Consider the following 72089-nt stretch of genomic DNA (forward strand, 5'->3'; position numbering starts at 1 on the left):
ATCTGTTAATCCAAAGATTGAGATCAGATTTCTTTTTATCCTAGGTACAAATAGAACATCTTTCAACTTTAGTGTAACTCTAGTCCTTAATTTAATAGAGTAAGTCCCAATGCCTCAAACTGGATGAGTGGAGTTGTCTCCAATAGTAACTCCTTCATATTTGTAATTTTCAAGTGTTTTAAATTTTTCTTTGAATCATGTTATATGTCAAGAAGCGCCACTATCTATTATCCACATACTTTCATTAGAGTTTATCTCACTTGAAAAAGCAGAGTAGGAAACTAGACTTTTATCTTTCTTACTTTCAGCTAATGATGGTAAGATTCTTTCCCTTTCAGGGCATTTGCTGAATACATGTCCAAATTTCTCACATTTAAAGCATTTAACTTAGAGTTATTAGTAGTGTTGACCTTATTATGCTTTTTCTTATAGTCATGTTTCTTTCCTTTAAATTTCCTTTTCTTTCCTTGCTGATTAGGAGCTGAGAAAAGAGCTTGATTTTCACCCTCTTGATTTGATACAATACCTCTAGAAATTAATCTAGACTCTTCTAATGTACAATCAATTTTTAGTTGATCAAATGAAGGGATTGAAGGCATACTAAAAGCTTGAATAAATGTTTCCCATGATAGTGGTAATCCTCTAAGTGCTAATATAGAGAGTTCTTGATCTTCTACTTTGTTTCCAATGGAATTTAAGTGATTCTTAATTTCAAAGATCCTTCCAAAATTGGATGAGATTGATTCTCCCTTATTCATTTTAGTATTCATTAATTGATTCTTCAGAGTGATCAATATGCTTGAGTTGTTTATTTCAAATGCATTTTTTATTGTAGTGAATACTTCAAAGGCTTTCTTCAGATTTGAAATGGGAGGAAGAATGTGATCCTTTACAGAGTCTATTATAATTTTCTTAGCTTTATTATTTCGCCATTTCGAAGTGATTTTTTCAATTTCATCTTCAATAATTGGATTATTAGATTCAATGAATGATTCTAGTTCTTCAAGAATTGTGGTAATCCAGATTTTCCATGAAAAGAAATTTACAGCACGTTCGAGTATGTCTTCTACTCTCACATTATTTGACATATTTGCAATACTTTGATAGTCTCTCTACCAAGTAGGCTCTAACACCATGTAAATTTTATTAGATTGTGTTTGGTGTAGACTTATCAAAGTATTTATTATGTATTCTAATATATTAAATATTTTGTATTCTGATATATATGTATGTATGTATGTATGTATGTATGTATGTATGTGTATGTGTATGTGTATGTGTATGTGTATGTGTATCTCTATCTATATATATATATATATATATATATATATATATATATATATATATATATATATATATATATATATATATATATATATATATATATATATATATATATATATATATATATATATATATATGTATATATATATATATATGTATATGTATATGTATATGTATATGTATATGTATATGTATATGTATATGTATGTATGTATATATGTATATACGTATGTATGTACATATGTATATACGTATATACATAGGTATATAAGTATATATATATATATATATATATATATATATATATATATATATATATATATATATATGTTGACCACTTTAATATACTTGTAACTGCAATAACCTTCTTCCAGATCAGTATGCACATTGTTATTGATATAATTTGAAGAATGGAAATAATACAAATATAAATATATTTTGAAACATCACGTAATAGAGTCATGACACTACACGTACATGTATCAACACATACGATCCATTAACACACACCAAATGGTGTGTTAAGATCACTCATTAATAAACATAGTGAATATCGAAGATCACATAGAGGTTGAAGTTACCCAATAACAATTGAGATGGTGCTTCAGAACAACTAGCGATAAACATAATCGGTAGAACAATAAACAAATTTAGTAATGCTACCACCCATCTGTTAAAGTTTAGGCATATAAACATAAATTAACTATTGTATTATTATTAGCATATATATTGAGACTATATATATATATATATATATATATATATATATATATATATATATATATATATATATATATATAGTCTCAATGCAAATGTTTCACTACTCAAATGGTAACTTTCTTAACAGTACCTCTCAACTTAAAGGAAAACTGTTAACCCCATGATAGTCTTTCCAAATTTTATTTGAGTTTGTTCTTTGTTTTAGGCATTCTGAGTTATTGTTTATCACTCTTTCTGAAGGACAAATATGTTAACTAATAGGCATGTAAGAGATGTGTAATGAATGTGTAAGAGCATTTAAGATTGACATTAATGCATGTAGGTGGGGTGTAAGATGTCTCATGGGATCTTTGACTTGGGTTGTGTTATGATTATTTTGATGTGGAGCCTAATCAGACTCAGAGGTTTATTCAGTGTGGTTTTTCCCTAGATTATTTATACGGGGGTTTGGGGGAAGCACCCCCAAGACAGTGCTCTCCCTATCATAGTATAGGGTGGGGTAGAAGGGCAACGCCCCCAAAGCCAAAAATGACCTTATATTGCAAAAGGTGTTGGCTACTATTTTTCTATTGGATGACTTATTCTAGCCCTAATTTTGTAAGCGACAAAAGCTTGTATAAAATGCCTTAGAGTTAGGAATTTCATAATGTATGGTGATATTGTAGCTTTTATGGTAGTATTGAGCTATAAGGAATTGAGGACTGTAATCACTAGATAGTAATAATATTGGACTTATTGTTGATGGATGTAGCCCAAGGATTGGGTGAACCAAGTTAAATCTTTGTGTCTGGTGCTCTCTTCTATGTGATTAATTTTTTGATATTAGTTATATTTGCATGTAATTGTTATTTCTATCCATGGTTAATCCTAACAAGTGGTGTCAGAGCCAGACTATCGTCATTTTTTTTAACCCAACCGCTATCATTTATTTTAGCGATCCTCTGAAGGAAGGTCCCACAATTGCGTGGGAGTCTCACGATTGAGTGGGATCGATGGTAGACGAGGGTAAGCTGAAGGTTGAGAGGTTTAATGGGCAAAACTTTTTGTTATGGAAGATGAAAATTAAGGACTATCTTTATTAGAAGGATTTATGGAAGCCATTGAAATGAAAAATAAAGAAATAAGGAACTATGACAGATGAGGACTAGGAGATTTTAGACAGAAGGGAACTTGGAAACATCTAATTATGCCTGGCACCATTGGTGATATTTAACATTACAAAATTGAAGATGATAGAAGAGTTGATGCAAACCCTACTAAAATTGTATGAAAATCCCTCTACTTCAAACAAGGTATTTCTCATGAAGTATTTTAATATGAAGATGGCAAAAGGTGGATCTGTTGCAAATCATTTAAATGAATTTATTACTATTACTAGTCAGTTATCTTCTGTTAATGTCAATTTTTATGAAGAAATTAGGGATCTCTTGATTTTATGTTCTTTGCCAAAAAGTTGGAGTGGTTGTGAGTAATTTTGTTTCTAGATCTAATACCCTAAATTTTGGTGATGTGATTGGTGTTATTCTGAGTGAGAAAATCATAGGAAAACCTCAAGTGGATCTACATCAAGAACCTCTTTGAATGCACAAAGTAGAGGCAGAACAACTCAGAGAAGAAATAATTCTTAAAATTGTGGGAAATCAAGAGGAAAGTCAAAAGGGAAGAGGTCTCAATCTAGAAGACCGAGAGATTGCTAGTATTGTGGGAAGCCAGGGCATAAGAAGAAAGATTGATACAGTCGAAAGAACAATGAAGGAGATAAACCACAAGGGAACAAGAAGGAAATATGGTAAGTAACAAATTTGAAGAGGATGCTTTGCTTCTTTCTTTAGAAAATGTTGATGATTCATGGGTTTTAGATTCTGGTGCTTCATTTCATGCTACACCCCATAGAGGTTATTTTATTGATTATGTCCAAGGAGATTTTGGGCTTGTTTATTTAGGGAATAATGAACCCTGTCATATTGTTGGAATGGGATAAGCTAAGATTAAATTGTAGAATAAGAATCATTGGCTACTACAGGTAAGACATGTTCCAAGGCTAAGTAGGAATTTAATTTAAGTAGGGAAACTCGATAATGAGGGTTGTGTAGTTACTTTTAATGATAAAAATTGGAAGGTTTCAAAAAGTTCCATGATATCTTTGTATAGATCATATTATTCCTTCTACTTTGATTGTTTCGGAGAAAAATGAATGTTCAAGAACAGTTGTTGCAATTGAGTAGGGAGAACAAACAAATATTGTAGATTCTGATACAGCACTATGGTACCATAGACTTGGGCACATGAATGATAAAGTTATGAAATTACTTCATTAAAAGAAATTTTTACCAAGTCTAAAATGTGTAAATATGGATTTCTGTGAAAGTTGTGTATGAAAAGAGAAAAAAAAAAAAAGAGTTTTGTGAAAAGTGGGAAGGAAAAGAAAATTGAGAAATTAGAGTTTGTATCTTCCCTTGGTGGCTCTCATTATTATGTTACATTTATTGATGATGCAACTAGAAAAGTATGGGTTTATTTCTTTAGACAGAAATATGATGTATTTCAAACTTTTAAGAAATGAAAATGCTTGGTTGAGAATGAGACAGGTAAAAAGCTAAAATATCTTAGATCTGATAATTGTGGTGATTATTATAGTCATGAACTTGAAGATTATTTCTCCACTAATAGTATTTGTAGATAGAAAATTGTTCCAAGGAATCCACAGGGAAATGGAGTGTTCAAAGCATGACAGGACAATAAATGGAGTGTGCAAGGAGCATGAGGTTGCATGTTGGGTTGCCCTTAAACATGTGGACAAAGGCTATCAATACTAATGTATATTTTATTAATAGAGATCCCTCTACTCCTTTTGGTTGTGGTATTCCAGAGGAAATGTAGATTAGTAAGAAGGTGAGTCATTATTTTCTCAAAACCTTTAGTTGTGAAGCATTTGCACATATAGATTCTGAAAATAGAACCAAGCTAGAAACTAAGTCAAAGAAATGTATATTTGTTGGATATGGCATTGATAAATTTGGTTATAGGCTTTGGGATTTTAGAAATTATAAAATTATAAGAAGCAGGGATGTCATATTCAATGAGAAAGAGTTACACAAAGATCTCTTGTAGCAGCATGAGAAGAAAGAAAATGATTGTGTAGTGTTGGATGATACTCTAAAATATGATGTTCCAGTAGTTGCTCATGATCTGCAATAACAAATACCACATGCCCCAATGAATGTTAGATGGTCAACAATGCTAAGTAGACCTCTAGGAAAGATTTTTACTTTCTTTATGTTCTATTTTACTTACTGATGTTGATGAACCTGAATGTTATGATGAAGTTGTAAGTGGATACAAAGATTCGGTGGGATTCTATAGTGAAAGAAGAAAGAAAATGATTGTGTAGTGTTGGATGATACTCTAAAAGATGATGTTCCAGTAGCTGCTCATGATCTGCAACAACTGCAATAACAAATACCACAAACCCCAATGAATGTTAAATGGTCAACAATGCTAAGTAGACCTCCAGGAAAGATTTTTACTTTCTTTGTGTTCTATTTTACTTACTGATGTTGATGAACCTGAATGTTATGATGAAGTTGTAAGTGGATACAAAGATTTAGTGGGAGTCTACAATGAAAGAAGAAATGGACTCTTTGTTGAAGAATAAGACATGGGATTTATACAAGTTGCCTACAGGTAAAAGGGTTTTGCAAAATAAATAGATGTAAAAATTGAAAGAAAGGGATGGAGGTAAGAAAATATTTAAAGCCAAGTTAGTTGTAAAAGGATTTTCACAAAAAAAGGGCATTGATTTTGATGGGATATTTTATCTTATTGTTAAAATGACTTATATTCCTATTGTTTTAAGTATTGTGGCTACTGAAGATTTGCATTTGGAGCAGCTTGATGTTAAAATAGCTTTTCTTTATGGTGATTTGGATGAAGAAATATATATAGCACAGCCACAAGGATTTGAGGTCCAAGTTAAGGAGAATGTAATGTGCAGATTGAAGAAAAGTTTATATAGCTTGAAGCAAGCACCTCAGAAATGGTATCTGAAATTTGAAATTGACGAAGGAGATGTATCCAAAGACATAAGAAGAGGAGGCTAATATTTCCAAGGTACCTTATGTTTCAATTGTAGGAAGATTGATGTATGGTATGGTATGTACTAGGACGGATATTACACATGCAGTGGGAGTTGCTAGCAAGTATATGAGTCACCCAGGGCTTGAGCATTGGAATGTAGTTAAATGGATTCTTAGTTATTTGAGAGGAACATCCAATAAGTGTTTACAATTTGGAGGCTCTACTACTAATTTACAGGGCTATGTTGACTCAAATTTGGCAAGGGATATTGATACCAGGTGGAGTACTATAGGTTATGTATTTACTATTGGTGGGGCAACAATGAGTTGGGTTCCTCGGTTGCAGAAGGTTGATATTTTATCCACTACAAAGGAAGAGTATGTTGTTGCTATAGAGGCACCCAAGGAGATGATATGGCTTCAGTTCTTCATGGAAGAATTGGGACACCCATAAAGGGATAATTATTTGTTTATAGATAGCCAGAGTGTCATTCATCTTGAAAAAAAATATGCTCTACATTCAAAGACAAAACACATACATTTGCAATACCATTTCATTTGGTCAGTTTTGGATGATGGACAATTAAATCTAGAGAATATACATACAAATAATAATCTAGTAGATATTTTTACCAAGGCAATAACAAGGGAGAAGCTAAAGAGGATTCAACTTCAGTTGGTCTTTTAGACTGAATAGAATAAAAGAATAGCAGAGTCCAAGGTGGTTTGATATTCTAGTGGGAGCTACAGTTTTAGCAGTGCTATAATCATTCTCCAAGTGGGACGTTATTGGTATGGAGTTTGATCAATCTCGAAGTGGCAGAGTGTTGTGATGTGGAGCCTAATCAAACTTGGAGGTTTATTTAGTGCAATTTCTCCTTAGATTATTTCTATGGGAGTTTGGGGCAATGCCCCATATGCGCTCCATGATGCAATACAAGGTGGGGTTGAGGGACAACGCTCTGAAGCCAAAAATGACCTTATATTGTAAAAGGCGTTAGCTACTAGATTTCTATTGGATGACTTATTCTAGCCCTAATTTTGTAATCGACAAAAGCTTTTATAAAATTGCTTAGGATTAGGGATTTCATAATGTATAGTGATATTGTAGATTCTTGCGACAATATTGAACTGTAAGGAATAGTTGATTAAAATCACTATATAGTAATAATATTGAACTTGTTGTTGGTGGATGTAGCAAAGGGATTGGGTGAACCATGTTAAATTTTTGTGTCTTGTGTTCTCTTTTGTCTGATTTATTTTTTCTGATATTGGCTATATTTGCATGTAAGTCTTATTTATGTCTGTGGTTAATCCTAAAAAGGATTTCCTAATCCTCATGTCTGAAGTTGTAAACATGATTAGGGGTTAAATGGGCTTAAATAAGTAGGTAGTTAGGAGGCAAGTGGGCTTGTTAGAGAAATGCAAGTGGATGGTTTGAGTAAGTAGATTTGATTTGGCTAATTAAGATGGGTTAGTATGTGTGAATGGGTTAAGGGTAAGGTTAAGGGTTAGGGTAAGGTTTGAGGATTTTAATTAATTAAAATATTTAATCAAAAGTGAGAAGTGGATTTAAATTAAATATGCTTATACAATTATTCAATTTAATAGAAGAATAGGGATTTAACTAGTAAATCAAACTATTTGTTGTTATTTGATTATTAATTAGACTATACTCAATTAATTAAATTAATTAGCTATGGGATGACATAAATTAATTAAATATTTAATATTTAATTTATAATGCCTTAGAAGATGACTAAATAGAATTAGTTAATTGTGTAATCACTTTTAGGTGTCCACATTTTTCCCCTCTTTGACATAGTGTTGGGACAACATTATTTTGAATAACTTTAAAGATAGATGACATTGAGAAGATTTTTAAAGCAACAAAGTTGGCCTAGTCTTGAGAAGAGAGACCAAATTGGGTGATGCCCCCTCAAGAAGTTGACAAGGAGAGAAAATGAGGCTCAAAAGTGTCTTGAAAAGTAAGAAAACTAGGGTGAGGAGGACACAAGGATGAAAAAAAGGTTAAAATTGTGATTAAGATGCAAAAATATTGGGGGGGGGTGGGGGGGTAGGGATGAAAGTACTTCACTCAGGGGGTAGAACAGAGAAAACGAGCTAAGAAGGGGTCCAATATAAGGGTTGGGAGGGCTATAAGGGACTTAACTACTTCCAAATTTATGTGGCATCTTATCATTTTGAGCATTGATTTGTGTTGCAAAGAGGGCAAAACGAGGATGACCAGAGCACCAATCGGACATGGTGAGGTATGTATGAGAATGTGGAGTGGTGGACCAAGTGGTAGGCCTCAAGCTTTTTCTTTTTATTTTATGGTTCTTCAATTATTTAATGTATTGATTGTTAAAAGTGTGTTCCAGTGGGCTTGAGTCTAGTGGGAACACCAACAATATGAATGGGAATGTTATCTCACAAAAAGGTTGAGGGGCATGGGTTTGAAGGGTAGATTCAAGGATGATTTGTAGGATCTTAAATCATCTTGGATCAATAAGAATATTCTGTCAGAGAGTATCCCATGATATGAGGTTGATAGCCCACTTAGCCATTTAGCAAGAATGCATTCTCGCAATGCAGGATTGCAAAATCATAGGGTCAAAGGGTTAAGGGGGGAATTCAATGTGAGAATGAGGGATTAGGGTTGACCAACAGATAAGGATGAGGAATTCATTCCTATGATGGAGGGAATAGGGTCTCGAGAGACTCATAGGATCACGGTCCTTTTCCAATGGGATCACAATCAGGGAAGAAAAACTAAAATATTAGTTTAGGGCAAGGGAATGAACTAGTTGGGATGGGTTAGGGATGGATTAAGCAAGGAAAACAAAGGGCTAAGGGTAGTTAGTAGGGATAACAAGCAACTAAATATAAGGCTAACACAAGTTAGTTTTCTAGATGCAATGCTTTGTAAATTGGCTATCATCACAAGATAGGCATGCTATAGTTTTGAGAGCATCTAACCAGTTTGGGGATGCAGATTGGGCAAGGATTGATGTCATCAAGTTGGGGTACCAAGCTAGGATGTCCCACAGGAGAACTTACATGGCTATAGTGACAACACTCTACAAGTGTTGGCACTCAAAGACAGCAACATTTTATCTCTCGATGGGGGAGATGATAGTCACACTAGCAGACGTCTACAAGATCTTCCAATTACCTATCTAAAAGACAGAGGTTATCGCTACAGCTAGCATGATAGATAGTAGGCAGTACAGATGTTAATGAGACATGGTGTTCCATTTAAGATTTGACAGGGATAGTTTGCTCTTGACCAATAATTAGATTCTACACCACATAGGCGCATCTATTTCTATGTTTGGAGGCTAGTACTGGGGTATATTGCCCCAAACACAGGAGGCCTCAATGTTACCTTGGCTTTGATTTTAACTATCATTCGGATCATAGATGTTAACATCCTAACAGCATGGGGCATACATATGTTAGTAGATTTGTACAAAGATTTGAACCAAATTGTGTACCATGGATAGGGTTCTCAAGGGAAGAGCATAGGATTTGCCTCTTAGTTGCAGGTTTGGGCTTGGGAGCACATTGTGGTGGTCAAATTGATTGGCCGACGAGACAAGTTCACGAAGGAGCCTATAGTCTATGACTGGGAAGATTTGTTGACATACCACCACACCAATAATATAAATTACTAGAGGGTTATGGTGGATGTGATTGGGGATGTGACCTAGTGTCCATACATGGGATTGGGCTCATGGGAAGAGGAGCAGCAACATCTTCCTCACACCATCACACTGGAGTGTTTCTTGATTGGTGGGAGCACATAGTTGATCAATACCACGTAGATTGCACTATGTAATAATTTGGCTGGCCTTGAGACATTCCTGTTGCAGAGGTTTAGTACAAATTGGTGACTTGAGAGTCTATTAGTGAGTTTGGTCTGAGACTGCACAAGACAAGGTTATTGGTAGGTTGGAGGCATTTACAGCCTACAAACTAGGATTAGAGAGGAGGGACTGCAGATGCAAGATATACTCAGGCATACAGAGATGGGTTCAAAATGCTCTGACCTGTGGGGAGATCATATGCACCTCAAGCAGCAGAGAGGATCATGGAGACACTGGTGGTAGCGAGACATAGTAGATATGTTGCCCGAGCATCAAGGCAGAGGGAGGTTCTAATCCAAGAGCCACCTAGATAGAGGGTGCAGTGAGTGACGAAGGATGCGGAGGAGAGAGGAGCTGAGTAGATGGATACTAACGAAGGCCAGAGAGGGCAGATTCTAATTAGCTACTATTTAAAATATCCTCAAACTATTTCAAACATTTTCCTTGCAGAATTTGTTTTCAAGTATAAAAAAGATGGAAGTAAGTTTGACTAGAAACCCAAACCAAAGGTAATTAATTTTATAAACTTTAATAAGCATTTTGACATAAAGAATATTGTAGAGAGAAATTACTATTGTACATGTCATTCATAATAAGTGAATATACCCTGAAAGAAAACTTTGACACCTACCAAAATGCCTACCTTTACAATGAAACAATTATCCACATCAATTGTGCAAATCTATACTTTAACACAAACTCTACATGTGGTGACATATTGATAAAGATATTGATGACATAAATGACAATGATGTGTACACTGACAAGACAAGGTTAATAGAAAAATAACAAAAGAAGAAGACAAACATGACATAGAACAAGGTATCCAAGCCACGTTTCACAAGATCATCAACTACATACCTCCAAAAGGATTTGAGATCGCACATCCACAAATAATGGACAACAACGAATACTATTGGTTGAGAGGATCGCTAAATAGGGAGCAACAAGCAATCATTGAAGATAATGTCATGAAAAAGTTAAAGGATCTTAATACTCCAATACATTTGTTCTTTATAGGAGGCATTGGAACTAGAAAGACATTTACTGCAACCAAAGAATGATCAGCAAAAGCAAGGAAGTGAGAAGATTTCTAAATAGAGAGTAACAAGCAATCATTAAAGATATTATCATGAAAAAGTTGTAGGATCTTAATACTCCAATACATTTTTTCTTCATAGGAGGGGTTGAAAGTGGAAAGACATTTATTGCAACCAAAGAATAATCAACCAGAGCAAGGAAGTAGCGGCAAGAGAAGAAAATGGAAGCTAGAGATAGGAAAGATGAATGAAATGGTTATCACTAAAGGTAACATAGCCAAGTTGAAACAATTCTATGATAATTATGATGCCAATCAAAAGAGGAACTTGGGTATACCTATCATTAAGTATATGATGAAATTCAAGAATCCACTAATCAATCTAAATAAAAGTCTGCGAAAAGAAATGTATGAGACGCTGAACAGATCAAGATTAAGGGAAGTGGAGGAAGAAAAGAAATTTAAGGATTTGATAAGAACAAATCTATACATCCCGTAGAACACCTGCATGCATAAACCTGTCACAAAGAAGAAAAAGACAAGAGAAGGCAAGGGTTTGGCTCTGAATTATGTCAAAATTTATTATCAGACAAAAAGAATGAGAGAAATATACAATGAATCAATCCTTAAAGAAAGAGATCGTAAGACCTAAAAGGGAAACCCTAAGAGGTAAATGATATAATAATTAAATTTTTAATTATTAAATAGAAATGCATGTGCATAAAGTGAATAAGCAAATATTACCTACAAGAAAACTTTGACACCTAGCGAAATGCCAACTTCCATAATGAGATAATTATCCACATCAAACATTCAAATTTATGCTATAACACAAACTCTACATGAGGTGACATTGATAAAGATATTGGTGAAATAAATGACAATGATGTGTGTACTAACTATTGGTGTAAATAAGTATTTATTTATTACACTTTACTTAAGTTTACTTAGATTAATGCATTATTTTATTATTTCTTACATGAGACACTTAGCAATTTGCGTACTCTTATGAGTTGTTATGTTGACAACACTGGAGTAAGCAACTCTAATTCAGCACATGGTGTCTACAACACTGGAGTTTGCATAATTAACTGAGTTGTCATGTAGACAACACAGTTATTTGCACTCCTAATTTAGTGCATGGTGTCTAAACATTATTTTGTATGCTACACCTTTGTAGTCTTATCCTCTCATCATCGAACTTACTTCTATGCTTAATGGAGGATAACTGATGGGGACACAACCCAAGCACAGAATGGACACAACAGGAAAGGAAAAAAATTATTAACTTTGCAAATAGCTAATACATTCAGTACAGACAAAATAGACTTCAAAACATGCCCTATGGGCTTACAATAGTATAAATCAGGAGATAATTTCTCCTTTCAGTACCTCCTCTCAAACTCCACTCCGAATTGCCTTTTACAATGCCAGAAATGTTCTTAAATAGACCCCGGAGGTTTAAGGATTACGAGTACATTCTAGAAAGTGCTAGTTGGCATCCACCGACCAAATAGAAGGCTCCAGAAGCTGCGTTAGAAGTTGACGCAAATCTAGAAGAATCCAAAAATGGTAACCGAACTTTCGGGAGGCATAACTTTTGAACCGTAGCTCCGATTGATGAACCGTTTACATTTTTGAAAAGCTCTCGAAGCGCTCTATAGCCCAAGGGACCAGCTTTGCTCGTCTCCCATTTTTCAGCCCTTTTTGAGGTCATTTAGTGCCCCTAACCTGACTTTGAAGCACTCTTAGGAGGTCTCCAAAAATCGAAAAACTGCAATAACCTTCAAACCGTGGGGCTTTTTGACCTAATTCTTTTCTAGAATGCTCTAAATTACAATTACATTCATCTGGCCAATTTACACCTTCTGGTTCACCAAAATGATGGCTCAATTACATACTCCTATTTTTCTGGCATTTACACGTATCCCAAGGTGTTCAAATACTCTATCCAAGAACGCTGATAGTGGAACTGTGAGAGTTGGAACCTTTATTTGATCCAAATGGGTATCCAGAAATGGAAACACGTGAAATATAAACTGAGTCTAAGTACTTTTTTTTTTGGTTGACACAGGATTGCCCTTATACCTCTGGATGCTCCTGCATCAATAACCCATATCTGGTGGACATGTGCCTGGTTCTATGACTTATTATGTTGTTGATTCCTATGCATTCTAGAAGCATTCTAGAGGCCTTTATATATAGGCACTCCTAGTGTACTTTCACATTAAATGAATATCATATCATCATTCTGATCATACTCTTTTTGGTCTACTATTGTGCTTGTGCTTGAGTTCCTTGGTCTTGGGTGAATTTTGCCCTAAGGCAAATTCTTACACTAACAAACAAGGTTAATAGAAAAATAGCAAAAGAAGAAGATGAATATGACATAAAATAAGATATCCAAGCCACGTTTCACAAGACTGTCAACAACATACCTCCAAAAGGATTTGAAAGCGCACATCCACAAATAATGGACAACAACGAATACTATAGATTGAGAAGATTGCTAAATAGAGAGCAACAAGCAACTATTAAAGATATTATCATGAAAAAGTTGAAAGAATTTAATACTCCAATACATTTGCTCTTAATAGGAAGGGCTGGAACTGGAAGAAATTTATTGCAACAACTATCTACCAAGATCTCATTCACTTATACAACAATATGATTCACAACGATCCTAATAAACCCAAAGGCCTAATAACTACATATGTAGGAAAAGTTGCATACAACAATGATGGATCATCATTACATTCAAGCTTCCACATAGCTTTCAACAAAATAGAGTTTGTGTAATAAACAGTTTTTCATATCAAAAACAAGACAGTTTAAATAAAGATTTTCCACCTTTCATTGATAGATAACTGATATTCCTATTCCTATGACATTAATTATTTTAACAATCAACTAAAATAATCATAATCATATCAATGTTCATTTGAAAATAACTTGTTTAACAACTAATTGAAGTTAACTATTTTTAGTGATTAGCTGAAAATAATTATATCAACTAAAATAACTAGATGAACGATCAACTAAAAATAATTGCATTTATGATCAACTGAAAATAACTAAATTAACGATCAACTGAAATAACTCGATGAATGATCAACTGAAATAACTCGATGAATGATCAACTGAAAATAACTGCATTTATGATCAATTGGAAATAACTAGATTAACAATCAACTGAAATAACTAGATGAACGATCAACTGAAAATAAATGCATTTAAGTAGGTAAATGCTTAACAAGAAAAGAAGAAAAGAAACATACAAAAATCATATGGAGGATCTTTAGCTAGTTGCGCAAGCCTCGGCTTTGGTGAGGGGAGAAGCATTGACATGGGCTTAACCTCCCAACTTCAGACCATACGTATCCCCACACAATATATTGAATTAGAAAGGCCCTCCCTACCTCAGGATTGGGCTTGGGATATTCTTAATTCAGCCACCTGACCACCCTGGTGTTTAGAATGTCTGCACAGTTATGAAATGGACATGCTTGCATAACTGGCACCACTGACATCAAGTGATCATTAGATGGCAAACATGTCTTTAAACTACTTTGGCCAAGAATTTTATTATTCATGTTTGATTTCTCTTCTGCTTTCTTGCAAATTCATACCACCTCTTCACCCTACTTGGCTATACAGCTGGTGAGTCCCAACAGTCTGAAATTTCCTGAGCAATATACTCTATGCATAAATTCCATAAGGTTTCTCTCCTTAGTATGCTTATCACAAACTGTGACCAAAAAGATTATGTTCTTGAGACTAATTGGAAATATTATTGGATAGTATATTTTATTCCAAATTTTATTGCATTTGGAAAAACACTTCCATAAGGGTTGTATCTAATTTATTATGAAAGTTTAAAGAAGAGGACTGATAACAAAGGACATGGAGTCTGGAGCAAAGCTCATATTGTAACTTGAAATAAATATGGGAAGAAAAAGAGTCTTGTGAGCCTAACTAGCTGTTATGGAAAGCAATAAAATGATATTGAAATAACATCACGTGACCTAATGTATATTCTTAATATGTATGAAGCCTTGCAATCGATTTGAAATCTGCCCTTCTTTAGATGTTGTAGATGTAACCAAAGTGTAGAATACTTTATTCCTCAAATGAGTTGAGCACATATGGCAGAGACTCTGCTTGAGAATGGAAGTATAGACTGGAATAAAAGAGGATTTTGGCACAAGAAAATGAAGTCGAGTGTTGAGGGTGGCAGAGAGAGTAAAGGAAAACGTAGTAGGGAAAGGTAGTCGGGTGTGCGAGATATATGAAGCCTAACTCTTCTCACGGCTTCCATTTTAAAGAACAAGTCGTAACTTCTTGGCTTCCACAAGTTAAAAGATTATTGTCACTTTACCATGCCAAGTGTTAATCAATTAAAAGCAAAGAATATTAAAATGGAAAAATGAAGTTAGAAGATTATAATTCAATTATTATTATAGTATATATTTACATACGTTCATGTAAATATATTGATGGGTTGACATCATTTTATTAAGTTATTATAATATAATGGTGTAATTTCATTTTTATATTTATATGTACGTATATACATATATGTTATAATAATATGATGAAAAATCCTTTGAGGTGTGTTCTATATTTTAATTAGATTACTTTATGTTTTCTTAAATTATTTATTTAATAGCTCATGTGAGTCCCACAAATGTATCCTGTGTTCAAGTCGTTAGGTCCTTACCAAAGAAGTTTAAAGTCATACCTATCAATCCTGGTGACTAAACTAAGCGAGCATTCCATTTTGATGATCTCATTTAGCAATGCTTCCCCACCTTTATCTTCTCCTATAATCACTCATGAAAACACTTCCACCATAATAAAAATTCTATAATCATTTTTCATATAAACATTTAATAATAATTTCAAAATTAAGCAACTACTAACATCATATAACATTTAATGGTTAATGACCATCTTCATTAACAGTTAATACATCAGATATAAATAACTACCTACTTCACATGATCATGAAAGATAAATCCGCTAAATCCGATGGTTGTGAGCAAATTTAAAATTAGGTCAAAATTTTGGAATGTTGTAGTTTGTCCCCCTCGACACAAAGACACTAGATGCAATGTCAAAGAACTATAATCAACTACACATGCTTCTCATAAATGAGATTTTAGTAGGATCCACATTTTTACAATTACATAAGATTATGCAATTGCCTACTACATACTTTGGCAATGTCGATACAATTTTATGTGGTGATCTATGCCAAGCTCTCCCAGTATTAGACTCTGACATCTTCAACAATAAATTGTCTCCAAAAAAATATATGCCTTACCATTTTTGGAGAGAATGTAAAGTGCTACTCAATAGCCACAACAATGTAGCAAAAGTGTAGCGAATTCATCACAAATCTCAATAGAATGCATATAAGATCACAAACAATTGAATATATATAGTATCCTCAATCATATTTTCTTACATCCAACAAACAATTGACCCAACATTTCAATACATCTTTTTCAAAAGAAAGGACGTTGATACACATAACAAGAATGTGTTCTCTATAGTTCCTAGGATAAGATAAATTTATTAATGTCCAACAAGAGACCACAAGGGTCTATAGGACTAAAACGCATACAAGATAAAAGATCGCCAGTTGCACGAGCACCATGGTGCCAAGGAAAGAAAGCAAATGGAAAAAAAAAGAAATACAAGAAGCAAGGAGCACAAGATTGAGGCCAAGACTAAGGGTCCTTCCTCGATAAAAAGAAGCCAAGCACCGAAGGGTACGGCCTAGGGCGAGCAGGTGCCCTAAACTGCCACAAAGAAATGTTGGTGTCGCTGATGAGGATAACAACTACAAGGTCTCATAGATCTAGAGTGGCTGGCGATGGTGGCACTAGATGGCCGCTTTGTCCCATGTGCAAGAGACGAGGGAGAGAAGAAAGCGATGATAAGTTGAACTAGGGTCACTCTAGGTGAATAAGAGTTGTAAGGTGTGGTCATGGAGCTGCATAGTCTCTCTAAGGCACATTGCAAGGCACCTCTCGTCCGTGAAGCTAAAGAAGGTTGCAAGGGAGCTAACTCCCAAATAAGCAATAGAATTTCTCACAAATCTCCAAATCTAGTCCTCTCTGTCTATGTAGTGATTTGTCTAAATCTGAGGCCGATGGGAGCCAACCTTGAAGGAGGCCAAAGAGATGCATAAGGCATGATACCAAGACCAAGACAAGTAGCTAGGGGGCATAATAATACTCTCTCATAACCAGAAAGTGCTCGGCATAAAAGGCTATCTTTAGAGATAACCCACCTGCAGGGTTACACCAAGTTGTGGTCATATACTATCTATAAATGTCAAGTCTAACATACTTGTTCAACTCTTTTTTGTGAGGGGAGGAGGTGGGCAAGAGCATTGAGTGAGAGTTGTTAGAGAGGGAGGTGGACAATATCAATTCCAATCGAGCTCACCAAAGACAAAGCCTGTGCGAACCAACAATGAGCCTGAGAGGTTAGATTAGAATTCGCCACAATGACAAAGGAGCAATAAGCCAAGTAAGAGTATCTATATCGATCACCCACAGAGTCAGCAAAACCACGAAGATGATAAACAAGCCAAATCAAGTCAAAAATGGCAACCAACCTCAAGAAAGGGGCCCCGAACATGGCCAAAACAATGATGTGGGGGGTGAGCTGATGACAACTAATAATACGCCAAAGAAATAGGATCTAGACACGCTTGATGGAAGCCCAATCAAAATCAAGGAGAGAGGACCCCCAAACCACCAAGCCATAATGAATCCTCAGTCTAACCAAAGAGTCCAAAAACGACAACTTGGACACAGTGTCCTGCAAGTGATGCTTGAAGCATCGTCTATCGAAAATGGCAAGGGAGCCCATACCCTTACTAACTCTAGGTTGGATGGTGTCGTCAAATGAAGTGAGGAGCCACATCATATTAGATGCAATTGACCATATAGATAATAATTAAATGCAACATGACTTTACAACCATGTAGTAACCCTACCAACTCAAATCATCCTAAAACCAAATATTCTTGTTGAGATCATTGGAGGAAACTATAACACAAAATATGGCCTTATGAACAGATCAAAAGGAATATTCAATACATACACAACATAAGAATATGTTGATATAATTTCGATTCAATTTTATGATCACAAACTTTGCCAACAAAGAAATAAATTACCTCAATACTATACGACACTAATTCAAAGAGATTAGGCTCCCCTACTTCAAATAAATATGCCCATTTCAAAAATACTCACTAGAGAAAAAAATATATAATAATTATCAATACAAATTGCATATGCTTGAACAATTCATCAATCTCAAGTACTAATATTGAAAAGCCTCGCATTTGACACAACTGGTATCACACAACATTGCTTAATATACACCACACTTTTACACACAATGATAATTGAATCGTATTATTATTTATATTAAAACCTTTGAAGCCAAAACTAGAATATCTACCATGAAACATGTCCCCTTCAGTCCAATGTGTAATGTAAACTTGAATACCCCCCGACTTGCTCAAGTCAAGCATCACGCATACTATTGTATACATTAAATACTTTAGCTTGAAAGCCCACATAGGTGATATTATGAATGACTGGGCATTATGGCCTCAAATATTCTAAGCCTCCAAGAGGTCCACTTACCTCCATCACGTACAAATGTCCTCGAAAAATACAACAGCCATACATTATTACATGTACTCAGACTATAAATTTTTACAGAAAACAATCTATTAGTTTAGATAGTGGCCATTATGACTGAAATCATTACTTTTCCACTCAAAAACATGTTTTTTTCGTTACGGGAGAGTTAAATTTTGACATGTCTAAAGAGAATACACCCCCATGTTTTGTTCCCTGTAATGTTTTCACAGTTTTAATATTATTACTTCTCCATATGCAAACTCAATATTATTTGCCTGTTGTGCACCCTGTGTTTAGTTCCCTTTTACTGTTTCCACAGTTTTAATACGGCTGCCTGTGAATTAATTGTGAAATTTAATGAGTTAATCTGGCTGCTCTATTGTTGACGCAGCACTAAAGATTACCAAAATGTTTATCGCATGGCATCAATGAGCGACTTGAAAAAACAAAAACTATGTCAAAAAAAACTTCAGAGAAGTACAAATCATATAGATAGCATTGTATTATACTAATTAATCCAAAATCAAATACGATTTGTACAGTGATTGTGCTGGAAGTGGAATCCCCTTCTAACGAGCAAAACCAAACACTTTATATAGGTTAAATATCAAAGTTCCTGACAGAATTCGCTAATTTGTATGCATAAACACACTAATTTAAAGTAAGGACAACTAATAAAATGACATGATGACTCGAGCATTTCATATCAGTCACCAACCAAATATTTTAATCAGTTCCAAGTTGATATTACAATTTTCTGGCAATTGATACAGATGTGTGTGTTCGACATGGATTTCTACACAACTGAGTAAAGCTTATGGGAGCTTTGCACATCTTTTGAAACATGGTTACATTCTTCTGACGTATCACTACCAGTTAGTATTGGCGTGTTTGTGCACAAATTCCTTGCGAAGGCTATTAACCTCTAAGATCTATTATGTACATCTGCAGCAGTAATGCTCTTTAGCTCTTAATCAGTTCCAAGTTGATATTACAAAATTCTGGCAATTGATACAGATGTGTGTGTTCGACGTGGGTTTCTACACAACTGACTAAAGCTTATGGAAGCTTTGCACATCTTTTGAAACATGGTTACATTCTTCTGACGTATCACTACCAGTTAGTATTGGAGTGTTTGTGCACAAGTTCCTTGCGAAGGCTATTAACCTCTTAAGAACTATTATGTACATCTGCAGCAGTAATACTCTTTAGCTCTTAATCAGTTCCAAGTTGATATTACAATTTTCTGGCAATTGATACAGGTGTGTGTTCAACATGGGTTTCTACATAACTGAGTAAAGCTTGTGGGAGCTTTGCACATCTTTTGAAACATGGTTACATTCTTCGAGTGTTTGTGCACAAGTTCCTCGCAAAGGCTATTAACCTCTAAGATCTATTATGTACATCTGCAGCAGCAATGCTCTTTAGCTCTCTGTGCTCTCTTCATTTCAAGAAAAAGTAAAACAATAACTAAGGTCTGACATAAGCAGGGTCACAAAATTGACTGTTCTCATCATCACATTATGGTGTACCTCAAGGCTCTTACCCACAACGAAATTGACTATTCTGATTGTCATCTCTGCCATGCTATCAAAGACTTAACCAAGAGACACAAAATAAAAATTCTGCTATTTGAACAGAGAATTTTGATTTTGCTGAAATCTTGGTTTGATATCAAGAACCGGTCACAACTTGCAAAACAAAAATTAGGCCAAAAAATTTGCTCTTTGAATATGAACTTTTCAATTTGGTTGCATCATGGATCATTTTATGCCGCCAATAGTTTCACAATTCTTATAACCAAAATTTCTGCTCAATAGAATTTTCATTAAACTATGTTTAACAGACACGTCAACATAGCTCACATACTTCAATAAGCTAATCGAAGACCAAAAATTCGTAACAAACAATATAAATGTCAGATATTTAATAACTATCTATTAAAATGAGATTTCAGGACAAATATTTATCTAAAGTCTGTACCAAGAAGATGGCCAATTCTGGAATAGTCTATTTAGCAGCGAACTGTTAATCACTACAATTATACATACAGTTAATCACTAGAGTCTACTACTACAATTGTACATAAAATTTGTAACCTGGAAGTGTAATAAATCTTGAGAAAGGTATTCGAGCAGCAGAAGAAATCAAGGCATCAGTGTCAAGTTAGACAGACTAACATAAGTACCATCAGTTAATTCGAATAAACCAACCGTTGGATTTTCTATTATGAGCATGAATTAAAAGTTAAATAACTACTCCTTTCTCAAATTGCAATAATATTCCAAGTATTACACCTAGATGGCTAGATGGAAAGGCATTACGTTGATCGCTAGATGCAAGAAAAAATGATATCTTCCAAATGCTATTGCTTAGAAAAATTTGGCAATAAAATCTCTTGATGTGCAAAATGCAACAATTTCCTCAGCGAAGTACAGAAAATGTTTGATTCTATAAATTCACAACAGCACCCAAATGATCCTAAATGGTCACCCCACGTATCAATGAAACCAACTTCTGGTCAATATTGAGTTGAACAACTACAAAACCCTGCAAAAGACATCCAAATACTTCAGCCCTACAGGTATTGAAGTGTTAGATGCATATGACAAACATTACATATGGCAATAAACTTGGGTGATCTCAAAACTCACAATGCAACTAACCAACTTATGTGCGAAGCACTATCCAATGCATAACCCACTTGTCCACTTTCTGTTCATGATACTCCCACAACATATTTTGCATGGGCCAAGTCAAATCCTAGCAACTTGCTCCTTTACTCAAAATCTTCCTTCATTCTAGGGGCCCCATGCCATCAGAACCTACAAACTCAGCAGTTACTGTTTTTGTTTGGGGTCAAAATGACCTACTGTATGCCAAATACTTCTGAATCAGTTTTTTTCATGGAAATTTAGACAATCTATGGGTTGTGCCGTCTACTGTATATGTCTCAACTTCTAAATGATAGACGTTCATCGCTTCAGAAAACTCTACATACAAAAGTAAATTATCAACAGAAATCTGAGAACATTCCACAACCCGTTTTTAAATATAAAAAACAGAATCTGTCATGAGTATGCAATTTCAAGTGGCAACAGAGACATGCCTTAGGACGTACAACATTTATACAAATGTTAATTTCATCATCTGGTAACAATCCGGCATCCTGATAACCTCGATGACCACTGTATTGAATCTCCATCCAGTGTATATAATAAAAGTAAATATCATTCTTGAGAATCCAAAAGATTAAGACATTCGCAATTTCTGAAGATAGGACTTGTACAAAATAAGGGAAAATATTGACACCTAAACAAAGGTAGGTAAAAAGTTTAAAAGGAGAAATAGCTGATGCCCTTTACATTTACAGCCATTGTAATATAAATGTCTTTAACAATATTAGTTAAGAACCCTGCAACTACAATAAATAAAAGCTACAGTAAATAAGGCTTTTTAAACATGAAATTCCCCTAAAGCTATAAAAGTTGAAAAGAATAAAATATATTAAAAAATGTGTTAGGCTTTAGCTGCTACATTTGACAATTTAAGTTCACCTAACATCTTCACACATCTCAAGTTTACTGCAGTAGCAACATTCATGCCAAGTATTTCAGAACAATATCTATCTAAACAAACATATTTTAAACTTTAGCCCATATAAATTGATCACAGAACTAAGGATGCCACTGGACACTATATCAATCAAGAATGTATAGGTCAAAATAGTTAGAAAATGCTACTGAGCAGTAATCATAAAAAGATTAACAAACACAAAAGAAATTGTATTACAGGTCAATAATGGTGAGAATTACAACATTATTAACAGTTGATTTACAATGAAAATTCCCAACAGCCTCGATCATATAGCGATTTTACAAATGAAAATGAAATAATGGCAACAATATCCATTGATAAGGAGAAATATTACCAACATTTGTGATGCAAAAATAATAAAAGTCAAAGGATGGTGTAATCATCCAACAGTTTTGTCTAGCAATGACAATGCTCATATATCATGAATAATAACAGCAGTGTTTGCTGCTACAAAAGGCAACAGATCTTATCATTAATCACATAGTGTGAGTCACTTTCCCTATTCCAAAGGACTTCAAACCCAATTATAGCAGGTGTCTTCACAATTGTAGATATCCAGGTTGAATTCTTAAATAATCATAGAATCAATAGCCGTTGTCCCGTGGCAACAGATCTAACTGCAATTCAATAGTGGCAACTCAAAAAATTAACAGGTACTTAACATCATTCAAGGGATATAACCTGTTCATAAAAGTTCTAGAGCAGAAATGCCTAATAATTGCAGGTCTGATGCTTGTTTATGTTTACAAACAAAACTAATTTACAGTGATTGCCAATAACATGTTTATATTTTTGGTCAAAAATATCTATATGTTGCACTATTTTCCACGAAGTGTTGGAAACCATGCCAAAAAAAGAACAATCTGAATATATCAAAATATTATAAATATATGTGCTCCTATGGTGGTCTATAGTAACCACCTAGAAGAATGTCACAAGAGCTCACTCTGTAAAAAATACATCATCTGTATTTTGTATATACATCATCTGTATTCGTAGTGTGCAAGTCCTTCACATCTCAGTATTCAATATACTGACTTTAAGCAAGAACCTACAATATAACTGTAAACTATGAGCCTCTTATCTATGAGGTCTTTGGTTCGAGTCTACTTGATCTTAAAAAATAATAATAATCAATAACAACAAATAATAATTAATCTTGGCTTGGGCCTATTACCCATCTAAAAAAAACTTATTCAAATTCTTTTAAAAGCTGACAGTAACTGCACTAAAAGGAGTAGAACTCAAATTTGTTTAAGTTACAATCTCGCTAGAAGTTATATGTGAATTAAATAAGGCTAATACAGCATTGACACTCAGTGATTGAAGGGAAAAACATATATCTGTCAGCAACCAGCAAAGCAAGGAAAACAACATAAATCTGTCAGCAACCAGCAAGGCAAAGCTTGAAAAGAAGAAAAAACCTAGACAGAAAATGAAGCTTAAACAATAATGCATAAAAATTAACACAGGCAACAGTTGCATGAATAGAGCATTGAAAAGCTTTTTCTGCATGAATGCAGTGTTAGATTACATTTAATACATATGTGCAAACCAACAATTACAATGCAAAAGCCCTCAACAGCATGGGAAGCTTATCAAGAGATGTGCCTACCTCTTGGCAAGATCATTGAAGCCAGATTTTCTCAACAAAATTTCTCAATTAGCTTCACTTCAAAATCACCCATCAGTAAATTAGAGTTTGAGAGAGACGTATCTTAACAACAGTGAAAAGCCCATATATTAATGCTGCCTATCTGGGTGCACATGAATAAAATGCAAGCACCATTGCAATAGCCATTCATCCTCAAGCCCTGTTGATATGTTCTCTTGTGCTACAACTCCATACCACTGAAAATATGTAGGATTCGGGAGTACTGTTTTCTCCACGACATATAATTTATTAAGGAATGAATAAGGTGTGACTTCAATTTTTGAATCAATTAAATAACTTCTTCAAAACCCCTACAAGTCAGAGATTGCCATAGCAGCACAACAAGCATTCTCCAGAAAACAACAGACCAAATTCATGGCAAATTCCATGACAGCCAACTTCAAAAAAGCCAGGCTCCACAGGGACATAGCTGTTGTATTTTTCTCCATATTCCCCATCAACATACAAAAGAAGTAGCACTGAGTTTTCTTCAAAAAAAATGTACCAAAGAGCACTTGCTCTATGGAATCCTGTTAGTCACCAATTTTCAACTTTTGGAATTTGGACCTTGAACCGGATAAACCAATTTATAATAACCAGCACAACAGATTGCACCATTTAAGCTTTTCAATGATTGCTATTCTCTAATGCTCCACTTGGGAGCAGTAATATCACCCTTCACATTTCAAATGGTCTACTGTAATAATTTTCTGAGCATGGCATGTGGTACATTGATTCACCATAAGTTGGAAAGGATTTATTCAATCCACTTTTAGGATCCCAAGCACCCATTCTTTCTTTGTTCCCCATCTCTAAAAAATTTCTCTCCCCAAGCCCAGATTCAATTGCAGAACTCATTCTGTTCCAACTATCCCCCCACCCATTTGCACCAACTGAAGAGCTTCTATAAGATAAATTCATTGGCTGTTGAAAAGATTGCTGAGAGAACACGGAATCAAGGCTCATTTGAGATTGTTCTCTCATCATTGATGGAATCATAGTGTCATTCTGACGGGACAAGTATGATGTGATGTCTCCAATTTGGTCCTGAAACGTAAACTGCTGCCTTGGAGAAGTCAAACTTGAATTTGAATAAAATGGCTTTTGCTTCAGCATCTGTAGCCTCGCATCATAATCCGTAGAACCGACCTGTTGTAGGAAAGGAGATCGAAGTCCAAGATAGGACTGACCAAAACTAGAATCAGACAAATCCTGCCTAGGACCACTAAAAACTGAGTCGGGACCTGCAGAACCACGCTGGATTTGTCCTATTGGAAATTTTCCTTTTCCAACAGCCATTATTGCAGGATCAATGAACTCCACATCATTAGAGCTATTGCCTCCAAGTGTTTGATTTGCTAAAGAATACAAACTAGGAAAAGCATTTTGCGACAATATCGGCTCATTCTGATCTTTAGTTCCATTTGAAAACACTGCAGCAACACAAGCATTGCATTCAAAATTAACTCCTCCGCAAAGTTTACATTCACAATTTCATCTTGCAAAAATAAATTATGAAAATTATGCAAAGTAACGACTTCAATTCCACCCAAAAACCTGTAGTAGGAGGTTCATATGTCCTTTCAACTCTCGGCTGAGGCAAAAATCCAGGAGGAGGAACTTGAGGGCCCCTGGTAGGAACAGAGAAGCCAGGTGGGGCAGAAAACTGAGACCTTGAAACAGAAGGCGGTGCAACTGCAAAAAGAAAAAGAATATGAAATGTTGAAAATGTTTCTTTATTAGCAAAACGAAAGTATCAGACTTAGCCACAAAAATGCAGTATTTTGTGTACAATTTATATTTCAACAACAAAGACAGCAGCCAAACAGGCTCAAAATAATTAATACAATGCTATGTTGCAAAAGGGAACATGGAAGAACAGTACTCGAAATTGTATGCAAAAAGAAATGTATAGGGAAGGAAAAACAATTGATTGAAAATTCACAAACTAAGGAGTTGCAATCATCACTTCATTAAATGAAAGAGTTTGATTATACAACAAAACTGACAATGCTGAACAAGAAATTAAAGCAATATTGGAGAGTTAAGTCTACTGAGACCTCTTATAACATATAATAAGATAAACTACCAAAAATCACGCAATTCTATTATGTAATAACATTCCTACTTTCTCAAAACAAGAAATGTTCTTCACTGGTCCTGTGCAATCATCCACACTATTGATCCCATATGATTAAAGAAACCTCATCATTAAACCTATCAAATGAATTGGCACCTTAAGAGTTGTATTTCTGCATCTTTTACATAGATTTATCTAAAATTGCTATTCTAGTTAATTATTTAATTGAAAATAAATAATTTGTTTATTTGTAATTAACAGAGGATGTTAAAAATTATGTTAACCAAGGTTTTTCTTGCAGAGTCACGACAACATATTCTTCTTTGCCCCTGTTATCAGTTAGGTGATTGAAGTTTTTAATACATTGAATTTTTAACCTGTTAAAACCTAAACAGACTTGATCATATAATCCTCAAAAATATTTTAATATTTCTACACCACACAAGAAACAGATAAAACTACAACATTATTATTTCAGCAATTGACACCATGAAAGAATTATGCAAGTAGCTTATTACATCTCATAATGATATTGATTATACAAACAAAAACCAACCTTCACATTATTTTTACAGAATTGAAATTACTATTCTTGAAACGTGTCTCTCAAGTAACTTCACATTTATGTCCCATCTTCATATTGCTACTATAATTGTAATTAGCTACACTATCATCAATGACCATAAATTTAGAGTGCCAAGCATTCAACGATGTAATTCTAATATCTATCCATAATTTGGTGCGCCATAACTACCAAACATATGTTGGTACACATATATTTGACAACAAAAAGTAACAAATCAATGAAATAAACATATTTTATTAGGAACTAGGCCTACCCCACAAGACCACTCCTATGTCCTTTTGTAAGTTACTCTCAACTGGTGACTTTCCTTGGTCTACTGAAAGATCACATTGAATCCAGTCCATCCTTTCTTAACTTAAATAAATATGTGATATGAATATCAGGATTTAACTCTGTGATTTTGAGTCAAACTCGATGACCCATGTTTCATGAGTAGTGATTCAACATGAATCCATCTCTCATGAGAATAAATGGAACACTCACCACTCATTGGATCTAGGTGATGCTCACAGCGGTGAAGCACCGGGACTTCCCGGGAGGTCACCCATCCCAGTACTACTCCAGCCTGAGCGTGCTTAACTACAGAGTTTCCTCCATAGTTAAACCCAAAGCTTATTCCACGTCTTCAAATATTCCCAAGCTTATTTCAACTATTCTCTTGGTCCACCCACATCAAACCAAAATTTTGGTGATTCGAGCAACTTAATTGCATATGACTGAATTTTGGCTGCAAACCCACTCTGAAAACACCTGCTATTCTATAACAATTTGAATAATACATGGATGTAGCTCTTCTACAATCATCATCTTTGACAATAAACTAATCAAAACTAGCATCTAATACTATAAAATTTGCAATTCAACACTGAAATTTGGCTTATCAAGAAATTTTAGTGTCCCTTAGCAGTTGTTCCATCCCATAAATTAAGTCACGAAGGTTATAGGGAAAAGAAATTATTGTTCTGATTGTTGTTAATCTGGCCTACTGACACCATATGTCAACCAAAGGAAAACCCTATCAGACAGGTCACAAAAGGCAGCTTTAGCTTATGAAGCAAAGCTATCATATCATTTAACTATCAGAATGGATAAGGGAGGGACAATTGAAACAAGATAAATATCAACTTATTTTAAACCCACACCTTCTTACAATTTATTTAGCAATGTATTAGTTTGTTTATGTGGTTTTACTCATTGTCTATTTTCAATGTTCTAAAAACAATGACCACTACTGTCATGCTGGTACTATTTTAAATGTTAGGTCATTTTCCATTTCTAATTTTGACTCCCCTTGTCTAAGATTTCTGTAGTCTCAACAGGATCCTGTTCTGTTGTGAAGGCCCCACTTCGATCTAGCAATATGCTCAAGGAAACAGGTGCTCATGACCTCCACTAATATAGCCAATGTAATACTTGTGACTTGTCCACTTACTTTTGAATCCTGGGAATCGATCCCTTACCACTACACCAAGCCTGCTGAACTTATTTTCTACATTACTTTATGTGAAACCTGTTGCCATAACATAAAAAAATACAACACCTTCAAATCTGAATATATAAAAGCACATGGTTTGAATAAATTAATGCATTAAGCACTAGAAAAATATTTAATCTAAAATTTGCATATCATAGTCCCTAAACCATTCAGTTGTACATGTTAAACAAACTAATTTCTTCATACTCATAAGAAGTTGTCTGGCAAAACTCTTAACTATTATAAACTATTTCTACCAACAATTTCCTCATCATTCAAATATTAAAACCCTAAGACAATAACCATGTAAGAATACTGAAAAATTAAAGGACAAAACTCATAAGAAAGCTTTTTAATCTCATATGATATATTGGATATATTTAAAACTAAAATCATCCAAACATTTTCAGAAAGGAAAGCACAACGTTTTACTGTAAGAGAGCATACAGCCAATATAATTTCCTTAAATCCCTCCACATATAAACACAAACAGAATCACAAAAACAGGAAAAATACAACCAAATAGATGAATCAACATCTAAATAATAATATCTGTGCTGGAGGACAAGACAGTTGCAGTATAATAAACCTACCATACCTCAGAATATTAACAGAACAAATAGCATGTTGAATACCAAAACAAAACAAAAAATGAAAAACAGGCATATGTAGGATAAGAAGTTAAAGAATATAATAAATCTGATATTATATAGCTCAAAAAACATTTTTATCACCATACCTGCAGAACCAGATAGAGGAGGAGGTGCACTCCTGTTCGGAAGTATCTGATATTCTTCATGATCAAAAGCAGCCCTATCATTCAATGGTCTGTTGACTTGTTCATAACCAGCTCTGTCATCCAAACTATCTTTTCCTTTTGACCATGTCTCTTGAAGCTGTCCACTAGAAATTGGGGACTTTGATGACGAATGACTTGATTCTACAGAAGACCCATCATGTCTTGCAAATGAGAACCTGGACTGCCCATTATTTTGCAATTTCCTTGAGCTCGATATATCCTTCGGGAAACCACTAACTTTATCTTTCTCCCCAAGCAATGCTTTTGTAACAACATCATGAGGACTAGTTATTGAATCATCTTCCCAAATGTCAATGTTCAAAGAAAGAATATTTGAGATAATCTTATCCTCCCCGCTGTCTGTACCACTGTGATGCCTAATGTGAGTTTTGTCACTGTCATGCCTTTCCAAGCGTTGTGATTTTTCTGAAATAGAACATCCTTCAGAAATTTGCTCACCAGCTGGCGCACTGACCTTAATTGTTTGATCTTCTGCAATGCTAGAATCTTGAAATGGAGTCAAAATAGAACCCTCAGATCTTACTCTAGAAAAATCAGATTTCCCATCAACCTTGTCAGTTTTGAAACAGTTCTTATTAAGAATGTCCAAATTTAAAGTCTGTAATGGCAAGACTGCACTTGGATCAGTTTTTGATATAGCTGTGTCTGCATATGCGTCAGATGTAGCAGTGGATTTCCATGAATGGAAAGACCTTCTATTAGCATCTAAAGGAAATCCATGTTTTAACTTTCCCGCAGTTTCTGAAAGCATCTTTGTAACTGATCCTGGACATTGTTCTTCAGCCTCAGTTGAAGTGCACTGATCCTCAATCTCTGAGACGCAAACTTCATTTATTGATTGAGCCATAGATTTTTCATCAGGTGTGTTACAATCACTCCGTAACAAATTTGCAGAGACTGTTAATGCATCTAGTGGAAGCTTTCTGACATTGAAACTACTGTGAAAAGCTCTAGAACTTTCATTTAATGCGGAGGTACTTAAATCATCAAAATTGTTATTAAAATTTACAGAAGCTTCCTGACAAAGGCTTCTGGTCATAAGATTAGACGATACAGATGCATATCCTGATTTCTCAGTGCTAACATTCTGTATATTCAAACTGGCTGTAGGAGCTGAGCTTTGTAATGAGATATCAGATGCCCTCTCAATAACTTCATGAAATCCACGATTTTGCTGCAAACGACTCTCCCTCGTCCTCCTTTCGGGGCTATCTTCCCTGATATATTTTTCTGTAGTTGGTGTACCAGCTGAAGAATCCGCAGCAACACCATTTGTCAAATTTGTCCTTGTTTGCTGGTTCTTTATATTCTGTTTAGATATCACAGAACATGGTGAAGTTTGAGTTGTTTGTGAGCCATTACCACTGACAACAACCAAAGATGGTTGGATATGATCAGAGTGCAACAAAGAAGTAGCTGCTGCTGCTACCACAGCAGCTGACGTCGGTGGATTTGAAGGTGGCGAGACTGATAATGTATGAGAGGAACTTGACTTGAGTTTTGTGGAAACAGGAATAATCGGTGCTTTTGTGGGTAATGTCTTCCCCTGTGTAACACGCAGGCCCCTGCAAACATTGTTTTATATTGACAACCAAGAATTTATTGATTGCACCACCTTATGTAGTTTAAACGCCTTCACATTAATCATTATTCATAACAATGACTACCATATTGACTGAACTACTTGCATTTGGTCTATATTGTAACACTAAATACCATACCAAGAAGCCGCAGCTGGTAGGGGAGTTGCTTTTCCAGTAGATCCATTAGCAACTGTAGTCTTGGCCTGACCACCTACATTCTAAATTAAGATAGCATAGAAATCATAAAAGCAATAAGATTTGAGTTATATATTACACCTTGTTATAAAAACTCCTGTCCTACTGGAAAGATCTTACAAGTTTCAAGCATAAAAACATAGAGGAAGGAATCCCACAAACTGCATTAAGACTGAAAACAATTCATATTGACACATAAAATAATGTTATGAAGTACTGGACATACAGATTCGTTAGCCAGCAAGGGTTACTTACAGAAACAGCTGCTTTAACCGAAGGTTTACTTGAGGAAGCCAAATTTGTGCTAGAGACCTCAAGTTCTGGTGGAGGTAGGCAACTACCTCCACGCCGCTGCAATGGATTTGTGGGACCATGGAACTGTGGAATTTTGCTGCTTGCGTAATGACATGTCAAAACAAAAACAAAACGGGTAACCTTACCATACTTTAGTGAGACTGATAATAACCACTCTAATTTAAAATATAGTTTTCATTAAACTATGCAAGTGACCCAAACTCCTGAGAGAATAAATTGCATCTCATAAACAATTAGCACTCAATCTTTTGGCACTTCTATGACATGGAAATGTGCTAATTAAGAGTGAATTGAATTTATATCCAACTGAACCAAAATGATTATATTTTCATTATTATACAAGCACTTTGGACAAACATTAGTAAGACACTATCAGCACTTAAAAGACTTCACTCTACAATGAGATAGAGAGAAACTAATCCCAGCAACATATGCATCATATATTTCTCCAACAAATATTAACTACCAGAATACAGGACCTTTAGAGATCCAAAACTACTCCAAAAATCAGGGCAACATCAAAAGCAAAAAAAAAAAGAACAATTAATTCATTAAAGATACCTTGCACATGTGGATACCATCTCCTCTTTTGTGAAACTATCTTCTTGAGTACCTATATCGTGCAGGTATAAGCAATCTGGATTGTTGCAAGGCTGAACATAGAAATTAAAACATGTCCACAAATGTCAAAAAGATTATGACAAGCTGACAATCATTTCTAAGGAAACAAGTTTATTAGAAAAATATGTTAAACATGTTAAATATCCTGTAATGACAAACTCAAAAAAGGATAACAAATCAAATACAGCAAGGGAAAATATATCCAAGAAACCAAAAAATGATTTACAGATGAAAAACAGATAGCCTTTCTTACCATATTTTTCAACCACGCATGGCAGTACTTTGTAGTACCAAAACAAGCTCTGCAAATTTAATATCCAAAGGAAAACAAAATCAGGCATCAAATATACTATAGATTTATATTAAAATATTTTTGAAGCCTCTGCAGAATTAAACTAAGATAAAGACTTACTTTAATGGTCTACCATCTAATACATATCCATTTACAACCTGAATACAACGTATAGCTTCTTCCTCTTTCGTATAGGTAATATATCTGAGACATAAACAAAAGATATGAAAACCCAGTCACATTAAACATAAGCCTACTCACGGTCAGAAATACTCAAAGCTTAGTTTCTAACTTCCTAGTTCATAACATTTGAAACATAAAACTCCTACTCATTGGTTGTATTCAAAACAACAAACTTTACAGTGGAATAAGACTTCTTTCAGTGTCATCTGAAAACAAGGCTCAAATTCCAAAAATGTTGCATCCACAAACAACTTCAAGCTCAAAGCAGCAATTGTACATAGTACTATCAAATAAAAGGAACACTTTTAACTTACACATTTGAAGTTGGATTACTGCTAGAATGTTGATTACTCGCACTAGGCTTTGAAATTGAAACTTTCAGAACCTTCCCATACTGCCCAAAGAACTCTCGACGTTCAAGAGTCTGCAAAGAATCAATGCCTTTAGTTGAGTTTTTTGGTCTCTGTGAGAGGTTTTTATCAAGTACTTGAATGATAGTAACTGCTTAAACATTACTATTAATTTTCAAATACAAAATGTGAAAATATTTTTTTAAATTAATAAATTTAGAAAATGCAAAATGCAAATAGTGCAAGAAGAAAACTATTATGACGAAAAACAGAAAACCAGAATGCACTAATTGCTTGGTCTAATTTTAAAAACAGTTTGTATGAGTCCCAACCTCACTGTAGCTATTCTGATTATATAATGCTTGAAGACAGAAGAGGATAACAAAGCATATACACTGCTCCTTAGTCAAAACCTATGCAAGTGCAACTCAATCTTCTAAAGATGGGCAAAAAATTATATACCTCTTCGTCGGCTAAATTTGATGGTATCCCAATGATGTAGACAAGGTTTCGCTGAATGACTCGAACATTGCTGAGATGTTTTCGCATTTCAGATGCCTTTGCCTTTGACTTTTGTGACTTCTGCCGTTTCTCAGAAGATGCATCCATAAGTCTGCTTCATCATAAAATTAAAAGCATTTAGAAAAATAACAAAATAACTGAATTCTAAAATCAGAATATAATTATGTAACAGCATTCTGGTTTTACGCTTTACACCAAAAATAGCTGTCCAATAAACACATTTGTTGCACCAAAATATATTAAAATGTGCGTATTTTATAAAGAAGATTACTCTATAACAGATGCTTTTCAACATTATAATGGCTCACCTTTCACAATTGAATGTCATTCCAACTATTTTTTCCTTGTCATACGGTGTTCGGCATGCAGGACAACGCCCTTCAGTGTTATCCTTCTCGGCCACTTCCATAACTTGATGCCAGCACCAAACACATATCTGGCCAGATAACATATAACTTAATTCAATGGTTAAATTGCATTAAATTACAAAAAAGGGCTACTAAAATAACTCAAAATTAAATTAGTAAGAAAGTGACAAAGATATGTTAGCAAAGTTTTTTACATAAAACTAAAACATGTAGATTAAAATGATTGTTACTATATCTAGAACAAGACAGCCTCATTCTGGCTATAAGATACATTGCAAGTTTTATTAGGCTACCTAGATAAAATCTGCAAACCATTTGATAACAAAGAACTTACTTTAAGCAGTTTATAAAAGAATATCAGTGCAATGTGCAGTATAATAAAAAAGGCTAACCTCATAGCCACATTTGCAAGGTTTCAGTTGACGATCAGTCAAGTCCATTTCCTCCATGCAGAGTGGACAGACATTTTCCCCATCATCATTCACAAAGTCCATGATTTTAAACAGAATCGTTTGATCCTTCGACTTACAACTTTTCTGCGAGTCAAACAGATAAAAGATAAGTTTCAAAACAAATTTTCATTCGCAAGGTCAAGGAATAATAAAATGATTTAAGCTCAGAAAAAAGCATGATCTCATTGGGAGGGAGATTATAAAGTCATTAAATGAGCATACAACTGTTTACAAATTAATGAAAATACAAGCAAAAGCATTCATCAGGAAACGTGGATTTATCAACAAAATCGGTATACAACCGTTCTATGACTACCACCTATAGGTTGACCCTGGAGCCAATTACAAGTCTCCTCACTCCAAGTAAATGACCCAAAACAAACTAAAAGGGGCACACATTCAAGACTGAGGCTGTGAGTTAGGAAAATCTTTCCAACTTTGTGCAAGAGACTCCACCTTCGAAAAAGAGACCTACTTGCATGTTCAAAAAAGTGTGTGCGTCCAACTTTTTTGCAAAAAAATCCCAGAGGTGTGGTGTATAACTGTCAGTAAAGTTTTGCTCCAGCAGACTACCAGGCAGCACAAACATCAGAGCTTCAAAGTTAAAGTGATAATATCCTAGAAATATCCATAAGTGTATAAATGTCACTAAAGTTTTGCTCCAGCAAACTACCATGCAGCACAAGTATCAGAGCTTCAAAGGTAAAGTGATAATATCCAAGAAACTCATAATCAAAATTACTGTGATAAACTATAAAAGCCAAAACATGAAAGCACCAACAGAAACAGTATAATTGTCTATGTTACCCAAAAAAGCAACAGAGAACCTCCATTTTACATATTGAGCAAGTGAAGATTAAGCCACTGTGAATAATCAAAAAACCATGCCTTTCATTTACTCTTTTCTCCCACTTCTAACAGTTAAAAGAAAATCTTGTTTATTTAAAAAATTCAATTTAGACTCAGAGTGCATGATTTTCAAGTGCCAAGAATTATTAAAAAAGCAATGTTGTCAAAAGTTACCATAAAAAAGGAATTTCTATTCCGCCCTAACACATGCAACTAGTCGATGGTTCCAGTCTCGTATAAGCACTTTTTACAAACATATATTGCCATGTAGAAATATAAATTATTCAGTTTGATGGCGGGACATTAAAACAGCTTCTATTATTGCAAATTTGGATAACATATGATTGTATCATCCGCACATTGCGCCAACTGAGAAACCCAATCACCAAAGCATAAGAAAACGTCCATGGAGATTTTAGCAATCACTAGTAGAATTTTATAAAATGCGCTTAACTGTGAAAACTTTTAACCAACCCCGGTCCATATATGTGTTTTCCTTAACAAACATAAGAAATGAAAAACCCCCGACGAAGAAAACATCAAAAGGTTTCAAGAGGCATGAACCGATAACTTGCAAAAAACTAACGCTGGAAAAAATTGTCCTGTATATTCAATCTCGGCCTTAACGAGCGAAACATACACAAGCTATAAAACATAAAACACAATTCATATCGTGAAACCTATAAAACCTAAATAACGCGCTGGGGAAATCAAAAATCTTTAATATGCTGATATCGCTTGCAAAGAGGGTAGTTACAATAGGCCGAATTGCGCTGCTTGAATGAGCCAAACGACATCGATGCTATTTAACGTCCAGATCAAATCTGCTCCTTAAAATCCTAAAAATATACTGCTATTTTTCCCTGGCAAAACACGAACTGCTAATCCCAATTTTGCCCTAATAAAGTTATCAATCGAAGTTGTGCACCACAGAGTTGAGAACGAGGGTTTCAACATTTTGACAACTGTAGAGAGAAAATATTATTCTACAAAAAACTGTCGAGCCATAACCTAAAAGAACAATGTTTCCCAACTTACCCTAAGGAAAAATAAAAAATCGCCCTCCGCATTCAATTGCGCTCTCACATGTGCAACATATCGAAGCTCCGGCAAGAAACAAAATCGCAGAGGACTAGGAAAGTGTTATAAAGCAGAAATTTTGTCTCTTGAGGTTCAAGAGCGGCGAGATTCGAACATACGGCCTGCGCCTTATTAAAGCTAAAGATCTTCAGCCGCCACAAATCGATTTCAGAAGATCCGTCGCAGAAAGATACAACTTCAAACTAAATCGAACGCAAAGTTGCAACAGTAATCACAGAAATTATAACTTTTATGAAGATTATTTGACATCCTCCAATTTAACCCTAGAAATGAAGTTGCGCAACGAAACATGCAACGATAAAATTTTACCTTGAAAGATCTGGAGGTCGCGAGATCGAATCCCTGGGGCGCCAAATCTGCTGAAATTGGTCGCTGATGATAAGCGAAGAAATAAAATGAATGACGGAAAATAATGCGGTGTTGTGTAAAGGGTATTGTTTGTTTGGTTCTTCCCTCTGTTGTTTTCAGTCCCTAAAATTAAATATAGTATCAAAATTACATTAACGCAACGCCGTTTAGTTTCACGCACACCTTCGCCATAAAGCGGAATTTAACGGCGATTGAAAACGGGGCATGAAAAAAAGACTCGACGCCGCCAAATTTGGCGGATATATCGTGCCAGTTAAAAGTGTAGCCGCTTTTATTGCTTCTAAATCTGCGGTGGAATAATGAGTTAAATTTGGAGGGATCTCCTCCTCTTCTTTTCTTTCTTAATTTTTTGCGTGTAACTAAATGTAGCTACGGGTTTTTGACAGCTAGGGCTTTGTATTTTGGGGTTCTTAATTGGAAATTTGTTTTCTGATAGCGGTTCAATTTTCAATATTTGGAGTGAAATACGCGGCAAGGCTTTTTATATTATATTTTTAGTAAATTTAAGATTTCCGCTAGTCCAATGAAGGGGATTTTCGAGGTCAATAATAAAGATTTTAATAAAAATAATAATTTTTATTATTTTAATAATTTATTATTATTTTAAAAGTAGTGGTTTAACACTCCTCTTCTTTATTATATTTTAATTAAAGATAATTTACTTTTTTAAAATATTAAATTATTATTATTACTATTTCTTAACATACATCTTTCTTATTATATGTTAATTATAAATAATTTACATTTTTAGAAGATTAAATATGAGCTTATATATATATATATATATATATAACAAAGTTATATTGAAAGTATAGTTCATGTTTTAGTTTATTAGAAAAAAAAATAATAATGTTATATTTATAGTTGGTTTTGTGGTTCAACCATTTAATTAGCACATAAAAATTCTATTATTTAAAAAATCTAAATTAGAGTTATAGTGTGATGTAGAATAACTTTTTTAATTTTTTCATTTTTATGCTAATTTAGATTATTAAGATTAAATATATGTCAATATATAATTTAATACATATAAATTTAAAATGATATTGAAATAAATTAGTTATTGAAAAAAAATTATATTTAAAATGATATTAAATTTTAAGATTTGTATTTTTTTAGAGGTAAAAGGTCCTAGTCAATATTTATTTTATTAATTATTTGCATAATTTTACAATTCAATTCACTGTAGGCAATGGGATGAAAGAACCTAGTAAAGAGAGCCTTGTCCAAATCATTTCAAAAGATTGGGTTATCAAAACTTTTACAATTTCTCATTTTTTAAAGATTATGAGATGATGATGTTGATAACTGATGCTTCTCACATATACATGATTAAGATATCCTCATTACAAATGTGCCTCAATAGCTTAACAATGCAGTAAATCCTTTATACATTTATTACTTTCCTATTAAATTCTCTCATTATGCAAGAGTTCCTAACCAAAGGTGGGAATGAGTATGCCATAACCATATTGTTCCTACCTTACTCGTTTATTGTCCTTTCTGAGCTTGTATCAGAGTTAAACAACACAAAACACCAACCAAAAATATTTACTAGTAGTGTTATCTTTCCAACTCAAAAAATCTATGTTATGATATGAAAAAATAATATCTGCTATATTTAACTGCAAATAAAATTAAGGGAAGCAACAGCATTTTCCACATCCCTCCAAGATAAAGCCAATTATAACTTTGGACATTGTTTCGAAGGTATATTATGGGTAGAACTAAGTTTAATCATATAAAGCATAAAGATGCCTTAATAGTGATATCTCTATTATATACATATATATTAGACAACATTTCGAGTTAAAATATTTCCTTATAACTACACAATAAGAAATAATATTACAGCCATAGACTAACAAGCAATGAAAAAAAGACACATATATGTATATGAATATACATATGTAGATGTAGATGTAGATGTATATGTACATGTGTGCAAAGCACTAAACTAGCATCACTCTCAAGTGAAACCTTAGTATACAGTGTAAAGTTTATGAGTTGTACATATAATCTAATGTATGTACTAACAAGTGTTAATACTAATGTAATGAACCACTACAAGTGCAACCACACAAGCAACTAATGAAAATATATATAAGAGTGAAAGTTATAAGGATCTGACACAAAACTATAACATACGAGTAAGATTTAAATCACCTACAAACAATGGCAACCAAAGCATTGAGTAACGAACTACTAAATTTTTCCTAAATATATTTCCTTACAAAAAGACATTTAGTATTATGAATATAAGAGCCCTTGATAATTGATACTCATTATTGCAAATGTGAAAAACAACTTCCTCCTCACCAAGTTTTCATCTAAGCCCTTATAGGGCTTTCATGGGGCCGCCTTTTTGTACATTTCTTAAGTCATTTGAGGCCGTTTTATTAGCTCAATCCTCGCTCCTTTTGGCTTTGATAATGACAGGGGGAATCACTTGGATCTTGTCCAACTCAAAAAAAATTAGAAGTAATTGGGCACATTATATCCTCGACTCTCAGATATTCACATAGGCAAACAGAATTACTAGTAGGAATAATTCTTGGCTACTTAAGGATGAGAGGGATGTTTCTCTCCACTTGCTCCCATCGGTTATAAAAAACGGTACAATATTTGAAGAGCATGATAGGTTTTTTAACTATTCCTTCCAACTTTATAGGCTTCCTAGCATAATGCAAGACAGGAGAGTCCCCAAAGGAGATGTCCTAGCCCTCAGCAAATAACCACACAGTAGAATATAAACAATAACAAAGAGATTTATATCCACACAATGTCAATTCTCATAATAATATTTTCATCCAACATGCCTGACTATAAGGCCTTCTAGGTTACAACCAAATACATCAATAATTACAATAAAACTTCTGCAAGATCTTGCAAGATCCAAACCACTGGCTAGCACAGATTCGCAACCTAGCAGAGAACTCCAAGAAGAATCTCAACTTGTGCTCGCAAGCCACCAAGCAACCTTCTTGTTTCCCAAGACATGCTTAGCTACTAGCTCTACTCAAACTTCACTCCTCTTAGCTACTCATCTTCTCCATGATGAATGACAATGAGTCTAGACTCCACAAGACCCTCTACTTATACTAAACCAAGCCACAAGTTTGTTCTGATGTGGGGCTTAATCAAACTCAGAGGTTTATTTAGTGTGGTTTCCCCCCAAATTATTTCTATGGGGGTTTGGGGACACCACCCCCAAGACGGGGTTAAGGGGTAGTGTCCCAGGTGTGTTCCCTGTCGCAATACATGGTGGGGTAGAGGGGCAATGCCCCTACTGGGGTTTTCGGGGGTAGTGCCCCTAAAGCCAAAAATGACCCTACTATTGTAAAGGGTGTCGACTATTATTTTTGTATTAGATGACTTATTCTAGCCCTAATTTTATAAGCAGCAAAAGCTTGTATAAAATGGCTTAGGGTTAGGGATTTCAGAATATATGGTGATATTGTAGCTTCTTGCGGTGGTATTTAGCTACAAGGGATTGTGGATTGTAATCACTCAATAATAATAATAATAGACTTGTTGTTGTTGGATGTAGCCCAAGGATTGGGTGAGCCACGTTAAATCCTTGTGTCTTATGTTCTCTTTTGCATGATTTTTTATTCTCTGATATTGGTTATATTTGCATGTAACTGTTATTTATATCTATGGTTATTCCTAATAAAGTCAGCCTAGCATAGTAGACATTTAATTAACACTCACATTAAATACACCCCAAGCCAGAAGTTGGCTTGGCTAGAAACATTAAATACATAACGTAAATTAAATACTTACGATAGGCCCCAAGTTTATAATGCATAACTAACTCACAAGACCATGTAAGAATACACACACTTAGACATAGGTCCATGTGCCAACCAACTATCCAAATCCAAGAGTGCACACACCAACACAAATACAATCTCCAAAGTTGTGCCAGTAAATAGGAACACATTACCAGAAACCACTAAAATGACTCTCTCAAAGACGATGAGTCCAAACATCACGCACACTTAAGGAAAGGATCTCCAATATGCCTTGAACAGATCCCCAACTGAGCGAATCATAACTCCACAAACTCAAGCACAAATCCCTTGCATACCAGATTGTTGACCTCCCTGAGATGCTCCTGCATCAGACACCCCAAGTGAGAATAAAAAAACATTTTTAATAACTGGAAGAACATCTTTCAGGGTTCAACACATAAACCTTGAACTGGTTCTTTATATACCTGTTCTCCTCCACATCAACTTTTACACTCTTGCCTTTAATCTTCTTCTACAACTTTTGTCTTCACATCTATCTTCAATGCACAACAAGTTTGCTTCCCATGCTGATCTCTAACCCATTCAAAATCTCCTAACTCAACTCGATTATTGAAACTCAAGTTCTTATTGAGCTCTTCATTCTGCAAAGGAATCAAGGAATGCTTCCTACTACCCTTCTTGACAATAAACACATTCTTGACACAATCATGCATATTCTTGTAATCATATCACCAAGGTTTATCAAGTAATATGTGACAACTATTCATGTCCACAATATCACACAACACTTGATCCTTATACTGCCCAATCTAAAAATCAACAAGACATTGCTTCCTCACCTCCAAAGCATGCTCATATTGTCACTAACCAATCCTATAAGGACAAGGATGTTTTAACATCTTTAAACCAAGTTTCTAAACCATCTCTTCAGCAATTAGGTTATCAGTACTACCACCATCCACAATCACATTACAGATTTTACCACCAGATCTACAACGAGTACTAAACAAGTTCCTCCTTGACAAGGTTTTAGCGTCCTCTTTCCGAGCAATACCCTACAAATCAACAAATTATCCCCATCGTGCTTAGGTTCATTCGCTAAGTCTTCGACCTCTCACACAACAACATTTCTTCTTTCAGCAGCCTTAGGACGTTCAAAAGATTTCTGTCCTTCTTAACCACATTTGTAGCAAGTACCCTTAAATGCACCTCTTTCTTTTCTCTTCCTCTGTTCAATGGGTTTCAGTTCATCTTCAACAATTTGTTTGTTCTTCACCAAGTGATCTTGTTTCTCCTTCCCTTGAGGATTTCCTTAATGTCTCCTCTTCAACTTCTCTTCTACTCTCAAAGTGTCATGTCCCCAATTTTCTGGTGACAGTTCGATTTAATTAATTTAATTAATGGTTGTCCAAGGACGACTAATTAGTTATTTTAATAAATAAATATTAAAAGATGACCTTGTATTTAATAAAGTGACTTTAGTATTTAATAAAGTTACTTGGAGTATTTAATAAAGTCACTTGAGGGATAAGATCAAAAAGGGTTCTAGAAGTCTCTGGAGAGGATGGAGAAAAGAATAAATAGGCACCCCGGGGCTCCATTCGAATCAGGCAGTTGATTATCTCTCCTTGTGTTTCAGATTGTGATTCAACCACAGGGGCATTGTGGGAACCTAGGGTTTCGGCAATTGTCTAAATACTATCATGGATTTGATTAGCAGAGTATACGGTGTTGTCTTTCCTTGTACCAGCAATTTGTCCAATGTTGGTATTAGTCTGTATGCACCGTTGTTGGGTTTGGTTCATATTTCCAGTCGACCATTATTGCTGAAAGGTGTTGAAAGTTTTTCACATTTGGAAGCATGTACAGATGAGTCCCAGGATCGTTTTGACCTTGATGACATCCGGGAGAATGAAGAGAACAGTTTTGAAGATTCAGCTTCCTTGACAGATTCTTTAGGTACAGAAGAGCTTGACAACAGAACTACGGATTTTGACACTCTGGATGTTGATATGAGTTTTGAAGTTGATCCGAAAAATATGGATGGTAATAATCCAGAGACCAGTATCTTTGAAGATACTCCTTTAGGCAATGCGTCAGAGGGAGTTTATAGAAGACAGTCTAGCCAGAGCCATCATTTGGTTAGCCAGTTGAAAGTTAGTGAGCGAGACATTGCTATCGCTTGTGAGCATTTTGATACTACTCGTCAATTGTTGGTTGTTACTGGTTGGGGTTCTTCTATGATGGATGAGTCCAGCGGTGGTTACTTTTCTTTGGCAGAGATTCATGCCTTGCATGAAGCTGTTCGGATTTTGAAGCAGGATTATTTACGATTGGTAGCCGACCGTGATCACTTGGTTGAGTGGGGAAGTACAGCATATGAGGCACTCTTGGATCGTGAAGAGGAGGTGAGTGAGCTTTCCCAAGACCTCATAGCGACTACTGAGGCGTTAGAGGACACACAGCGGGATCTACAGAAGTCGCAGTTTCAGTTGAAGGAGGTGACCGTGGAGTTGGAGCATTTGCGGTCAAAACCAGCCCCGGACCCAGTTCATTTGACTACTGGGGTAGATGACGGTAAGTACACTCCTACAGTTGCTTTTGAGGAGTTTAGTGTTGAGACTGACATACATGTTCAGGGTTTGGAAGAAGTTGGTCTTAATGAGTTCGGGATACCGGTAGAGTCAAGTTTCCAGATTGATTCTTCTCAGTTAGTTGATAGTGTGGTACAGTGGGGTATGCCACCTTCACAGGAGGATCAGTTGTGGTGTGCAGGGAAGTATATTGATGCTTCCTCGTATAATTTTTACTGCACTAAACCGTTCATGGAGTATTTGTTGGATAGTGCATGTGTTCATTTGGGCCCGTATAAAGTGACAGAAGGTGTTCTCATCCATGATACTAGTGTTATTTGCAGATTGGTTGAGAAGATTATAGGGGTCCTTTCTACTATGCTACCTCACAGGGATCTCGAGGAAGGGTTTGTTGAGCAGAATGCACGGGATCCTATCCAGCCTACAGTCACTCGGAGCCAGAGATTGGAGCCATATGTTGATTACCAGTCCAGTGATGATGAGCTAGCATCAGAGTTTGGAGGTTCTTACCGGCATTATACGGTAGGATACGCTCATCATTTCTCTTTTGACACAGAGGTAGAAGATTTTATTTCACGCAGATGTAGATTGGCTCCAGTTTCTTATCATCCATTAGGGGATAGATTGGCACCATCTTTTGAAAATAAAGTTTGTAGTAGCAAGTTACTCAGCCTGCAGCATCGACACGCCCGGAGTAGTTTTTCAGAGATTGAATTTGATGGCAGTAATTCAGGTATCTATGGCTGTTGTCATATCTACAGTGCAGTTGGGAGCAGGTGTCTTTTTGACAGGAGCTTGAGTTTTGATAAAGTTGATGTTTCAGTTGGCTTGAGTTCCGCAGAATGGGTTCTTCTACTGACATCTAGAGTTGGTTTTCAGATGATTCCATCAGAGTTGTCAGTTGTTTGGATATTGAGCATAGTTTCTCAGCTACAGGTATTGATGATTTCTCCACGGGAGTATGATACGGATTGGGATGATACACAGATTTACATTTGGGATCCAGGCAGACAGATTGGTTCTTGGTTCAGCCATTGCTTGGGGACAAGCAATTTCAGGAAGGGCAGACTGTCATGTCCCCAATTTTCTGGTGACAGTTCGATTTAATTAATTTAATTAATGGTTGTCCAAGGATGACTAATTAGTTATTTTAATAAATAAATATTAAAAGATGACCTTGTATTTAATAAAGTGACTTTAGTATTTAATAAAGTTACTTGGAGTATTTAATAAAGTCACTTGAGGGATAAGATCAAAAAGGGTTCTAGAAGTCTCTGGAGAGGATGGAGAAAAGAATAAATAGGCACCCCGGGGCTCCATTCGAATCAGGCAGTTGATTATCTCTCCTTGTGTTTCAGATTGTGATTCAATCACAGGGGCATTGTGGGAACCTAGGGTTTCGGCAATTGTCACAGTTGGCCATTGAGAACGATAACTCTCAATTGGTACGCAATTTTGAGGGTGTGAAATATCATCCGAATTATTGCAGATTGGAGGTGACAGCCAGTCATTTCATCAGGACAGAATTTGTGGCCTGAGGCCAAATTTGGAGGATCATTCCAAGAAATTGATATTCGAAGTTTTTGCAAGGTTTGAAGTTCATCATTTTCCTTAGGATCTGTTGGCAAGAGTTAGGGAATTTCTTCAGCGTCCTATACAGAAGATTGCAGTGGGAATAGTTTGGGAATGGAAGAACGAGCCCAAATGGTGAAGCACCCATGAACATCGATTGCATTGATTTCGGGCCAGAGCTAGGAGGTCGAGGTGCATTCGTATGGGCCGGCAACTAAGTCCAAACTCCGTTCCCGTCTCTGTTAGAAACTGCTCTCCCGCAGCTAACCAAGTGCAGGTCAAAGTGGAGCCGAACGTCCTTCCTTATGAATAATCTGCCGCATGATATTGAACAACGACTCCAGCAATTCCAAGACAACCCGATACTCTACTAGAGCTCACGGGAAGGTTGCAGCTGCTCGCTATTTCCCAAGTCAGGCGTCTTCCTTGCATAGACACCAGCAGTGAATCGACTCAGGGCATCCCCTCAAACTGCTCTGTCGAATTCCATCCCCATGACAAATGCATTGCCGACCAAACCTTCGATGTCACCAGCTTGGACCTCGTAGCAAAGAAGCTTAAGCTCTGTGTCGAAGCTGAGGTCATAATCTGGACTTAAAAAGAGGGCTGGTGAATGGAACGAGGGGCAGAGTATTAGGGCGTCAGCATTTTTGGGCATTTTCGTTAGTTTTATAGCAGGGAAAAGGGTGTGTCCTGGAAGGTTAGGTCTCTCGTCTGTACAGCCCAGTTTGGTGGCAGCACTTTTTGGCAGGTCTGGCACTGCCAGTTACAGGACTGCATCGCTCGGTTGGAAGGGACATTTGGCTATCAACTCCAGCATTCTTCACAAGCAGTACGAACTTCAGTTTGGACATTCACTATCATTTTTGGCTTCAGCATTCCCAGGTTTTGTCATTGCTAATCAATTGGATTTAAAGAGGATAGTTTTCAGTTTGAATTAAATGTTGTAGGAAAGATTTTAACAGTGCCGAATCTAGCTTGTATCTTTCTTGCTGAGGCAATTCGAACTTACAGATTTCATGTATTGGCTGAAGGTAATATCTAATGTAATGAGTGGTTGGAAGGAGATAAACTATTAAACTAGTACTTAGTTCTGCAAAGTTTGGGATGGTTCAGCTTGTTTCTAATTGCTTGCCAATTGTTTGATATATTGTCTTAGTTCAGTATCTTTTACATCAGCTTGTTGTTACACAACCATATCTTAAGTTCACATTGATCTCCAGCAGTAGTATGCCAAGTGTTCGACGTAATTACACACTTCAGTTTTAGAGGTTTTTAGTGACCTTTATAGCTAGGGTTACTACAGTAGTATCAGAGCACGATTGCTAATTGTTTGACGAAATGTCAAACCTCTGAAGTTTAAGAAATTTAGTGCTGAAAAAGTCAATCATCCTGTCGGGGATATTTCAGTGGTATCAGAGCGGTTTTCTTGCCATCCTGTGGGGTGAGAACCGAATTACATGAGTGATCAGTACTCGACTTCAACCAAGATGTACAGGTACAGCACAAAGTCACCAAGGACACAATCTCGGACAAGTAATAGACAGAGTATTCAGAGTCGGAATTGTGGAAAGGAGGACTATTCAGGTATTCAGGATGAGCTCAGAAAGATCAAACATAACATGTCCGAACTGTTGGTTAAGCACCGCCGTATGCTTGACAGGCTGTCCGTCCCAGCTAAGGTGAGTAAATCAACTGGATTTCGTTTTGGCGAATCTTCTCACGAAGCGTTGACAGATACAATGAGAGATGTTACAAGGAACCTTAATGAGGAGTTCGAGAAACAAGTGTGCAACCAGTCAGAGGCTTCAGTTCGGTCACAAGAAGAAGTGGTGAAGGATACTACGCTGATGGATAGTAACTGTCAACTTGACACTCAAGTTGAGACAGTTGAATACGAGTTTTCCGAAGGTGATGTCTCATGTACGCAAGGTAGTTTGGTTCCGACAAGCAATGATTACAGTGAAGTAAGTTCAGATGATGATGAAGATGTCATTGTGCATGGTGATGAGATACCTGGTGAAAATGAGCAGACATCGAGCATTCATGATTTTGCTAAGAGAGAGTACCAGGCTCAGTTAGATGCTTCATCACATGAGGATGAGAATGGCAGTACTTCACAAGATTTGTCCAGCCAGCTGAAGGTAAGTAAAGATAGTATTGTGGCTTCTTTATCTCATCATGACAGGATGCGGGAGATGTTAGAAGCGCACATCCAGATGATTCAGTTACGAGGAAGATATAAGGGAGTTCAGGCAAATTCTTCCTGCTGTGACTTACATGCAATTGGTGAAGGGATGGGGACGACGAAGCTGAGCTATTTGCATCTTCTATCAGACCGTGATCATCTTCTAAGCCTTGCCAAAGACTATTCAGATGCCTTGAGGAGGAAGGAGGAGGAAGTTGTCAAGCTTTCTCGCGAGCTTGAGGACACTCGAGCAACTTTGGCATTACAGGACTGGGAGAGACATAGGAATGAGCACGACATGGAGCTGAGCTTAAGTTCATCTCGCACTCAGTTTTTGACCGAAGAAGGATCATGTGAGGTTGCTGATAATGCTACGAGTTCATCTTGCATTCACATCCAGGATACAAGGACCATGGCAGACAGGTATGTGAAGTTAGTTGGTATTGGTCACATTACTCAGGTAAGGAGTTTGCTTGAGTTACCAGCTGTTCCTTGTTTACGAATATGGACTCAAGAATGTTTTAGCAGCGTTTGGGATTCAATTGACTGGAGAACACTTAATGGTAGCGATGATTGTTTAAATACTATCATGGATTTGATTAGCAGAGTATACGGTGTTGTCTTTCCTTGTACCAGCAATTTGTCCAATGTTGGTATTAGTCTGTATGCACCGTTGTTGGGTTTGGTTCATATTTCCAGTCGACCATTCTTGCTGAAAGGTGTTGAAAGTTTTTCATATTTGGAAGCATGTACAGATGAGTCCCAGGATCATTTTGACCATGATGACATCCGGGAGAATGAAGAGAACAGTTTTGAAGATTCAGCTTCCTTGACAGATTCTTTAGGTACAGAAGAGCTTGACAACAGAACTACGGATTTTGACACTCTGGATGTTGATATGAGTTTTGAAGTTGATCCGAAAAATATGGATGGTAATAATCCAGAGACCAGTATCTTTGAAGATACTCCTTTAGGCAATGCGTCAGAGGGAGTTTATAGAAGACAGTCTAGCCAGAGCCATCATGTGGTTAGCCAGTTGAAAGTTAGTGAGCGAGACATTGCTATCGCTTGTGAGCATTTTGATACTGCTCGTCAATTGTTGGCTGTTACTGGTTGGGGTTCTTCTATGATGGATGAGTCCAGCGGTGGTTACTTTTCTTTGGCAGAGATTCATGCCTTGCATGAAGCTGTTCGGATTTTGAAGCAGGATTATTTACGATTGGTAGCCGACCGTGATCACTTGGTTGAGTGGGGAAGTACAGCATATGAGGCACTCTTGGATCGTGAAGAGGAGGTGAGTGAGCTTTCCCAAGAGCTCATAGCGACTACTGAGGCGTTAGAGGACACACAGCGGGATCTACAGAAGTCGCAGTTTCAGTTGAAGGAGGTGACCGTGGAGTTGGAGCATTTGCGGTCAAAACCAGCCCCGAACCCAGTTCATTTGACTACTGGGGTAGATGACGGTAAGTACACTCCTACAGTTGCTTTTGAGGAGTTTAGTGTTGAGACTGACATACATGTTCAGGGTTTGGAAGAAGTTGGTCTTAATGAGTTCGGGATACCGGTAGAGTCAAGTTTCCAGATTGATTCTTCTCAGTTAGTTGATAGTGTGGTACAGTGGGGTATGCCACCTTCACAGGAGGATCAGTTGTGGTGTGCAGGGAAGTATATTGATGCTTCCTCGTATAATTTTTACTGCACTAAACCGTTCATGGAGTATTCGTTGGATAGTGCATGTGTTCATTTGGGCCCGTATAAAGTGACAGAAGGTGTTCTCATCCATGATACTAGTGTTATTTGCAGATTGGTTGAGAAGATTATAGGGGTCCTTTCTACTATGCTACCTCACAGGGATCTCGAGGAAGGGTTTGTTGAGCAGAATGCACGGGATCCTATCCAGCCTACAGTCACTCGGAGCCAGAGATTGGAGCCATATGTTGATTACCAGTCCAGTGATGATGAGCTAGCATCAGAGTTTGGAGGTTCTTACCGGCATTATACGGTAGGATACGCTCATCATTTCTCTTTTGACACAGAGGTAGAAGATTTTATTTCACGCAGATGTAGATTGGCTCCAGTTTCTTATCATCCATTAGGGGATAGATTGGCACCATCTTTTGAAAATAAAGTTTGTAGTAGCAAGTTACTCAGCCTGCAGCATCGACACGCCCGGAGTAGTTTTTCAGAGATTGAATTTGATGGCAGTAATTCAGGTATCTATGGCTGTTGTCATATCTACAGTGCAGTTGGGAGCAGGTGTCTTTTTGACAGGAGCTTGAGTTTTGATAAAGTTGATGTTTCAGTTGGCTTGAGTTCCGCAGAATGGGTTCTTCTACTGACATCTAGAGTTGGTTTTCAGATGATTCCATCAGAGTTGTCAGTTGTTTGGATATTGAGCATAGTTTCTCAGCTACAGGTATTGATGATTTCTCCACGGGAGTATGATACGGATTGGGATGATACACAGATTTACATTTGGGATCCAGGCAGACAGATTGGTTCTTGGTTCAGCCATTGCTTGGGGACAAGCAATTTCAGGAAGGGCAGACTGTCATGTCCCCAATTTTCTGGTGACAGTTCGATTTAATTAATTTAATTAATGGTTGTCCAAGGACGACTAATTAGTTATTTTAATAAATAAATATTAAAAGATGACCTTGTATTTAATAAAGTGACTTTAGTATTTAATAAAGTTACTTGGAGTATTTAATAAAGTCACTTGAGGGATAAGATCAAAAAGGGTTCTAGAAGTCTCTGGAGAGGATGGAGAAAAGAATAAATAGGCACCCCGGGGCTCCATTCGAATCAGGCAGTTGATTATCTCTCCTTGTGTTTCAAATTGTGATTCAATCACAGGGGCATTGTGGGAACCTAGGGTTTCGGCAATTGTCACAGTTGGCCATTGAGAACGATAACTCTCAATTGGTACGCAATTTTGAGGGTGTGAAATATCATCCGAATTATTGCAGATTGGAGGTGACAGCCAGTCATTTCATCAGGACAGAATTTGTGGCCTGAGGCCAAATTTGGAGGATCATTCCAAGAAATTGATATTCGAAGTTTTTGCAAGGTTTGAAGTTCATCATTTTCCTTAGGATCTGTTGGCAAGAGTTAGGGAATTTCTTCAGCGTCCTATACAGAAGATTGCAGTGGGAATAGTTTGGGAATGGAAGAACGAGCCCAAATGGTGAAGCACCCATGAACATCGATTGCATTGATTTCGGGCCAGAGCTAGGAGGTCGGGGTGCATTCGTATGGGCCGGCAACTAAGTCCAAACTCCGTTCTCGTCTCTGTTAGAAACTGCTCTCCCGCAGCTAACCAAGTGCAGGTCAAAGTGGAGCCGAACGTCCTTCCTTATGAATAATCTGCCGCATGATATTGAACAACGACTCCAGCAATTCCAAGACAACCCGATACTCTACTAGAGCTCACGGGAAGGTTGCAGCTGCTCGCTATTTCCCAAGTCAGGCGTCTTCCTTGCATAGACACCAGCAGTGAATCGACTCAGGGCATCCCCTCAAACTGCTCTGTCGAATTCCATCCCCATGACAAATGCATTGCCGACCAAACCTTCGATGTCACCAGCTTGGACCTCGTAGCAAAGAAGCTTAAGCTCTGTGTCGAAGCTGAGGTCATAATCTGGACTCAAAAAGAGGGCTGGTGAATGGAACGAGGGGCAGAGTATTAGGGCGTCAGCATTTCTGGGCATTTTCGTTAGTTTTATAGCAGGGAAAAGGGTGTGTCCTGGAAGGTTAGGTCTCTGGTCTGTACAGCCCAGTTTGGTGGCAGCACTTTTTGGCAGGTCTGGCACTGCCAGTTACAGGACTGCATCGCTCGGTTGGAAGGGACATTTGGCTATCAACTCCAGCATTCTTCACAAGCAGTACGAACTTTAGTTTGGACATTCACTATCATTTTTGGCTTCAGCATTCCCAGGTTTTGTCATTGCTAATCAATTGGATTTAAAGAGGATAGTTTTCAGTTTGAATTAAATGTTGTAGGAAAGATTTTAACAGTGCCGAATCTAGCTTGTATCTTTCTTGCTGAGGCAATTCGAACTTACAGATTTCATGTATTGGCTGAAGGTAATATCTAATGTAATGAGTGGTTGGAAGGAGATAAACTATTAAACTAGTACTTAGTTCTGCAAAGTTTGGGATGGTTCAGCTTGTTTCTAATTGCTTGCCAATTGTTTGATATATTGTCTTAGTTCAGTATCTTTTACATCAGCTTGTTGTTACACAACCATATCTTAAGTTCACATTGATCTCCAGCAGTAGTATGCCAAGTGTTCGACGTAATTACACACTTCAGTTTTAGAGGTTTTTAGTGACCTTTATAGCTAGGGTTACTACAGTAGTATCAGAGCACGATTGCTAATTGTTTGACGAAATGTCAAACCTCTGAAGTTTAAGAAATTTAGTGCTGAAAAAGTCAATCATCCTGTCGGGGATATTTCAGTGGTATCAGAGCGGTTTTCTTGCCATCCTGTGGGGTGAGAACCGAATTACATGAGTGATCAGTACTCGACTTCAACCAAGATGTACAGGTATAGCACAAAGTCACCAAGGACACAATCTCGGACAAGTAATAGACAGAGTATTCAGAGTCAGAATTGTGGAAAGGAGGACTATTCAGGTATTCAGGATGAGCTCAGAAAGATCAAACATAACATGTCCGAACTGTTGGTTAAGCACCGCCGTATGCTTGACAGGCTGTCCGTCCCAGCTAAGGTGAGTAAATCAACTGGATTTCATTTTGGCGAATCTTCTCACGAAGCGTTGACAGATACAATGAGAGATGTTACAAGGAACCTTAATGAGGAGTTCGAGAAACAAGTGTGCAACCAGTCAGAGGCTTCAGTTCGGTCACAAGAAGAAGTGGTGAAGGATACTACGCTGATGGATAGTAACTGTCAACTTGACACTCAAGTTGAGACAGTTGAATACGAGTTTTCCGAAGGTGATGTCTCATGTACGCAAGGTAGTTTGGTTCCGACAAGCAATGATTACAGTGAAGTAAGTTCAGATGATGATGAAGATGTCATTGTGCATGGTGATGAGATACCTGGTGAAAATGAGCAGACATCGAGCATTCATGATTTTGCTAAGAGAGAGTACCAGGCTCAGTTAGATGCTTCATCACATGAGGATGAGAATGGCAGTACTTCACAAGATTTGTCCAGCCAGCTGAAGGTAAGTAAAGATAGTATTGTGGCTTCTTTATCTCATCATGACAGGATGCGGGAGATGTTAGAAGCGCACATCCAGATGATTCAGTTACGAGGAAGATATAAGGGAGTTCAGGCAAATTCTTCCTGCTGTGACTTACATGCAATTGGTGAAGGGATGGGGACGACGAAGCTGAGCTATTTGCATCTTCTATCAGACCGTGATCATCTTCTAAGCCTTGCCAAAGACTATTCAGATGCCTTGAGGAGGAAGGAGGAGGAAGTTGTCAAGCTTTCTCGCGAGCTTGAGGACACTCGAGCAACTTTGGCATTACAGGACTGGGAGAGACATAGGAATGAGCACGACATGGAGCTGAGCTTAAGTTCATCTCGCACTCAGTTTTTGACCGAAGAAGGATCATGTGAGGTTGTTGATAATGCTACGAGTTCATCTTGCATTCACATCCAGGATACAAGGACCATGGCAGACAGGTATGTGAAGTTAGTTGGTATTGGTCACATTACTCAGGTAAGGAGTTTGCTTGAGTTACCAGCTGTTCCTTGTTTACGAATATGGACTCAAGAATGTTTTAGCAGCGTTTGGGATTCAATTGACTGGAGAACACTTAATGGTAGCGATGATTGTTTAAATACTATCATGGATTTGATTAGCAGAGTATACGGTGTTGTCTTTCCTTGTACCAGCAATTTGTCCAATGTTGGTATTAGTCTGTATGCATCGTTGTTGGGTTTGGTTCATATTTCCAGTCGACCATTCTTGCTGAAAGGTGTTGAAAGTTTTTCATATTTGGAAGCATGTACAGATGAGTCCCAGGATCGTTTTGACCTTGATGACATCCGGGAGAATGAAGAGAACAGTTTTGAAGATTCAGCTTCCTTGACAGATTCTTTAGGTACAGAAGAGCTTGACAACAGAACTACGGATTTTGACACTTTGGATGTTGATATGAGTTTTGAAGTTGATCCGAAAAATATGGATGGTAATAATCTAGAGACCAGTATCTTTGAAGATACTCCTTTAGGCAATGCGTCAGAGGGAGTTTATAGAAGACAGTCTAGCCAGAGCCATCATGTGGTTAGCCAGTTGAAAGTTAGTGAGCGAGACATTGCTATCGCTTGTGAGCATTTTGATACTGCTCGTCAATTGTTGGCTGTTACTGGTTGGGGTTCTTCTATGATGGATGAGTCCAGCGGTGGTTACTTTTCTTTGGCAGAGATTCATGCCTTGCATGAAGCTGTTCGGATTTTGAAGCAGGATTATTTACGATTGGTAGCCGACCGTGATCACTTGGTTGAGTGGGGAAGTACAGCATATGAGGCACTCTTGGATCGTGAAGAGGAGGTGAGTGAGCTTTCCCAAGAGCTCATAGCGACTACTGAGGCGTTAGAGGACACACAGCGGGATCTACAGAAGTCGCAGTTTTAGTTGAAGGAGGTGATCGTGGAGTTGGAGCATTTGCGGTCAAAACCAGCCCCGGACCCAGTTCATTTGACTACTGGGGTAGATGATGGTAAGTACACTCCTACAGTTGCTTTTGAGGAGTTTAGTGTTGAGACTGACATACATGTTCAGGGTTTGGAAGAAGTTGGTCTTAATGAGTTCGGGATACCGGTAGAGTCAAGTTTCCAGATTGATTCTTCTCAGTTAGTTGATAGTGTGGTACAGTGGGGTATGCCACCTTCACAGGAGGATCAGTTGTGGTGTGCAGGGAAGTATATTGATGCTTCCTCATATAATTTTTACTGCACTAAACCGTTCATGGAGTATTTGTTGGATAGTGCATGTGTTCATTTGGGCCCGTATAAATTGACAGAAGGTGTTCTCATCCATGATACTAGTGTTATTTGCAGATTGGTTGAGAAGATTATAGGGGTCCTTTCTACTATGCTACCTCACAGGGATCTCGAGGAAGGGTTTGTTGAGCAGAATGCACGGGATCCTATCCAGCCTACAGTCACTCGGAGCCAGAGATTGGAGCCATATGTTGATTACCAGTCCAGTGATGATGAGCTAGCATCAGAGTTTGGAGGTTCTTACCGGCATTATACGGTAGGATACGCTCATCATTTCTCTTTTGACATAGAGGTAGAAGATTTTATTTCACGCAGATGTAGATTGGCTCCAGTTTCTTATCATCCATTAGGGGATAGATTGGCACCATCTTTTGAAAATAAAGTTTGTAGTAGCAAGTTACTCAGCCTGCAGCATCGACACGCCCGGAGTAGTTTTTCAGAGATTGAATTTGATGGCAGTAATTCAGGTATCTACAGTGCAGTTGGGAGCAGGTGTCTTTTTGACAGGAGCTTGAGTTTTGATAAAGTTGATGTTTCAGTTGGCTTGAGTTCCGCAGAATGGGTTCTTCTACTGACATCTAGAGTTGGTTTTCAGATGATTCCATCAGAGTTGTCAGTTGTTTGGATATTGAGCATAGTTTCTCAGCTACAGGTATTGATGATTTCTCCATGGGAGTATGATACGGATTGGGATGATACACAGATTTACATTTGGGATCCAGGCAGACAGATTGGTTCTTGGTTCAGCCATTGCTTGGGGACAAGCAATTTCAGGAAGGGCAGACTGTCATGTCCCAATTTTCTGGTGATAGTTCGATTTAATTAATTTAATTAATGGTTGTCCAAGGACGACTAATTAGTTATTTTAATAAATAAATATTAAAAGATGACCTTGTATTTAATAAAGTGACTTTAGTATTTAATAAAGTTACTTGGAGTATTTAATAAAGTCACTTGAGGGATAAGATCAAAAAGGGTTCTAGAAGTCTCTGGAGAGGATGGAGAAAAGAATAAATAGGCACCCCGGGGCTCCATTCGAATCAGGCAGTTGATTATCTCTCCTTGTGTTTCAGATTGTGATTCAATCACAGGGGCATTGTGGGAACCTAGGGTTTCGGCAATTGTCACAGTTGGCCATTGAGAACGATAACTCTCAATTGGTACGCAATTTTGAGGGTGTGAAATATCATCCGAATTATTGCAGATTGGAGGTGACAGCCAGTCATTTCATCAGGACAGAATTTGTGGCCTGAGGCCAAATTTGGAGGATCATTCCAAGAAATTGATATTCGAAGTTTTTGCAAGGTTTGAAGTTCATCATTTTCCTTAGGATCTGTTGGCAAGAGTTAGGGAATTTCTTCAGCGTCCTATACAGAAGATTGCAGTGGGAATAGTTTGGGAATGGAAGAATGAGCCCAAATGGTGAAGCACCCATGAACATCGATTGCATTGATTTCGGGCCAGAGCTAGGAGGTCGGGGTGCATTCGTATGGGCCGGCAACTAAGTCCAAACTCCGTTCCCGTCTCTGTTAGAAACTGCTCTCCTGCAGCTAACCAAGTGCAGGTCAAAGTGGAGCCGAATGTCCTTCCTTATGAATAATCTGCCGCATGATATTGAACAACGACTCCAGCAATTCCAAGACAACCCGATACTCTACTAGAGCTCACGGGAAGGTTGCAGCTGCTCGCTATTTCCCAAGTCAGGCGTCTTCCTTGCATAGACACCAGCAGTGAATCGACTCAGGGCATCCCCTCAAACTGCTCTGTCGAATTCCATCTCCATGACAAATGCATTGCCGACCAAACCTTCGATGTCACCAGCTTGGACCTCGTAGCAAAGAAGCTTAAGCTCTGTGTCGAAGCTGAGGTCATAATCTGGACTCAAAAAGAGGGCTGGTGAATGGAACGAGGGGCAGAGTATTAGGGCGTCAGCATTTCTGGGCATTTTCGTTAGTTTTATAGCAGGGAAAAGGGTGTGTCCTGGAAGGTTAGGTCTCTGGTCTGTACAGCCCAGTTTGGTGGCAGCACTTTTTGGCAGGTCTGGCACTGCCAGTTACAGGACTGCATCGCTCGGTTGGAAGGGACATTTGGCTATCAACTCCAGCATTCTTCACAAGCAGTACGAACTTCAGTTTGGACATTCACTATCATTTTTGGCTTCAGCATTCCCAGGTTTTGTCATTGCTAATCAATTGGATTTAAAGAGGATAGTTTTCAGTTTGAATTAAATGTTGTAGGAAAGATTTTAACAGTGCCGAATCTAGCTTGTATCTTTCTTGCTGAGGCAATTCGAACTTACAGATTTCATGTATTGGCTGAAGGTAATATCTAATGTAATGAGTGGTTGGAAGGAGATAAACTATTAAACTAGTACTTAGTTCTGCAAAGTTTGGGATGGTTCAGCTTGTTTCTAATTGCTTGCCAATTGTTTGATATATTGTCTTAGTTCAGTATCTTTTACATCAGCTTGTTGTTACACAACCATATCTTAAGTTCACATTGATCTCCAGCAGTAGTATGCCAAGTGTTCGACGTAATTACACACTTCAGTTTTAGAGGTTTTTAGTGACCTTTATAGCTAGGGTTACTACAGTAGTATCAGAGCACGATTGCTAATTGTTTGACGAAATGTCAAACCTCTGAAGTTTAAGAAATTTAGTGCTGAAAAAGTCAATCATCCTGTCGGGGATATTTCACAAAGCATATTGATAAACATCCTCAACCAAAGAAATATTCAACATACCAAGCTCATCTTAAATATTGAATCTCAAACCATTAATATATCTAGCCACCTTTTCCTTAGACAGTTCTCTATGTCTAGACCAAATAGTCAACTTGTAAAACTCCTCTATATAATCTTTCATACTCATATCTTTCTGCTTTAGATTTTATAACTTCTTAAACAACTCAAGTTCATAATCAGCAGGAACAAACCTAGCCTTCAGTTTAGTCATCACCTATCTCCATCTAGTGATCTTCATTTCACCTTCCTCTACTCTATCTCACTGCAATTCTTTCCACCGTAAAGCAACATGTCCTTTCAACTTAGTTTGTGCCAATCTCACTTTGAGCAGATCTTCTATATCATCTAACTCAAAGTAGTCTTCAAATTCACCAATCCAATCAATCAGATCTTTAGGATTCAAAGTACCTAAAATTTTAGAAACCTCCATCTTGTGTTTCAGCTTCAACTAAGATCCACATCTATGAAACCGACTAGCCCTATTTCCCATAGATCTCTCAACTCGATCACTTCTACCTTCTCCACTCAATCCAACAACCTTGAAGTCTTGAACAACTTCCTCATAACCATCTTTAGTACCCACATGCTGAGGTACACCACCTATAACACTTATGATCTCAATGATCATATCACTTTTCATCAGCACTATCTCAAATCTGAGTTCTATTTTAATCTTCTCTGAGATCCTCGCTTCCACAACATCACAAAGATCTTCAATCACCCTAAGGTCCAATTATCTTGGAGACATCTTCCAAGGTCTTCACAAACCCTCTACAACAAATCAACTAGATCCAACCTTCACTCTAATACCACTTGATGCAGTGCAAGGAAGAAGAGTCCCCAAAGGAGATGTCCTAGCCCCTAGAAAACAACCACATAGAAAAATATAAACAATAACACAGAGATTTAGATCCACACAATGCCAATTCTCATAATAAGAATTTCATCCAACATGCCCAGTTGTAAGGCCTTCCAAGTTACAACCAAATACGTCAATAATTATAATAAAAGTTCAGCAAGATCTCACAAGATCCAAACCACTAGCTAGCCTAGATCCACAACCTAGTAGAGAACTCCAAGAAGAATCTCAACTTGTGCTCACAAGCAATCAAGCAACTGTCTTGTTTCCCAAGCCACACTTAGCTACTAGCTCTGCTCAAACTTTGCTCCTCTTAGCTACTCATCTACTCCATGTTGAATGACAATAACTCTAGACTCCACAAGACCCTCTACTTATACTAAACCAAGCCACAATTTAGCCTAGCATAATAAAAATTAAATAAACACTCGCGTTAAATACACCCTCAAGCCACAAGTCAACTTAGCTACAAACATTAAATACATAACATAAATTAAATACTTAGGATAGGCCCCAAGTTTACAATGCATAACTAACTCATAAGACCACATAAGAATATGTGTACTTAGACATAGGTCTACGTGCCAACCAACTATCGAAATCCAAGAGGGCACACACCAACTCCCTTGGATCAAAGCTTACAAATACAGTCTCTAAAGCTCTGCCAGTAAGTAGGAACACATTACCAGCAACCACTAAAATGACTCTATCTCCAAGACGATGACTCCAAACATCACACACACTTAAGGAAAGGTTCCCCAATATGCCTCGAATAGATCTCCAACTGCATGAATCATAACTCCATAAACTTGAGCATGAAGCCCTTGCATACAGGATTGTTGACTTCCGTAGGATGCTCCTGCATCATTTCCTTATATCAATACCCATATAATCCTCAGGGTATAGATTCTCTAACTTCTCATCAACATAGAAAACCAATTTATCTTTGCTCCCTTGAGGATTTTTTCCTAAAAGATGATTTCATAGAGAGACATCATTTCTTGGTAGGGAATCCTATAAGTCAACAAACTCGCAACAAATGTACCAACCACAATGCAATTAGTTCAAAAATTGAGTTCATTGTTACAAAGATCCTCACCTAGAATAATCTCCACTACCCATCTGGGAAAATTGTCAAGTTATTTCAATAACCTATCTAGCTTTTCAAGTTTGATGGAACCCCTAAATTCCACATGCCTACCTTCTAAAGTATGGACCAGTTTAATATTTGTTTCCATTTTCCAAATTTAGACCAATATTAACTATTTGAATGTGTTAGATACCATGTGGATATAAAGGCATATTGACCTTTTGGGGATAAATCTCATGGAAAGAGGATCCTCAAAAGGGAAAAATCTTAATAACAAGATGTCCACCTAAGAGGAGTGTTCAATTAAGATAACATCTTTGAGAATAAGGGAAGAAGATCAAGAAATGCACCTATTTAGCCCCTTGTATGTATAGGCGAAATAGGGATCATTGGACGAAGGATAAGAATCTCCAAACAAGGGAAAATGTGCATAATGGACATAGCTTTTCTTGAAGAATAATAGTTGAATACCTAGGTCATGCACCTCTTCCAAAGGAGAGAATCCATAATCAATACACAATTCTTTATAAATAAAAAAATAATGTCACATAATGAATGAATTCCACGTAAGTTTAAAGAAAGTAGATCCATAGAAAAAGAATGTACAAAGGGTCTTGCCCCCCAAGTGTGAGACATGAAAGGAAATCCATAGTAGGTTGTATAACCAAATCTTAAAGAACATAAGGACAAGTCATAAGCAAAAGCTGATAACCATGCTAAAACACAAACATCTTAAATTCAATAAGAGATATATAATTCCACACTATAGAGGAAGCACTTGATTTGAAATAGTATAAGAATGTTTAGAAAAGATGAATAAAAAAGAATCTACGAAGGATCGTAGTATGAGAAGAATTAAGATGACATATATGAATTATACTTTGCTAAGCAAGAATACATAGCTATGCATATTACAAAGAAAACATACTTATAGATGAAAATGTTCCCCAAAACAATGTCAATATATAGGAAGATTAAGAAACAAGGCCATTATAACTTCTAGAGAACATCTCATAAACCAAAAATGTAGAAAACAAAGACAAGGAATCATGTGTAAAGAGAAAACAAGTTTGAATTTAGAAGAGATGGAAAATTCTTCATCTTGCATAAGATTTTGAGTAAATTCTCATGAATAGAAAGAAGAAAGGATCTCGAAACAAAGAAAGGAAAATTGTCCCCCCAATGAAGGACAAGGGAAAGAAACCTATTGAGAGGTTTGAAGGAAACGTTATAGAAGATGACAAGGAATCTTATCCAATAGGTGAGAACAAAGACCAGGTGAAGTCATGCAGGAATTGTAACACCTCACATGTATAAGGAATAATACCCATTAAATCCTTTTTCTTTAACAAACAAATGAAAATGAAAACAATCGACAATTTTGTGATTACTATTATAATAAAAGGGACAAAATACACAAAAAGACAATCTTTAAGAGGTATAGGAGATTTCTCAGGTTCAACAACAACTAATTGTATATACACCTTCAAAATCAAATCTCGACAAGGATCGAGATGATCAAGATTAAGTGTAGGTAAGAGAAGATGAAGAGGACGTCGTCTAGAATATTATTGCACTATATTAGAAGGAGAATATCCAAGACCATGTTTATTCATCTTAGGAAACACATGAATACAATTTTTAAGACCTTGTTCATTAATACCAAGTCTTAAGCTAGTGTAACCCTATTTAAAAACCATGTGATAACCTTTAGGATAGTTATTCGTCAAATCTTTAACACAAGGAGATTTTTTTAGTTAAATCATGTGAAAAAAGTGGCTTTAGATTTTCCCCTATTACAAGTAATAGGAGGAGAAATAGGCTCCTTAATGCAGGTAGAAACATCACCATCATGAACTAAAGTTTGAGCTTGAACATATGTAGAAGTGCTAGGAGAATAAGGAGGATTCAACAAATGATTAGGAGGGTTAAGAGGGGGATGAGGAGCATCCTCAACTAAGGTTCTCACACAATCCAAAGAGGTAATAAGCTGACCATAGAAAGATCTAACTGTAATCCAGAAAGAAGGAAAAGGTGTATTTGTTAATCCCATAACAACATAAGCAAGAAAAATATGAAGAGCCATAAACATTATAAAATACATAAAACTCTCGTAAACATCATAAGTGCTATAAAGAGATACAAGAAAGATGTTAGGATTAACCACAGATAGAAATAAAAATTACATGCAAATATAAACAATATCATAAAATAATAAATTGCACAGAAGAGAAAACAAGACACCATGATTTAACGTAGTTCACCCAATCCCTGGGCTATGTCCACCAAATAATGAGTCCAATATTATTACGATCCAGTGATTACAACCTAATTATAATCCATAATCCCTTACAACTCAATACCATTGCAAGAAGCAATTATCACATCACACCTTATGGAAATCCCTAACCCTAAGCCCTTTTGTACAAGTATTTTTGCCACTTTAGTTTTGCTGAGGAATTATGGAGTATGTGTAGTACTTCCTTGATTAGTCACCACAAACTAACAATCTCCCACTTGGGGACTGATCAGGATCCACACTAGACAACAATCTCCCACTTGGAGACTGATCCTGTAGCTCTATCACTACTCCATGTGGGTCCCACTAGATCAAACCACCCTGGGCTCTGCTGTTCTTTTAATTTTTTTCAGTATAGAAGACCAACTGAAGCTAAAGAGGAGTTCAGGTTCTCTCTTGTCACTACCATTGTAAACATATCTGCTAAATTATCATTTGTATGTATCTTGTCTAGCTTTAAGCGTCCACCATTCGAAACTGACCAAATGAAATGGTACTGCAACTGTATATATTTTGTCTTTGAATGCAAAGCATAATTCTTTGCAAGATGAATGGCACTCTAACTATCTATAAACAAATAATTTTCCTTTTCAGGGTGTCCCAATTCTTGCAAGAAGAACTGAAGCCATATCATCTCCTTGGCTACCTTTGTAGCAGCAACATACTCTGCCTCTGTAGTTGATAAAGTGTTCACCTTCTATAACCTAGAAACCCAACTCACTACTGCCCCACCAATAGTAAATACATAACCTATAGTACTCTATCTAGTATCAATATCCCTTCCCAAATCTGAGTCAACATAGCCCTATAAATTAGTAGTAGAGCCCCCAAAATGTAAACACTTACTGGATGTTCCCCTCAAATATCTGAGAATCCATTTAACTAAAGTCTAATGCTCAATTCTTGGATGACTCATATACTTGCTAACGGCTCCCACTACATGTGCAGTATCTAGCCTTATACATACCATAACATACATCAAGCTTCCTACAACTAAAGCATAAAGTACCTAGGACATCTCATCCTCCTCTTCTTGTGTCTTTGGATACATCTCCTTAGTCAACCTCAAATGACCAGGTAAAGGTGTACTGACAATTTTAGCATTCTCCATAGAGAAACGTTGCAACACCTTCGCAATATAATGAGCCTGAGATAATGTCAATTTCCTGTTCTTCCTATCTCTACAAATCTTCATACCAAGGATTTGTTTTTCTACCCCCAAATCCTTCATAGCAAATGAATATGCTAATTGTTCTTTTAACCCCTTAATGTGATCCATGTTAGACCCAACTACAAGTATATCATCAACATATAAACATAAATTAATGTCGTTGTCATCATCCAACCTCTTAAAATAAACACAATGATCTGAGTGACACCTATTGTGTCCTTGCTTATGCATAAAGCTATCAAATTTTAAATACCATTGTCGAGGTGCTTGCTTCAAGCCGTACAAACTTTTTCTTCAATGTGCACACTAAGTTCTCCTTACCTTTGACCTCAAATCCCTATGGTTGTGCCATATATATCTCTTTAGCCAAATCACCATGAAGAAAGGTTGTTTTAATATCAAGCTGCTCCAAATGAAAATCTTCAATAGCCATAATACTTAAAACTGTATGAATAGAAGTCATTTTAACAATAGGAGAAAATATCTCATCAAAATCAATGCCCTTTTTTTGTGCAAACACTTCTACAACTAACCTGACTTTAAATATTTTCTTACCTCCATCCTCTTCTTTCAACCTCTAAACCCATTTATTCTATAAAACTCATTTACTTGTAGACAACATGCATAAATCCCAAGTCTTGTTTTTTAGCAAGGAGTCTATTTCATCTGTCATTATAGACTCCCACTGAATCTTAGTATCCACCTACACAACTTCATCATAACATTCAAGTTGACCAGCATCTATTAGTAAAATAGAGTACAAAGAAGGAGAAAATCTTTTTGGAGGTCTACTTAGCCTTCTTGATCTTGTAACATTCACTGGGGTGTGTGGTATTTGTTGTTGCGATACTTGCAGATCATGAGGAATTCTTGGAACTTCATCTTTTGGAGTATCATCCAACACTACATAATCATCTTCTTTCTTCTCATGTTGTTGCAACAGATCTTTGTACAACACTTTCTCATTGAATATGACATCCCTGCTTCTTTCAATTTTATGATTTTCTAAACCCCAAAGTCTATAAACAAATTCATCAATTCCATATCCAACAAATACACATTTCTTTGACTTAGCTTCTAGATTGGTTCTATTTTCAAAGTCTATATGCGCAAATGCGTCATAGCCGAAGGTTTTGAGAAAAGCATAACTCACCTTCTTACCAGTCCATGCTCCCTCTGGAATACCACAATCCAAAGGAGTAGAAGGACGTCTATTAATCAAATATACAATAGTATTAACAATCTCTGCCCACATGTTTAAGGACAACCCTGCATGGTGTAATGCCCCACCTGAAGATCCTTGGAAACAAGGATAAATATAAGCCAAGATAATATTTTCTTTTAAAACAAGTATAGATGCACCCGACATACAACATAAAAGGATCACAAAGATCGTAATGGAAGACTAACCAAACATCCTAACACCAACGGATCTCCAAACGCCACTACTAACCAAAACAACTGACAACAGAAGACACATAATTGAATTCAAATCAAAACATTTTGAATTCAAAATACAACACCAAATGATTGAAGAATACCTAAAAGGTTAGCCAAAACACTTCTCGAAAATTTTTGGTCAAACTGAAAAGTACCCGTTGTTCACCCAGATAGGTTTTTGCAAATATAAGGCGATACTTTAAAACAACCCTATGTGATACTTTCCAGTATCGCACAACCTTTCTCAAGAAGGGGGGGTGACACTTTTAGGGTTTGTACGACACTCCTCAAAAGGGCATGTGATACTTTACAAGTATTGTATGACACTTCTTCAAAGGGGGTGCAATACTAGAAACTATCACATGACATTTCTCTAAGAGACATGTGGTACAATCAAGGATCACACAACAGATCTCTATTGGGCATGCGACACTTTATAGTATCACCCCATGCTGACACATGGTCGCCTAGGAATACGAGAAAAACTTCTAAGGATAAACTAGAGAGTAAAATAGAGTTCAAAACCTCCACATTGGGGAGTACCAGATCCACAATTCGAGGTGTAAACACTCAAACAATATATTGAAAGATGAAAACTACATCTAACCATCTAACAAGCAGTGAAGGGAAAGTACAAAAGGAAACATCATAGTGTACTAAAACAACATTGCAATGAACAATTCAACCAAACTAAGTACGTGATTCCTCCCAACCATAATAGCATCATAAGGTTATCGTGGGCACTATCCATCCCCCATGCGTAACATCCCAAACTACTAACCAGATCGTTGGTGCTAACTTATGAAGATGTCACTACTAAAATGTGCTACAACAAGCATAAGGAAATCTAACGTGCTAGAAGTAAAGCATAAGATAATCCCACAAATAAACTCATCATCTATATATGGTAAACATCATAATAAGGATATGTGTTAATAACTAACATCATCTAAACATGATATGCAAGCATTCAAATGAAAGCACAAATCAAAAGAAAGCATACTTTGGAACCTGAAGTACCAAGTGAAAACATCTAGCAACACCTCCCAATCACATGGAACCCACAAGCCCACTCCCATCGTGCTGATAGAGATAATGATCTAACCCAAACACACATAAAACAAACGTCCATGGCTAACACTCACGCCATACAGTATGATGACTAAAACCAAGAACATGGACAATGCATAAACTACAGGTCCTAGTCAGACACTCAATGGGCTACTAAGACGTCATGGAGAGTCACTCGGCATCCAAAAGCCCAAGCTCGGATCTGTGCGGACTCAACTTCCTAACGAAAGGCTCACACACTGAAGCATTGTTTTATTATCTTAAATTTTATTACCACCCAATGTTTTATTTAGTTATCACTTACTTAAAGCTCCCTCTATCAACCTATGGCACCATGATCGCCAAATTGTGAGATAAAAGCCCCCTCCATATGCTACCTTACCCTACCCATACTCATCCAATGACGAGTGTCCGTAGGCATGCAAATTTCCAACCCAACACCAATGATCATAACTTCTAGAAGTACCATGGAGGATTAGGCCTCACAAGTCACCTAACAAATGTATGTGCATGTACTCGTGTGTGGCACACCACTATCATGAAGATCATAACACAAGGACTACATGAGAACACAAGCAGAAAGTCACTCAACTAAAAACAAACTCGGGAGGACGGATGTGGCATGCATCCAAATGCAACATAAAAATGCAATAAAGGTCTAACTAATATCCAAACAGATGATCCAAGTCCACAACCAAACTCATGCCAAGAAAACTTGAGAAAACATGACTACACAGAAAACAAGGTAAAACCCCCAAAAATTGGGAAATTTTGAAATTAAAACTCATTTGGCCTTTGGGTACAAAAATCTTGAAAATCCAATAATATTTGGGTTCAGAAATCGTATGCAAAAATGACTAGCATAACGGTGTGAAACCCCAAACCCCCATCTCGAAAATAAAGAAAATATTCATACCCAACCAACTAGGCAAAACCAACTAATAGAAATGGAGGGGAACACTAGTTCTTAGCCTCCTAACAAACTGCTACTAGAAACAGAAGCTGAAACAAAGTAGAAACAAGAAAATAGGAAAGCCCTACCTAACAGCAAAAGGGGCAACAATTGAAATAAACCTGATAAAATAAATAACCTAACAATACTATCGAAAGTGACGGCAAAGCAAGGTCTCCTCGAGGCATATCCAACAAGACTGACCTTGCGAAGATCCCATACTCACAACTCTTAGAATGAGTAGAAAACCAATTCTTCAGAAAGAGGATTTCAAAAAAGCTCTCCAATTTCTAAATTGTAAAATTCAAAAGTGAGAAAACAAATCCCTTTTTCAATACTTGTTCACTTTTCGAGTGAATAGTCGATTGGGGAAAATAGCCAGTTAGACTAGCTAGACTTCGAATCGACCCAAATGAAAATCGGTTATTCTTGATAATAGGAATTCACCTAAGGCAAAGCTACCAAAAATTAAACTCAATAAGATTTAAAGCCTGAAAACCCAAGATCACAGAAAATCCGTTAACAACTTTCATGAAAAATGTGAATCTCTAAGTGCATAAAGACGCTCACTGGTCTAATCACATAATGTAGATGAGTTCGGATTTGATAATCACCGAAAGGTTTAATTTAAATAATTGAATAAGGATATGTCGACCATACAGGGACGACATTGGTAAAAATATGAATAGTTGAATCACTAACTCCATGTGCCATTGCCAGGGATATAAATCCTGCATACTAAAACACACGATCAAGTGCAATTACACACAATAACATAGTCAAAGCAATAAATGCATTAAATAACTAATTTAACCATTTATTTAATTATATCTAAAAATTCATTTACATCACTCACGTTCACATAAAGCATAAAGAGACAAGGATGAAGTAAATAACCAAAGCATAAAATCCATCACATAACATAATCAGAAAATATGTCCAAATACCAGATAATCAGATATCATCATAGACCTACTATCATCTCAAAATGACATCAACATGAAAATATGATAAACTGAACAACATAGCAGTATAGCATCTATGATACTAAAATCAAAGTATAACATTCAACCCTTAGGTCATCTCAAGGTACATATAATAAGAGTATCAAGTATCTCTCGAATCAAAATAGACAAGGTACGGACTAGAAATATGAGAGGCACTAAATCCTCCCCCACTAGCATAGGCTTACTCCTAGAAGCTGGCAAAAAGATAGGGGTGCAATCCCCTCAATCGTGTAGCATCTTCCCAAGTCGGAGAGGTCTCATTGCTCGGGTCCCATTGGACCCTTACCTGCTCGATGTCCTGACCTCGCAAGGTCAACATCCACTGTTGTAGGATATGAATGGGCTCCAAAGTAAGCTACCTATTTGCTACTTGCAAAGCATCCCAATCAAGAACATGGGTCACATCCAAAATATACTACCTCAAAACAAAAACATGAAAGACATCGTGGATGCATGATAGGTTAGGTGGCAATGCTAGTCAATAAGAAACATGACCAATTCTCTCGAGGATCTCAAATGGTTTGACAAAATGTGGTGCCAACTTAGAGCCTTTCCCATAATAGATGAGACTCTTCCTCGACCACACTCTCAAAAACACCCTGTCAACTATAGAAGAGTGACGATCCAACCTATGGGCACTTGCATACTTCTTCTGCCTGTCCTGAGCAGTAACCAGATACTCTCTAATGCAAATGACCTACTGCTCTATATCCTGAAGCATCTTTGGACTCAAAAGAACTCGTTCCTCTGAACGATCCCAACTCAAAGGGGTACAACATGGTCTACCATTGAAGGCTTGAAAAGGTGACATGCCAAGAGAACTATGATACCCATTGTTGTATACAAACTCAACATTGTACAAATAATCCTCCCACTTTACCTAACTATTCATAACATACATGCGAAACATATCCTCCAAAACTTGATTCACTCTCTTAATTTGACCATTAGTCTCTAGGTGATAAGCCAAACTAAAATTGAGCCATGCGCCCAAACAAATAATATCCTCCAAGAAAACATGTGCTACAGAAGAAGTTGTGTAGGATGCTCTCATGGGTGAAAAATGTGCTACCTTGGACAACTTGTCCACTGTCACCATGATACAATCATGCCTTCGTGATGACATAGGAAACTCTGTGATAAAATCAATGGATATCTTATCCCATTTCCACTCTGGAATGGTATGTGACTAGAATAGACCTATTAGATTTTGATGCTTTGCCTTCACTCTTTGGCACTCAAGATATCTAGCAAAAAAATCAACAACATTGCATCTCATCCTTGCCCAAAAGTGTTGTGATGTGGAGCCTAATCAGACTCAGAGGTTTATTCGGCGTGGTTTCCCTCTAGATTATTTCTATGGGGGTTTGGGGGTAGCACCCTAGGTGCGCTCCTTGTCGCAATACATGGTGGGGTCAAGGGGCAACGCCCCCATGGGGGTTTTCAATGAAGCCAAAAATGACCTTATGTTGTAAAAGGCATTAGCTATTATTTTCTATCATTCTAGCCCTAGTTTTGTAAGTGACAAAAAGCTTGTATAAAAAGATTTCGGGTTAGTGATTTTCATAATGTGTTATGAAAAAAATTGGTTCTTGCTGTGGTATTGAGCTATAAGGGATTACAGATTGTAATCAGGTTGTAATCACTGGATCATAATAATATTGGACTTGTTGTTGGTGGACGTAGCTTAGGGATTGGGTGAACCACGTTAAATCTTGGTGTCTTGTGTTCTCTTTTATGCAATCTACTATTTTATGGTATTGGTTATATTTGCATGTAACTATTATTTCTATCCGAGGTTAATCCTAACAAGTGGTATCAGAGCCTAGTTGTCATCATTTTATTTTAGCAATCCTCTACAAGAAGGTCTCACGGTTGAGTAGGAGTCACACGGTTGAGTGGAAGCTATGGTAGATGAGGATAAGCTAAAGGTGGAGAAGTTTAATGGGTAGAACTTTTAGTTATGGAGGATGCAAATGGAAGACTATCTTTATCAAAAGAACTTATGGAAGCCGTTGGAAGGAAAAATCCAAGAAACAAGGAACTATGTCAGATGAGGACTGGGAGATTTTTGATAGAAAGGCACTTGGAAGCATTCAATTATGCTTGGCACCATCACTGACATTTAACATTACAAAAGTGAAGATGACAGAAGAGTTGATGGAAACCCTAGCAAAATTGTATGAAAATCCTTTTGCTTCAAATAAGGTATTTCTGATGAAGCATTTATTTAATATGAAAATTGGAGAAGATGGATCTGTTGTAGATCATTTAAATGGGTTTAATACTATTACTAGTCAGTTATAATCTGCGGGTATTAATTTTGATGAAAAAATTAGGGCTCTCTTGGTTTTGTGTTCTTTGCCTGAAAGTTGGAATGGCTTGGTAATGGCTGTGAATAATTCTATTTCTAGATCTAATACCTTAAAATTTGATGATGTGATTGGTGTTATTTTGAGTGAGGAAACTCATAGGAAATCCTCATGTGGATCTACATCAGGAAGTGCTTTGAATGCACAAAGCAAAGGCAGAATGACTGAGAGAGGAAATAATTCTGAAAATCATGGAAAATCAGAGGAAAGTCAAAGGGGAAGAGGTCTCAATCCAAAGGACCAAGAGAGTGTTGGTACTATGGTAAAACAGGGCATAAGAAGAAAGATTGTTGGACTTGAAAGAACAATGAAGGAGATAAACCAAGAGGGAACAAGGAGGCAAACATGGTAAGTAACAAATTCAAAAAGGATGCTTTGCTTCTATCTTTAGAAAGTGTTGATGATTCATGGATATTCGATTTTGGTGCTTCATTTCATGCTACACCTCATAGAGGTTATTTTATTGATTATGTCCTAGGGGATTTTGTGCTTGTTTATTTGGGAGATAATGAACCTTGTTAGATTGTTAGAAAAGAAAAAGTTAAAATTAAGTTGCAAAACGAGAAACATTGGCTATTACATGAGGTAAGACATGTTCCAAGGCTATAGGGATTTAATTTCAATAGGGCAACTCAGTGATGAGGGTTGCCTAGTTACTTTTAATGATAAAAAATGGAAGGTTTCAAAAGGTTCCCTTGTAGTAGAAAAATGTGTGAAAGTAGGCACCTTATATCTTTGTATAACTTATATTGTTCCTTCTACTTTGATTGTTTAAGAGAAAAATGAATGTTCAGGAATAGTTGCTACAGTTGAGCAGGGAGAACAAATAGCTATTGCAGATTCTGATATAGCGTTGTGGCACAATAGACTTGGGTACTGTAGACACTTGAATTTTTCCAAAACCCATTTCCTAGTCAATTAAATAGATATTTATTATCTATTTAATTACCCTATGTTTAATTAAATAAATTCGCATTTATTTAATTATCCTTTGCTTTTCCTTGATTTAAATAAGCTAAGGTTTATTTAAATCTAACCCCCTTTCACTTTAATTAAGTATGTCATTTACTTAATTAATTCCCTCCTAATCCCACTAGGAATTAAATATTTCATTTAATCCTATTTGAGCACATGGCTCCTACATTTAACCCTCACCTAACCTCACTATCCTAACTAACCCATCATGCTAAACCTGCCCACTTCCTAATCATGCTTGCTTTGCATAATCATCCTAGCTAATCTCCTTTTAATCCTAAGTGTGTTCTCACACATGTGTGAGGAATCCTCACACATGCGTGAGAGATGTTCACACTTTCTTCATCCCTCATGTCTTGCATGTCTCTTGCACACTTGTCCTCTTGCATGAGAGTCAAGTTGTCTCTCACATGTGTGAGAAGCCATGCCTTCTCACACCTCTTGCACACTTGTCCTCTTGCACGAGAATCAAGTTGTCTCACACCTCATTGATCATATCACCATCAGAGGTTGCTCACACATGTGTGAGCATCTTCCCCCCTTTGAATGGTCAAAACCCTAATCCATGTGGAGTCTACTTGTCCTCCACCTCATGGACACCTCATTGATCTTGAGAGATCTTAGCCCTCCATCTTTCATTCAATCTTAGCCATCCATTGCATCCATTTTCCTATAAAAGGAGAGCCCTCTTCTCATTTTCAACAATCTACTATCTACCTCATTGTTATGCCGCTGGACTTGTGAGCAACCACATCCCACAACAACAATGAAATCATCTACACTTGATGATTTCATGAGGTTTGCATTAGTAGTTTGAGTCATTGTAATTTCATGTTATCTTTATGTTACATGTCTTCTTTCATATTTTGAGATTTTGCATGATAATGTAGGAATGTGCATTAGTTGCTTAGTGTTATTCCTTAGTTACATTTTTATGCAACACATTTTGGCACGACCGGTGGGACCCACTTCACGGGTTCAAACTAACCATCTAATGTGATTTGAGTGTTTTGTGAGTTTTCAAGATCATAGGTTGAAGGCTTGCATTTGGAAATCAAATTTCATGGGGAGCCTCTAATCAAGTCAAGGAGCCCATCATTGCATTTGGAGGACCTAAGGGAAGTTTTTTGACATAAAACACTTTATATCTTGCTTATTGCTTTATTTTCAAGCTCTAGGGTACATAGGCATTAAATATTCGTTATTAGAAAAAATTAAAAAGTAAAAAAAAAATATACTCCCCTTTTTGTTAATACATAAATCATTTTTAAAAAAAAAAAAGGGGTTGGAGGAGGGGCATACTAGTCTAAGTAGGAAAAGCATTCAAAAAAAAATAAAAATAAAAAAATAAAATTGGGGCTTAGTTTTGTTTATATATATTTTTTACATTTGTAACATATATATAAATTGTCAAAAAAAAATTTAAAAAAAGAAAAAAAAAAAAAAAAAAAAAAATATATATATATATATATATATATATATATATATATATATATATAAAAACAAAACACAAAAAAAAAAAAAAAACAAAAAAAAAGCATTTTAACAAGTGTTTTCTTTTTCTTTGTTTTTTAAAAAAAAATCGTAGGGCGGTTGCCGCTGCGGCGCCACTTGCGACAATGCCCGCGAGCAGCGCTACTGCCGCCGCGGCCCGCCCCCCCGGCTCTCCTTCCTCCGGCGGCTCCCCCTTCCTCTGCCACTGCCTGCAACCACCAAAACTACCGGCACAAACACCGCTGCGTTTGCAGCCTTGCGCTACTGCCCTCTTCGCTGCACGGCTCGCAACTGCTGCTGCGGCCCCCGCTCCCCTGACGCCGCCCGTCCCGCGGCTTCTCTGCCCCTGCGCCATCGCTCATCGCCCCTGCCAGCCGAGCAACTCCTGCCAACAAAACCCGCGGCCTCCCCCGCTGCACTTCCACCGCCGCCACCCGTTGTTAACCTGCACAACCTCTCTCCACCTCATCACCACTGACCCTCTACTTCCTCCACTGCCGCTCGGCTCAGCACCACCAGCCCTCCGCCCTGCTTCCTAGTGTCGTTTTCCTCCCCTCTGCCCACTCAAAACCATATCAATTTTTATTTCATTTTTCAAATTAAATTTATAAATTAAAATGTCATTTTGAATTTTTTTTTATAGACTTTCTTTTTTTAAAACAAGACATATAGATTTAATTTTCCTTTTTCCTTTTTTCTGTTTTTCAAAAACGTTCAAAAAACAAAAAAAAATTTGCTTGACTTTCTCCTAAGTGTCAAATTTTTGCTCGCAGGTCGCTGACATCAGCACTGCATCAGCATTCCATGCATTTCTAAACCATACGAAGCAACCTTTGGTTTTTTGCTCATAACTTGAGAGCATACGAGCTCCATTTTTGCAAAACGAAATATCGCCAGAAAGTTGATTCCGAGCCCGTCATGATGATATTGGTTTCATGAAATTTTGATGCAGTTTAGGTCTCTATTTTTCTGTCAAAGTCAAATCTTTGTGCTAACCTTTTCATTGCAGGGTTGTTTCATGTTTGCTCTACGTTTTTGATGCACTAACTTATGTTTTTGCAGGGATATTTGCTCACTAACCATATTTATTGCAGATTTTTTTGTTAATTTTGTTTTGGAATGAACATGTATGCTTAAACATTCGTCTTTGAATGCATGGTTAAACGCTAAAACAATCAAATTCAATCTTGGATGCCTTAAGGGGATGGACATGTATGCTTAGGTTAGCACACATTTTGAATTGGTGCTTAAAACGAACTCACACAATCTTGAATGCCTTAAGGGAAATTTAATTTCATTTTCAACAATTTTGCTTATGTACGTGCTCTATTTACTTTCTTGTTAACAAATTCGCATTTCATTTACATTGACGACGATTTCAAATTGGAAAGAACATTGTATGTTATAAAAACGGGTGTCTTCAAGTAGATTACATAACCT

General features: G+C 36.7%; 1 protein-coding gene across 5 annotated transcripts; it reads right to left on the reverse strand.

The window, feature by feature from the left end:
* Positions 1-22431: 22431 nt before the first annotated feature.
* On the reverse strand, positions 22432-36160 carry LOC149570269 (uncharacterized). Of its 5 annotated transcripts, XR_016362901.1 has the most exons (15): positions 36019-36159; positions 33700-33843; positions 33248-33375; positions 32880-33030; positions 32382-32491; positions 32005-32088; positions 31846-31894; positions 31533-31624; positions 30912-31047; positions 30600-30679; positions 28798-30443; positions 25476-25613; positions 23880-25351; positions 23211-23315; positions 22432-22881 (listed from the first exon to the last, which is right to left on the reverse strand). XR_016362901.1 is itself a non-coding variant. In XM_089822908.1 (13 exons), exons 2-13 carry the CDS (start codon positions 33799-33801, stop codon positions 24597-24599), a joined length of 3471 nt encoding a protein of 1156 aa, XP_089679034.1. In that variant the 5' UTR covers positions 33802-33843; positions 36019-36160; the 3' UTR covers positions 23744-24596. The 5 variants fall into 5 exon arrangements, 3 of the variants coding, with proteins under 3 accessions (XP_089679034.1, XP_089679032.1, XP_089679033.1); XR_016362900.1 differs by lacking the exon at positions 23211-23315 and having other exon boundaries at positions 30912-31050; positions 36019-36156; XM_089822908.1 differs by lacking the exons at positions 22432-22881; positions 23211-23315 and having other exon boundaries at positions 23744-25351; positions 36019-36160.
* Between the last annotated feature and the right edge of the window lie 35929 nt (positions 36161-72089).

The sequence above is a fragment of the Cupressus sempervirens genome, chromosome 3 (genome assembly GCF_028749045.1).
Source record: "Cupressus sempervirens isolate cs-2001-9-10 chromosome 3, ASM2874904v1, whole genome shotgun sequence".
NCBI lineage: Eukaryota > Viridiplantae > Streptophyta > Pinopsida > Cupressales > Cupressaceae > Cupressus > Cupressus sempervirens.

Excerpts from the sequence above, each read along its gene's own strand:
- LOC149570269 (XM_089822906.1), bottom strand. The coding sequence starts at position 33,801 with ATGGACTTTGTGAATGATGATGGGGAAAATGTCTGTCCACTCTGCATG. Across the intron at positions 32,492-32,879 it reads CAAATTTAGCCGACGAAGAG|ACTCTTGAACGTCGAGAGTT; the intron begins GTATATAATTTT and ends GATTCTTTGCAG. Across the intron at positions 30,444-30,599 it reads CTACCAGCTGCGGCTTCTTG|GGGCCTGCGTGTTACACAGG; the intron begins GTATGGTATTTA and ends CAATGTTTGCAG.